General features: G+C 38.7%; 2 protein-coding genes and 1 long non-coding RNA gene across 5 annotated transcripts; 2 read left to right on the top strand and 1 right to left on the bottom strand.

Annotated features, from left to right (window-relative positions):
* Positions 1–9163: 9163 nt before the first annotated feature.
* Positions 9164–10057, top strand: LOC145062819 (uncharacterized). Its single transcript, XM_079010412.1, has one exon. The coding sequence runs from the start codon at positions 9164–9166 to the stop codon at positions 10055–10057; it is 894 nt and encodes a 297-aa protein (XP_078866538.1).
* Positions 10058–33851: 23794 nt separating this feature from the next.
* Positions 33852–37773, top strand: LOC145071336 (uncharacterized). 3 transcript variants are annotated; one of them, XR_013690406.1, is made up of 7 exons: positions 33852–33982; positions 34088–34277; positions 36373–36428; positions 36515–36578; positions 36650–36701; positions 36884–36983; positions 37073–37773. It is a non-coding gene; the product is annotated as an uncharacterized LOC145071336 (long non-coding RNA). The 3 variants fall into 3 exon arrangements; XR_013690402.1 differs by having other exon boundaries at positions 36373–36436; XR_013690401.1 differs by lacking the exon at positions 36373–36428.
* A 6986-nt stretch (positions 37774–44759) lies between these two features.
* On the bottom strand, positions 44760–49912 carry LOC145099737 (putative disease resistance RPP13-like protein 1). The gene is made up of 3 exons (XM_079037256.1): positions 46122–49912; positions 45122–45211; positions 44760–45026 (listed from the first exon to the last, which is right to left on the bottom strand). Exon 1 carries the CDS (start codon positions 49910–49912, stop codon positions 46130–46132), a length of 3783 nt encoding a protein of 1260 aa, XP_078893382.1. The 3' UTR covers positions 44760–45026; positions 45122–45211; positions 46122–46129.
* Positions 49913–72089: the final 22177 nt, after the last annotated feature.

The raw sequence follows: 72089 nt of genomic DNA, 5'->3' as shown, positions 1-72089 counted from the left end.
ACTGTCCGAAGAAGAAGGAGGCAGCTAGGCCCAACATTCCACCAAAGCCGAAGGCGAGAGCCTTCCAGATGACACTAGAGGCTGCGAAAGATGAAGCTGATGTCGCTTCAGGTACCTTTCTCGTAAACGAATTACCTGCTCATATATTGTTTGATTCAGGAGCCAACTACTCCTTTATTTCGCATGAGTTTGGTAGAAAACTAGCTTTGCCTATTGATAGACTAGATAATGCTTTATTAGTCGAAGTAGCTAGTGGCAAGTTTGTACCTGTTAGCCATCGTATGAAAAACGTCTTGATCGACCTTAATGGGAATAAGTTTCTCGAGGAATTATTGCCTATCGAACTAAATGGTTTCGACATCGTCTTGGGAATGGATTGGCTTAGCGCCAATGATGCCGAAATTTTGTGCAAGAAGAAGATAGTTAAAGTAAACCCGCCTGGGAAAGATTCGTTTATGGTATATGGGGACAAACGCAGAGTGAATTCTGGAATCATTTCTCTAATGAAAGCCAGAAAGTGTTTGACCAAGGGATGTACATCATATTTAGCATTTGTGATTGATGCTAAGAAAGAAAAGAAGGTGATGCAGAGTATTCCAGTGGTGTGTGATTATCCGGAAGTATTTCCCGAAGATCTTCCTGGATTACCACCTGATAGACAAGTGGAGTTCAGAATAGACTTGTTACCAGGAACCACGCCAATAGCAAAAGCACCTTATCGATTAGCACCGACGGAGATGAAGGAGCTAATGATGCAACTTCAGGAGTTATTGGACCAAGGTTTCATTAGACCTAGTTCATCGCCCTGGGGAGCTCCGGTGTTATTTGTAAAGAAGAAAGATGGAAGTATGAGAATGTGCATCGATTACAGAGAGCTGAACAAGGCAACAATAAAGAATAGATATCCGTTGCCGAGGATTGATGACCTGTTTGATCAATTGCAAGGTTCGAGCTATTTCTCGAAGATCGATCTTAGGTCAGGATATCATCAGCTGAAAGTAAGAGAGCAAGATATCGAGAAGACTGCATTCAGAACTAGATATGGACACTACGAGTTCTTGGTTATGTCGTTTGGACTAACCAATGCTCCAGCAGCGTTCATGGATTTGATGAATAGGGTTTGTAATCCTTTCCTTGATAAATCCGTGATAGTGTTCATAGACGACATTCTGATCTACTCGAAAAGCCAGGAGGAGCATGGCAGACACTTGCGAGAAGTGTTAGAAGTTTTGAAGAAGGAGAAGCTTTATGCAAAGTTCTCCAAATGTGATTTTTGGATTCGTGAGGTCCAATTCTTGGGTCACGTGGTCAACCAAGAAGGGATAATGGTTGATCCAGCGAAGATTGAAGCTGTGACGAAGTGGGAACAACCGAAAAGTCCCACGGAGATTCGAAGCTTTTTAGGATTAGCCGGATATTACCGAAGGTTTATCCAAGGCTTTTCTTCGATTGCTACTCCATTAACAGCTTTGACCCACAAAGGAGCTACTTATGCTTGGAGTGAGAAGCATAAAGAAGCATTCGAGAAGTTAAAGAAGAAGCTATGCGAGGCACCGATACTTTCTCTACCCGATGGAGTCGAAGACTTCGCTGTTTATAGCGATGCGTCTGGTGTTGGATTGGGTTGTGTTTTGACCCAAAGAGAAAAGGTGATAGCATATGCGTCTCGACAGCTGAAAGAGCATGAAAAGAATTACCCTACTCATGATTTGGAGTTGGCAGCGGTAGTTTTCGCTCTGAAAATATGGAGGCATTACCTTTATGGCACGAAGTGCAAACTTTTCACTGATCATACGAGTCTCCAATACCTCTTTAATCAGAAAGAATTGAATATGAGGCAACGACGCTGGCTAGAATTACTTAAAGACTACGACTGCGAGATACTTTACCACCCCGGTAGAGCTAATGTTGTTGCTGATGCTCTCAGTCGGAAAGTCAATCTTGAAAGGAAGAGGCCAAGAGCGTTGAGAATTGAAGTTGTCTCGACTATTGTGGAAAGAATAAAGAAAGCTCAAGAGGAAGCTTCTAAGAAAAATGACCGAAAGGAGGAACGTTTGGGTAAAACGTTGGTGTTTGGTACTAATGGTCATGGACTGAAGGTATTCCAAGATCGTATTTGGGTACCTAAGTCAGGAGGAATTAGGGATCTTCTGATGGAAGAAGCTCACAAGACCATGTACTCGATTCATCCGGGTAGCACTAAAATGTATAGGGACCTGAAACCCTACTACTGGTGGCCGACGATGAAGCTTGATGTTGCAAAGTATGTGGCCGAGTGTGTGACTTGTGCGAGAGTCAAGACACAACATCAGAAACCTTACGGGAGTTTAGAACCATTGCCTGTGCCTATGGGTAAGTGGGAAGACATTGCTATGGATTTTGTCACTAAACTGCCCAGAACAAAGAATGGTCACGACATGATTTGGGTGGTCGTTGATCGATTCACTAAAAGTGCGCATTTCATAGCGGCCAAGGAGAAGTGGTCTATGGAGAAGCTTGCAAATTCTTATGTGAAGGAAATTGTGAGGCTTCACGGTGTTCCGTTAACGATTGTATCGGATCGTGATAGCCGTTTCACCTCAAGGTTTTGGAAAAGTCTACAAGAGGAAATGGGTACCAAGTTATGTTTAAGCACAACTTACCATCCGCAGACTGATGGTCAGAGTGAAAGAACAATACAAACACTTGAAGATATGCTGAGAGCATGTACCTTGGAATTCCTAGGTAATTGGGATGAACATTTACCGTTGGTAGAATTTTCCTATAATAATAGTTTTCACTCGAGCATTAAGATGGCACCGTACCAAGCTTTGTATGGACAAAAGTGTCGTACGCCGTCTTGTTGGCTTGAGGCTGGGGAAAAACAGTTTATGGGACCGGAGTTGGTTCATCAAACTGCTGAAAAGTTGAAAATAATTAGGGAAAGAATGTTAGCAGCTCAAGATCGTCAAAAGAGCTATGCTGACAAGAAGCGAAGACCGATGACTTTTGAGGTTGGAGATTCGGTTTTGCTTAAAGTCTCGCCGTGGAAGGGACTTATAAGATTTGGTAAAAGGGGAAAGTTGAGTCCAAGGTTTATTGGACCGTTTAGAGTCCTTCAGAGGATTGGGAATCAAGCTTACAAGCTCGAATTACCCGAAGAGCTGAATGGAATTAACAACACTTTTCATGTGTGTTATTTGAGGAAGTTCACGGGAGAAGTTCCCGATATAATTCCAATTTCTGAATTGAGAATTGATGAGAACAAAAGGTTGATTGAAGAACCAGAGGCAATTGTTGACCGAAAGACTAAGAAGTTGCGACGCAAAATGGTTGGGTTAGTGCTTGTCCGATGGAAACACACGAATGGGCCGAATCTCACCTGGGAGACGGAGAGTGACATGTTGAGTCGCTACCCGCATTTGTTTGTTGATGTGTGATTCCGGGGACGGAATCATTCTAAGGTGGAGAGAATTGTAACGCCTGTGTTTCCGGGCTTGCCATTTTAAGCAATGTAATAGTCTAGGTTAACCTTTGTAACCCGTTTTGAAATAATAAAAGTGTATTATTTGAGTATTATGTGTTTTGTGCTTAATTGCTTAATTATGTGGTTTGATTAATTAAGAATAAAAATAAGCGTCAAAATTTAAGTGTAAAATAAACTTAATATATTTGGTTAATGTTGTAGTAGTTGAAACGAGGTTTCCGAATATATATAGAACGCCCAAATCTGACTTCGTATGAGGAAGTTATGATTTATCGAAGTCCCGGCTTAGCGATATACAGCCTGTTTTACTCGATTTGAGATCGAGCGGTTGTTAGCCGAAGCAATCTAAATGAGAATCGAAGATCTCATTGTTGGTATCGAAGCGATAAAAAGTTAGGCAAGAACGGACGTCAAACGAAGAAGTTATGAATTTATAACGAAGTTTTTCTGTCGCGGCCTATTAAAAATAATTAATAAAAATAAATTCAAAATTAGCCGACGGAGTCTAAACGAAAGTCGTAGAGCGTAGTCTCACCTTCGCGTGGATATAAAGAACGTCGAAAACGGAGTTCGTATGAAGAAGTTATGAATTTCCGAAGTTTATTAATCATTTTGTATTTATTTTTAATTCAAAATCGGAAGCATTATCCGAAGCCGAGTCACCGGTGTGATCCGGAGTACGCCCCGCGTACGAGGTTACGCTACCGCGTACTCAGTATAGTGTCGACACTTCGGATGACGCATGCAATGACGATTTCGGACGCGTACGCGCTGCTTACGCCTGTACACCCCGCGTACTCCGAGGCTCCAGCCTCTATATAAAGGATCCGAAGACAGCCTTCTTTGTTGTTCATTTTCTTCTCTTCTCTCTAGTCTTTTGCATCGTTTTTCGTGCCGAAGCTACCCCGAAGCCCCGGTATCATACTGTAGCCCCGAGGCAAGTCCCGAGATCCCGAAGATCCCGAGAAGCGCGGTTCCCGAGTCGAAGCTCTGCCCGCGAGAAGTTCGATTTTTGAAGAGATCTTCCAGATCTGCTGAGGATTTCTACTTTTATAATCCGTAGTGCTGTCCGATCATCTTCTGATCAAGTGAGTGTATACTACCTTTCATAAACACAATAATAATACGAGTTTGGTTCGAGTGTATTAAGAGTATTGTTGTTTATAAGTGTGAGTGTGTAGTTATTTCTTCTAATACAATAATACGAAGTATTTTATATAAAAATACGTGCTATGTGTATATATTTGGTTGTGTTATGTGTGAATGAGTATTCACTCTCTTCTATCTTATAGATCTGCTTATTTCTTTATGAGATATGTGTTATGTGTGTGTGTGCCTCATCTGTTATGTGATATACGTGTTGAGTAAAGCATGCTATACAGGTTTTCTTTAAACTATGTATACAAATGTATATTTTTATCTACTAATATGTTGGGTAGAACATGGGTAGACAGTTGGTGTGTAATAAACAGATGAGAGGCCTCGTTGTTGTTTGATTGAGTCATCTAGCGGAGTTTAGATGACGACCACTGGCTATTCTAGACAGTCTTGTGGAAACATTAGCAGGTTCGCCACCTGTAGGTGTTAATGAACTTGGGTGTTCATTCGCTGTACTCCATCCCCCTCATGGTTGCCTTATTTGACTTATATTGTTGAGGTACCCCCGAAGCATGTGTTGTCGCCCCGATGAAATATTCTTAGACTAGGTCCCTTATGTAGTTGTTTTAGGGACATTAAAGTGAGAATAACGGGAATGGGTAATTGGGTTATTGTTGGTTGGTGAAAATTAAATATGATATTTATTGTGGGTTGAAAACCCTATATGCTCACCAGGCTCCCAAGCCTGACCCACTCAGTTTTAAATTGTATTACAGGTAGTGGCGGAAGGGCATGAGATGGATGAACCATCAAGTTGTTTTGTTTACAAGTCTGCATATGTTTATATTTGTTATATGACTTGTAATGTATTCGTTTATGCTTATTGGTCTGTATCGGAACATGACACCCCGAGTTTTGATTATAATGAAAATACATTTCTTTTATGAAATGCTTCGGTAAACAATGTTTTATCATGTTTTGTTTTTGGGAACAAATTCCGCAACTCTTTCAAATCAAAAGGATTTACTCTGAAAATATTTAAAAGCATAAATGAAAATCGGTCTTTTCTGGCCGAGATTTTGGGGATGTCACACACATTCAGGAGCCTTAAAGGTAAGCCATCTTCTCTAAGAGCAATCTCCTTGAGAAACACCTGAAACCCATCTAACTTGACCGTCGGAGCATTCTTCCGGGAGCATCCTCCCGGGAAACGGCTGACGGCTGTTCTTTCGTGTGGCCTTGCAGATACCTCCTAACACCATACCGGAGAGAAAATAGAAGGTCAAGGTGAAAGTTACATCATTTGGCGCCATCCGCTTTGTGTGACGAAGAACAAAGCAAAAACCACTGTTTCAACAAAATCAATGGCGTCTGACGGCGGCGACAGGGTTGAGGGAATCCAGAACAGCCCTATATGCTCCATGACACCGTTGGATGAAATACCGCCACCCATAACGACCACCAATGAACCCACCAGCGAAGTAAGCTATATGATAACTACAACACCCCCGATAACCTAGCAGCTAGCTCAACCACCTCCTTTGCTGCCAACAACAAGCATAGAATCCATCATCCAACCGCCATCCCGACAACCGAGGCCACCTATGGGGACGGTACCACTAGCCACACCTTTGCCGACGCCATTAACATTTCAGCCAACGGCGACACAACTCTCAGTAAACCAAATGTCACCCTTTTTTACCCCGATAGTACAACACCGACTTACCCTTTTTCCAGTGACAATCCCAGCAAGCCAAGCATCACAAACCCAACCACCACTATACGTGTCACCATAAAGCCAGATACCGACAAGCACACCCCTGATGCTCCCACCACTCGCGTAAACCATGATAGCACCACCATTGTTTCCTCACCCCTCAACAGGCACATGGGGTGAGCCTATAGTGACCACCCACACAAGTCAACAGCAGCTTACACCAACACAATCCCTGGCTCAATCTCAACTCATACATCCAGGATACTCGCTGTAGTTGCCGTTCCAGCAGGAGGCCTTCTATGGTCCTAACCCAGGATACCAAGCGTTCAACGGTCACCCCGGGGCACAGCCGTACAACAAGCCCCACCAATATAATGTACAGGGCTCGCTAACCATCCCCAATCAGGATTGCCTGTCACGGAGTGTCACATCTCCGTTTGCCAAGGAACTACTGGATTACGAGATCCCAAACACAACGAAGCTCCCCAACTTGAAAACTTACAATGGTACCACCGATCCGGACAATCATATCGACACATATGAATGGACAATGACGTCATTAAAGCTAGACGAGAATTTTTGGTGCACATATTTCCCAACGACACTAGATGGAAATGCAGGCATGTGGTTCAAGACGCTACGCCCAGGTAGCATTTACAACTTTGGCCAACTCAAGTATCTTTTCCTCACCAACTTCATGCAACTGCGAAAGTACAAAGGCGATTCCCATTCCATCATTGGATGTAAGTAAAAGGAAGGAAAAAGCGTAAAAGAGTACTTCACACGGTTTACAAACGCCACGGTGGACGTGGCAGGTCATGACGAGGGTCTTATAGCACGAGCTTTCACATGGGGACTCCTCCCCAGCCCTCTGTCATAGAAACTCATGGGCAAAAAACCACAGAAAAAAGCTGAACTAAAGGAAAGGGTGGAAATATATTTAAGACAGGAGGAAGGCGAAGCAGCGAAATAAGCATACTTAAACGCCATGGCCGTCAAGCGTTCTAACCCAACCTACACAAAAACATCAGGGGGAGGCAGGCACTTCGGACAAGGGAAGAGACCATTGGGTCGCTTCAGGCCGTTCGTCAAGGATGATAGACGGGGTCGTCGTCTAGATGTATAGTGGTCACGGACAAGCAGCAAGAGAGAGCACCAAAAGGACGGTACTACAAATACCACAAAAGCAAAACACATGACACTACCAACTGCTCGGTCCTTAAAAAAGAAATGGAGGAGAAAAAGCTCAAGGGAGATCTTATGGAGGTAGCACGCCTGCACGCCAAGTTTGACGCAGAAAACGCCATAGGAGCTCTGAAAGAAGGTACTCAGCCCAAAGAAATATTCATGATACAAGGCAAGAGAAGCAGACATGAGGGAACTGCACACTAGGAGAACCTCACGCCCATGGCACAAAATCTCACATTCTCGGCACAAGATCCCAGACCTAAAGGCTGGACAGGTGATAACCCTCTCATAATATAGGCCTTTATTAAAGATGTGGTCATACACAGAGTGTATATCGACACAGGTAGCTCCGCAGACATCATCTACGAGCATTGTTTCCGCCTCCCTCCAGACAGGTAGAAGGACGGCCTGAGGCCTACCATGGGAAGGTTGGTCGGATTCACGGGACACAGTCTATGGCCGCTAGGCATGATCCACCTCCCTCTTACACTGACTATTCTTGACAAGAAATGAAGGAAAATAGTCCTAGTCGATTTCGTTTTGATCCGATATTCAGCAGAGCATAATATCATTCTGGGAAGGCCATCCTTGCTCAAATTAGGTGCGATTCTGTCCACAATGCACGGGATAGTAATGTTCACAATCCTAGCCACACCACCAAGACAGCTGTAATGCTTTACGATTATGCAACCAGCCGAGATAACAAGAGAAACTAAAAAAGCATGGGGTGAATCGGCATACGAGAAAGAGGTGTTCAACGAAGAACACCTTGATCAGGAAATCAGCATTGGTCGCAACCTTCTAGGGCACACCAGGCAGGCACTCGTCGATCTCCTCAGGCGATACAAGCACATATTTGCATGGACTCCCACAGACATGGTAGGTGTAGACTGGAAAATCATTGAACACAAACTCATGATTAAACTGGGTACAAAGGAAGTTAAACAGAAAAAGAGGGTCTAGGGGGGAGATCGTAATAGGGTGATCAATGTGGAGGTGGCTAAGCTGACAAAGGCAGGGATCCTAAGGGAAGCAGTTTTCCGAACATGGATAGCCCATCCTGTTATGGTACGAAAGCATGATGGGTCATGGCGCATGTGCATCGATTTCTCCGACCTTAACAAGGCATGCCTTAAAGATTGCTACCCCCTCCCGGAAATTAACCAGAAGGTAGAATCACTACAAGGTTTCAAATTAAAATGTTTCCTGGATGCGTATAAAGGGTATCACCAGATCCTGATGAGTAAGGACGGCGAGGAGAAAACAACTTTCTACACCGACCATGGCACATTTTCCTATACCAAAATGCCCTTTGGTTTAAAAAACGCGGGGGCAACATACTAACGTCTGGTCGACTCCATGTTCTCAAGCCAGATTAGGAGAAACATTGAAGTATATGTCGACGATATTGTCATTAAAAGTGAGGATGAGGTAAAGATGTTGCTAGATATCGAAGAGACTTTCAAAACGTTGGAGAAATCAAGGATGAAGCTAAACCCGAGCAAGTGCATGTTTGGAGTGGAAGAAGGTCAGTTCATAGGATACTATGTTACTAGACAAGGCATCCAGCCCAGCCCAGCAAAAGTGGGCGAGTTCATGGAAACACCTCCCCAAGTACTCTAAGGGACGCAAGAGGCCTGAATGGGAAAATCACGGCGCTCAATAGGTTCATTTCAAAGTCAGCTGAAAAGGCTATGTCGCGATTCAACACATTGAATGGCTGTATCGAGAAAAGTAATTTCCAGTGGACAACGGCGGCAGAGGTAGCACTCCAAGAAATCAATGAAGCTTTACACAAACTACCCACGTTAGCTAGCCCCATTTCGGGTGAGATATTGCAGGTATACCTCTCGACTTCAACCGAAGCCATATCCTCTGTATTAGTTGTGGAAAGAGAAGGGGAACGGAAGCTAGTGTACTTTGTGAGCAGAGCGTTACAAGGCCCTGAACTCAAGTATCCCACCCTAGAAAAGATGGTGCTAACGTTGATCTATGCTGCAAGACGGTTGAGACGGTATTTTCAGGCCCACCAAATAGAGGTCCTGATGAAATGCCCGATTAAACAAATCTTGCTCAATCTCGAAACCTTGGGAAGACTCACAAAATGGGCGATCGAATTGGGTGAACATGATATTAGCTACCGGCCAAGGACAAGCACCAAAGGGCAGGCGCTGTCACATTTCCTACTTGAAGTCCTAGGGGAAGGAGACGTAACCAAAGAAGGAATCATGGCGGTAAAAGAAATTCTAAAGGGAAATAGAAAATGGACGTTGTATACCGATGGAGCATCCAGCAGGGAGGGCTCGGGGGCTGGCCTAATCTTAACCAGCCCGGAAGGAGAGGAAGTTACGTATGCCCTCCATTTCGACTTCCGCACCTCAAATAATGAGGCGGAGTATGAGGCATTGCTTACCGTCCTACGCTTGTCCAAACAAATGGGGGCGGAGGCCATAGCTACGCTGACAGACTTAAGACTGGCTGCCAACCAGGTTAATGGAAGCTTCGAGACAAGAGACAAAAGAATGGAAAGATACGTGAAGACAGTGCGACAGCTTACCAAATCCTTTAAGGAGTTCACTGTCAAATAAATCCCAAGGAGCGAGAACAGGAGAGAAGACGCCCTAAGCAAATTGGTGTCGACATGTTTTGATCACTTATCAAAGAAGGTTTTGGTCGAAGTGCTCAAGGAAAGAAGCATATAGGAACGAAAAGTAAGCACACTCACGATAGCGGGACCCACATGGATGACCCCACTAATAGACTACTTACAGCAAGACGTCCTACCTGATAGTCATGACGAAGCCAGAAGAATACGCATAAAGGCCCCTTCATACGCTCTATTTAAGGGGGAGCTGTACCGAAAGGGATTCACAACCCCATGGCTAGGATGCGTGGACGAGATCAAAGGGAAAGAGGCGTTGCAGGAAGCACATGCAGGTCAAGCAGGAACACATGAGGGTGCATGAGCTTTAACGGGAAATTTGCTTCGGATGGGGATCTACTGTCCCACCGTGCACCAAGATGCAGTAGAGCTGACAAAAGCATGTGGGGAGTGCCAAGCGTTCTCCCCGCTCCAAGCGAATCCACCGGTGCCCTTATCCAATATATCCAGCCCCTGGCCATTTTATCAATGGGGAACAGACATTGTGGGACCATTCCTAGAAGCACCAGGAAGGTTAAAATATATGGTCGTGGCTGTGGACTATTTTATGAAATGGATTGAAGCAGAACCGTTGGCATGCATAACAGGAAGGCACATGATCGAGTTTGTCTAGAAGAATATCATGATTAGATTTGGCACACCTAAAACATTGATAAGTGACAATGGACTTCAGTTTGCTGAAAACCCGTTCAAGGAGTGGTGCTCTAGCAAGGGGATAAATCAGCGATTCACATCAGTGGCACACCCACAAGCAAATGGACAGATAGAAGTATCCAATAGAACCATTGTGAACGGGATTAAGAACCGGTTAGGAAAGGCCAAAGGAAACTGGGCGGAAGAGATACCAACGATGCTATGGCCGTATAGGACCACCCCACGAACAGGAACGCGAGAGACACCATTCAGTTTGACATATGGAGCGGAGGCAATGCTTCCAGCGGAGGTAATGATAGGCACGCTAAGGAAAAGCCATACCGATGAAGAAGCCAATTCCCGAGACCTGAGGCTGAACCTAGATATCCTTGAGGAAAGGCGAGAGAAGGCAAGCATACGCCAGGCGGCATACAAACGTGCGACTGAGAGATATTACAATCAAAGAGTCAAGGAAAAAGCATTTAAAGTGGGAGAGTATGTGCTAAGAAAGAACGAGGCAATCGAGCTCAGCCTCAGGGTAAGCTAGGACCCATATGGGAGGGTCCATACAAGGTTGTCGAAGCAAACCAAAATGGGGCGTACACACTAGAAACAATGGAAGGAAGGCAGATTCCAAAAATGTGGAACGCAAGGAATTTGAGGAAATTCTACTTCTAGAAGAAAGCTCCCACAAGAAAGCAACGAAGTTGGAGCAAGTACTGGTGGATAATTCAAGCGTCAAAACGCAGGAAGCCAAGATCAAAACCCGAGTGCGTGAGCACTGAAGAATGTTCTGATACTTGATGTGTTTAAAGCCTTGTACTCAGTGTACATATCTAAGCAGTTAAAATGATGAAATCTGTACTTAATGTACTGAACTCTTAATGATTAACGTGCGTAATGCTCAGTGCATTTAAGTCTTAAAGTTTGGCGTATTAAATTATAATGCTTAGTGCATTATATGATAATACTTAGTGTATTAAATACTTAGTATATTAAAACCCAGTGCATTCAGCCTTAATACTTAGCGTATTAAACCCTATGATCAATGCATATAAGGCTCGACACACCGGCTCATGCGGACGCTTAGTGCATCGAATTAATCGAGGCATCACCCTTATGCTCAGCATAAGGTCGAACGCTTAGTGTGTGGCCTTGTGGCATTAATAAATTTAGCAACTAACGATATATGGAGTAATAAACACATAGCGATTACATTTCATATATCATCAAATATCACAGCAAGGATAACATCGCCAACACAGAAAAGCCAAAAACAACCACACACGAGAGTTCAAAACATAAACATCAAAACAACAAACAAACAAAAGTCATTACGCCCCATAAGGGTAGAACACGAAACCTACATCATACCATCATCGTCACCGTCATCTCTATTCCCTTCGGCATTAATGCCACCACCTCCACGCACAACAACATCTTCTACATCTCTAGCGTTCTCAACAATGTCATCAACACGACCTGGCTTAGGAACAACATCATTCTTATTACACTCATCACCCAGACAAACGTTGGCATCCAAAAGATCGCCAGCACCACCACCACCACCACTTTCGTTAACAATACCCTCACCACTAGCAACAATGCTCTTACTATGATCAATTCCATCGTTGCCATCCACCACATCTCCAGGAGTACCATCGAAACCAGAGAAAGCACAAAGATCACGAACCCCCTGCATGTCCAATTCGCCTAAGCCCAACAATGAAGCATGATTCATACTAGAAAATGCTAAGAGAGCCTCGTTGACACTAGTAACGGGGCCAGCAGCAGGGATATCCATAAGACCTGGGTGACCAGCAGTGACCAGAGTAGCACGCACAGATTCCGCTATGGCAACAAAGGCAGCGTGACAGATGAGACTCACCGGCCCTGTAAACTCCGGATGCTCGATTAGCTTATCCACAACTCGCACAAGCCCCACGTGTAATAACCAGTTCAAATCACCTTGTGTAACGTTCACATTCGATTGCAAGTCAACAACTACCCTATCACGATCGGCTGCGTCACGTTCAAGGCTTTCGACCTGAATCATTAAACCCTCGTTAACCTGAGAAAGAGAATCAACTTTGGCTTCCAAACCGGACCGGATTTCCTCCATCGGAGCTTTTTCAGAAGCCAGAAGTTGATACTTTTGCTCTGCATGCTGCAGATCACTAGTAAGTTCTGAAAGACGCTGCCCTAACTCAGTTACATGGGCCCCACAACCGGCATGCACAGCTTCCATCTCGTTGAGCGTCTGAATACGTCGAGCTCCGGCAACAAGATAAAACGTGGCTTGCACAGCAACGCAGGTCATGTTATGGGACAGGGCAGGACTGCCCATAGCCTCCATACCAGCAGCAGTGGCAGGAGTAAAGGCATGTCGGGAAAACTCTAAATCATTAGCACGAACGGAGAGACGAGACTCATTGTGAAGATTCCAAGTGGGGACAAAAGGAGAGGGTCCTGAAGAACCTCCACCTAAGTTCTTGATGGGAGAAACAGGGGTGGGATCCGGGTCACGGAGATCCTTTGAAGGAGAAGAACTAGTAAAAACAGGGGGAACAACTGAAGCAGGAACTACGGGTTGTTTATGCGCCCCATCAATCCCTTCAGACTGTTGAACGTCATCATCAGGGGATAACAACAACGGGTGCCGGTGACGAAGAGATCGAGCTTAAAAGGGGCGAGAAGCTACGTCTGGTTTGAACTCGCTTGGAAACATTAGGTTCACTGCTCATAGTCTCACCCATGGCCATAACGGCCTTCCTCTTGGCTTGCAGTCACCGAACATCAGCAATGACGCCATCTTTGCTGTCTTCGTCACCCTCGGTGGAAGTAGTATGAACGCCACCTAAAGGCATGACGGAGGAAAGTGGACGAACTGCAAGGGGATCCACCCCGGCAGATGGCAAATCCTCGCTTGTCGACGGAGGAGTAGGCATAACAGCAGTAAAAGCAAGTTGGTCCAAACGATGAGGGGGGGGGGGGGGAGACGATCGACTAAATCCACTTCCCGATACTCCAATTTACCCCTATAGCGTTTTCGAAGTACCTTATCCATAGACAAAGGAGATTCATTACCTAGGGAATTTAAGGCATTGAGGAAAATCAAAAAGGGAAAATCTTCAGATAATAAAATCCTAACATTGATAAACAAAGCAAGAACGCAGACACTTACCATCCATAACGAGGAAGAAAACTGCCATTTTACCGTGACGTCTCCAAGACGGCCTCATTCCTACACCGGAGAGAAGGGCCTCAGAATAGTCCTCGGGGGACAATTGGATGTTCTTGAGAAAATCAGCCATGCCCTGGTTATGGGGAAAGAGTTTGGGGGTAGTATCAGCAAAAGTGTTGGCACGATACCTTCCGCTACCCACCAAGCCCTGATTAACCCAAACCACCTATCTTGCCAATTTTTGGGCGTTCGGCCGTCAGGCACTAGGGTATGTCCTCCCCGACGAACGGAAAACATGAACTTATCACCGGTGCAACAAAAGCGGAAAAAGTATTTAAACACAAAATAATCAGGAAGATAACTGTTAGCCCGACAGATCATCTCAAAAGCAACAACCTTGTTTACAGCATTGGGTGTCAGCATTTGAATGCTGCAACCGTCTTTCTGGAGCACCTCCTCTTGGAAATCAGTCAAGGGGAGACGAAGGACGGCATCTAGGGTTTTCTGGTAGATTCCGACTTTTCCGGGAGGGGGGAAAGGATATAAGAACCTGGTGAAGGAAACTCCACACCATCAAGAGAAGTAAGGCCATAAGTGGTTTCGAGATATGAGTACTCAGAAGCAGAGGGCAAAATTCCTGGGGGACTCGCCATGAAAAGAAAGGAAAGAAAATGGAGCTGAGGAAGAAGGATAGAAAGAAAGAGGAAACGTAGATAAGAAGGCATGATAAGTACTCTTTTAAGAAAACGGAAAGGGGGGGGGGATGTTCAAAATGTCTGACACGTTGACGTAACCGCTAGCCATCATGAGCGGTCACGTCGCTATTAAAACCGGAACGGCGAACGAACAGGGAAGCAACACGTGTAAATTAATCAAGCCCAGAACGTTGTATCTAGCAGTACAAAACTACGACTACTGGACTGGGGGACTTGATGACGTGCCTAAGTCGGCACAGAAGAGTCACGCCTGCCCAAGATACCTGGCGCCCCGGCCGAACCAAGAGGAGCGGGCTCAGCGCCCGCCAGCGCCCCTAAGAGCAGGGCGCCTCGGCGAAAAGCTCGCGCCCACCAGAGACGCTCCCACTGTCAAGACAAAGGATACGGTCAAGCGACAAGGCAGAGGGTCAGAGCATTACCGTCGGAGCCAATGACAGTACTCTGACATAAAGAGGCGCATAACCCTCCAATCAGTGCCTCTGACCTTGTCCCCTAAAAGCGATCATGTCCCGTACGGACAAGCAGGATCGCTAGGTATAAAAGGGCGCATTCAGGAACCCTAAAAATAAGCCATCTTCTTTAAGAGCAATCTCCTTGAAAATCACCCGAAACCCCATCTAACTTGACCGTCGTAGCGTTCTTACGGGAGCCTCCTCCTGGGAAATGGTTGATGGCTGTTCTTTCGTGTGGCCTTGCAGATACCTCCTAACACCATACCAGAGAGCAAATATAAGGTCAAGGTCAAGGTTGCATCATTATACATTGTGACTTTATTTTAATAAATAAAATAGTTGTCAGTATTTAATGTAGTGAAAAAATGGTATATATTGGTTATCAATATATGTTTAAATTAGGTAACATTATTATGGAAAGAACATCTAATTAGAATGTTTATGCTTATATAAAGATACAATTAAGTAAAATTTATAAATAACTGAAAAACATAGAATAATGACAAGTGGAAAATAGTTAATTCAAAAATACAAAAATTTGTGATCTAGTAAATTCAATGAGAAAATGACATGTGGGAAAATGATTCTTATTTATTATGATAGATTTTTTATTTTGTTTTATCTTATTTTTATTTATTGTGTCGGCTTTTATAACTTTATATGTATTTTTTTATATGTTCCACGCATTTAAAATTTTATATTTTGATGAATTATGTGTTTCCTTTATCAAATTCAAACTTTCCAAAATCAAATAATCTTCCTTTATCAAATTCAAACTTTCAAGCATTTATTTCTTATTTGTTCCTTTATCAAATTTAAATTTATATTTTCCTTATATCCATAAAAAAATTTATTTTGATAACTTACGTGTTTCTTTTATCAAATTTAGACTTGTAACAATTGGTAAAAATCAGTCGGTGTTCGGCGGTCAAACCATCACGAACCGCTAGGCATTAATGACCAATTGTGTAAATTTATATTTATAATATATGTTAAAGGTGTTGTATTCAAAGTATCTATCGTTGAAGATCGATTGAAAATCACGAAAATTTTAATTTATTTGTGGCGTTAAAAATAAAATTTTGCATCAGATATATCTGAGAATTATGGATAAGATATTTAAGTAGATTATGTTTTCCTGATTTCGTGAATATAAACAACGACCAAAACGGAGTTCGTATAGGAAAGTTACGATTCTTTAAAGTTATAAAAATCAATATTTATCTGATTTTCTTGAAACGAACCATGCATTGTTTCGTTTGGAATAACTATGAGTCTCGTAAACTGTTTTTGAGCACAATTTTGAATTCAGACAACGGTTTATTAATTTATTATATTTTAAAACTCAACTGAAATCAGATTTGTAAATTTTGTCGAATCCGATCCTATAAATTACGAAACTTTAAATGGATTTTCACGGAGTTCTACTTATTAGATTTAAGATCTGTCTGACTTTTTGGAAACCTTAAAAACCAAGTTATCATTTGTCATTTTCAGAAAAATTATTTGATATCCGGATCAAAGGCACACGAATCAAGAAAATTAGAAAATGTCACTATTATAGATATTCCATATATGACATTGTACTTTGAGTCATGCTTAGTTGAATATAAAGTTATAAACTTTTCAACAATATAACTATAGCAACTATATTTATGTTTTCTACTACATTCACTCAATAATACACAAATACATGTTTATACATATAGAAAATACATGATTATACATACACCAATACACAAAATGATTATACATACACCAATACACAGAATGATTGAAGCAATTCATTGCTATAATCAAAGAAGAAGAAGTTTTTTGTGTTCTTCCTTGTGCCTTACCTGTCGATTGAAACAATCCAAACACCCCTGAATGTGGTTGTATTCCCTCTGTGATTGTACCATCGATTCAGAAAGAAGAAAGCATAAGGGAGCTACCGATTGTAGCCCCCACCGGTGGATGAAGCACCATCCAAATCCACCATCTTCTTCCTTCTGCTTCCGTCGATCGGAGCCATTAAACCCCACCCATGGATGTCGACTGTTGTTGTTATTCTGTTGCTTCGATCCGCCTTGCCCTTTCTTTGAGTTTAATTATCGATGATAGGAGAAAGGAGGCCAAGGGGAGCTGCCGGAGCAGCCCCACGCGCCACCGCTACCGCCAGCAACAGCCTCCCTCGCCACCGCAGACGACAACAACTTCCTTACTTCCTTCGTTCCCTTTTCTTTCTGGAACGGGTGAAGACCGGCGATCCCCTTCTCCCTTTGTTTTCATTTGCTGCCGACAACGAGTCATCTGAAACAAGAAAGGCTCGCCGGAATTAGATACCTAGCTCTATAACCGTTAATCCAGGAGGGATCATATACTATAGGTCTATGTACACGACATAGATTTATAATAATGAACTTTGGTGTAGATCTATTTCTTATGGAAAGATTTATGCGAATCGTTATTTTCTGTCTGTGGTTGCTAACTACAACTTCGTCTGACGAGGCATCAGGCGTCAAGTGTTTCTTTCTTCGTTACTATACGACTGCTTTTAAACGTTAGTAATGATCTCGATTCCTCCATTTTTATTTATATTATGCCTGTGTGGCTTGTTTATTGTGCCTATGTGGCTTGTGGAGGAGCGAAGAATAGTGTCGGTTATAGGAAAATTGATATATTGAAGATTTTTATTCGAAGAAGTATAGGTCTAGATTGAGTCAATCCTCCCAATTTGGGCCGAGTGTGTAAGAGTGTTTAGGTTGTTAACTAGCTCTCCCTACGACCTAATTCTCCGTAAGCAGAGACCTTTCAAAGAATAGAATTGTAAAGAGAATGGTTAATATTTGTCGTTGAAATTATACGAGTGGTAAAAATATGCGTTTATAATTACCGGTTGTTGAAAAGTATTTTGAGATGAGTTTTGTCCCATTGGTTAAGTGTCGGTTTTCAAATTAAGTAAGATAATACTTAGTTAATAATACGACACTGATTTACAAAGTTTATAAAATTCGAAGCTTATGAGTTTTACATACAAACTATACGAATGTTTGTACAAAGTTTCAAGAGTAAACTTGGTTATTTTATGTTTTCAAAAAGTATGATATGACTTTATAAATTGGTATTCAAAATCTTTATGTAAAAACCATTTTGGTCATAAGAACCACAAGAAGTTGTTATAAGTTTGTTTTACTTTTATATTTTACAAATGGTGTATTTTTGGATTTGAGAAAATGGCATTTCTAAATGAGTTTAAATATACTTTTATGACTCAATTAATTTATACTTTCAATAGAAAAATACGTGTTTATAAAAGCTGGTCAACCAGATAAATTTTATAAAACATTTTTAGTATAAAAATACTTTGTGTCAAAACCTGTAGAACTCACCAACAATTTGGTTGACGTATCTTAATGCATGTATTCTCAGGTTATTTATCATACAATTGTGAACGCCAAATCGTTAGGCTTGTGTAGTATTTCAACAATAACCTTGTCAGTGTAATTTCTATTTCGGTAATAATAAAAGATTATATTTGTATTGTTCAATGTATGTTCAATAGCTGTGATTACTGGTTTACGTCGCGCACCTCGGCGTTTCCACCGTCAGCCGAGGGTGTGACAAGACTTTCCAAATTGAATTCAATCGTAACCTACCAATTTAATCATCATTAATTTCATCCATAATTTCACCAAATTTAACTTTGTATTTTCCATATATAAATTTTTTTAATGATCCCAATTTTTCCTCCAAAAATATTTCAAACATTTATTTTTAGACAATGTTATCCCATTATAATTATTACTTTCCTCATATAAAATAATAAAACACACAAACACACACACACACACACACACATATATATATATATATATATATATATATATATATATATATATATATATATATATATCCATTTTTATATGCAACATTAACACCAAAACAATGTGATTAATTTTTTTATAATATACCAACCTATTTTGTTTTATCTTTATATAATAACAATAACATTTATAAATTTACACAACAACTATAAATATTTCGAATTTTATTATAGTATTATACCTTACATAATATAATCCCCTAAAAAATAATATTCGTCAGTATTTTCATCAATAATTTCACCTATTCTAAATTTCTATTTTCCTTATATAAAGTTTTTTAATGATCCCGGTTTTTTCCCTCCAAAAATATTTCAAATATTTATTTTATAGATAACGTTGTGCCATTATAATTATTACTTTCATCATATAAAATAATAAAACTTACCAATATGCCTATCTATTTATATTTAACTTTTATAAACAATATTAACACTAAAAAAAAGTGATGGATTCAAATGACGATTCATCTTCTTCTTCAAAAAAAAAAAAAAAAAAAAAAAGCTAAAAGTCTTGTCCGTAATGTTTTACCCATTAATTTTTTTTGTCAAATTACACCAATGTAATTATCTATGATTTTTAAGGTACCTATATGTGACGATGAATGCCGTTTACCTAATAAAAAAATGTTGTCTGCAAAGAGGTCTTTCAACGATTATAGATATTTATCGATTTCAATGTATCTTATACAAATTTCAATAATACTAATAACTATAATTTTTTTAAATAATTATTATGCAATATCTGTAGATATTTGTATGTTTTTTATGCATTCTCCCGCGTTTAACGCGGGTTATAACCTAGTTACATACTATAAACAAAACCGAAGACTTACACAATGATTACACGAAATACAACTACTACATATAATTGATCTAAATTTACAGAAGAAATACAATCCTGCCTATGCTGCCTATGTGTGCGTGTTTCTCTCTGAAAATGAAAATGAAAAAAAAAACCCGACCACTCCCTCAGATGAAGTTTATTTCTACAGCCATAGAGAGGAGACTTTCACGTAATTAACAAGGCTGTGACCTACATATTTGTGAACTTTTGTTGACCAATGAAAATCAACCCAGACACGTCATCTTCATTTTAACTGATGTGGAATTGATGACTGGACTATAACCCAACACATAAGATTAAAAATATGTTTATTGATTTGGATAATATTGTCATAATAAATCTGTTCACAAATATGAAAGAGGGTTCTACGTCGTGTGTCCCTCTTTGGAATTCATAGATATTACGTACGTCCCATCTCTTATGATAAATATCACATTTTTTTTTGTGTGTGTGTGAATAAATGCGTTGTTTCTTTTTAAGTAACCTTCAATTTCTTTATTATTTTTTTCTTATTGTCAAGAAGAATATTTTAAATATTTGGCACTGTCTAAATTCCTCTCTAGCTAGTATTTATTATACAACTTGAGAATTTCTTACAAATTTAGATCAATTTTGTGGTTAGAATTAGTCCATTTTACATGAAAACATTTTCTGTTTTCATTAATATATGGTCAAACTTTGTAATATTCTATTCTTGTTTTCTTGAGGTCATAATTCGAGTATAATTGGAAATCACTATCATACTGTTTCAAGTCTTCTCTACATACTCTAAACTTCTACAAATATTTCCCCTAACTTTTTTATTCTAATTAGTGATTAATGGAGGAGATTGTTTATCAAATAATATTAAAATACTAGGTGTGTGACCCGTGTACTATACGGGTTTATTAAAAGGTCCAAAAGTAAAATATTTGAACAAAAAAAACCATTTATGTAAGTTTTGGTAACTACAAAGATTATGTTCATAATAAAATAAGTAACAACTGAGTATGTGACATTTGTAAATCACATGGACCATTTATGTAATTTAATCTTAATTAATTTATACTAATAAAATTAATTAATATGAATTCACAAATGGAAGGTATTATCTACATTAATATACTTATACATTAAATAATATATTAATAGAAAGATGAATTCACAAATAGAAAGTTATTATGTACATTAATTAATATATTAATAAAATTAATTAATGTGAGATGATATTTAATAGGTGGAATTTGACTAAAAATGAAAAAATCTATAAAAATGACAAGTGGATATTAAATAATTCAAAAAAATTAAAAAATGATAAGTGTCAAAATAAATGAGAAGATGATATTTGGCAAAATCATTCTTATTTATTAGGGTAGATTCAGTATCATGTACCATGGTGACATTTTTTTATAAAAGGATAATGACTTAAAAGCATAATATACATTTCAATTTGTACACATTTGGTCTTGTTATGACCGGCTACTCTAGGTAAGCAAAAAAAAAAAATACTTAATAGGGTAATATATTTCTCACTTTATACACATTTAGTCCTTAATATTTGTGCATATTTAGACCTTAATATATCTTTGTTGTAAAATAAGTCATTGTTTTTTTACACATTCAATACTTCTTAATGGTTTCTTTATGTTTTTTCACAGATCGGACAATCATTAACGAATTGTTTGGGATAGTTCACGCTTAGTCCTTAATATTTCTGCTCTTTATTTTCTCCAATAAGTACTGAATGTGTAAAAAAAACAATGACTTATTTTGCAACAAAAAATTATTAAGGACTAAATGTGAGGAAAAATAGTAAGGACTAAATATGTACAAAATGATAAATATATTACCTTATTAAGTCATTTTTTCAGCTTACATGGAGTAGTCGGTCATAAGGATTGATTGTGTACAGTTAAACAAGTTGAAGGGGCAAAATATAGACGAAAAAAAAATAATGACTAAACATGTACAAATCGAAAAATATATTACCATTTTAAGTGATTATCCCTTCTGTAAATGAGCTTTATTCTAAGTTCCTCAATTTCTATAGGTGAAACATGGATCAAGACTATCTACACCATACCAGAGAGAGTGAATCTGTTAAATATGTAGCCATAGGATGAAGGTTTTACAAGGTGGTTTGACCGTAAAGACAACCAAATATACGAGTAAATAGTAAATATCAAATACATTTTTTTTTCTTGTCTTTGATTTCATTGATTGTAATTATATGCATAGATCTTTATTAATTTGGAGAGAGTGATAATACTCTTAACACTTTTTCAGACCAACTTTTCGACTATTTGTCTGTCACCTCGCTAGCACCTTTTTTAGTAGCACCCCTAGCACTCTTTTTTTTTTTTCATTTTATTTTTCAAACTTAAATAAAATTTATTTTTTAATACACAAACATTTCATATTAAATAAAAAAATAACACAAACAATTAATATTAAATAAATTTTATTTTTTTAAAACACAAACAATTAATATTAAATAAATTATATATTTTTTAAAAAACAAACATTTCATATTAAATTAAAAAGTTATAAGAAATTAAAACTTAAAATACCTAGAAACACGAGTTAATAATTCAAACCATAACTTAATGGCATTAATCTAATCGGGACTACCGAAATATACATGTCAAAACTACAAATCTTGTGATGCTACAGCTTCAAGTATGACAGTAAGATAATGATAATTGCCCTTTGTGTATTGTCTATAACATACATTTGGACATAAATTCCATCTCCAATGCATGCAATCTAAAGTTCCTAACATCTCAATGCACATTTGCATGATGAACATATAATTTTTCAATGTCAATAGAAGTAGGATGACGCAAATATCGTGGACCATACAAAGAAATGAAAGATTTGCGAAATCCGCGAAGAATGTCTCGTAGGGTACGTGTTAGGAAGTAAAACGGATAACTAGAAAAAAAAATATAAGCACAAAAGACATAATATTTATGTGGTTCAGTCAAGGTGACCTACGTCCATGGGCAGGAGGGGAGTATTTTTTATTTCAAAGCTCTCAAACAGAGGTTACAAGTACAATTTCACAGAGATTCGTCTATCACTCTAGAATTCAAGATACAAGATACTTCAAATGATTCTACAAACATCCGTATTTATACTTGAAGGATCAGATCTAAAACCCTAATGCGCCAAACTCATATGCTCATAGGCCCATGAATGGTGACAACCAATCAAAATCCGCCATCTAGCATCTTTTGCAATATTCTTCCACTACTAGAAACATGAGTTTCAGCGACGGATTCAGCAATGGATAAATTCTCTAGCAATTTTTAGTCTTATACTGTCACACCCCCAAACCTGAACGGCGGAAACGTTCGGGGGCGGATGACTTCATGTGGTAGCGTAACAAATGAATACATAGTAAAGAAAGCAATACAACCATCATATATATAATTGAAAGTTTACATTTGTCAAAAGTTACATGTTCAAAACCAATTACAATATGATGTCAAAATACGAGATTAAACTGGCGCCGCAGCATCCCTTCATCAAAAGCATAATGATACCTGAAATTACTGATTCCCTGGGACATACAGGTAATTTTGAAAGAGTAGATCAACATTTAAGCTGGTGAGTTTCATAAGTATTTAAATGACAATGTTTGTATGAAATGAAATGTTTTGTCTTTGTTTGTTTGTGTTTAGAAAATCCTATATTTTCTACTAGTATAAAAGTAGCCTTCACTCAAGACCAATGTTTGTTTCTAAAATGTATGTAAGTGTAAAATAACCAATGTGTTTGAAAACCTCATAAATCAATGCATTTTTAATACCCCATGTGAGTTTTATAACCATACTATTGACTCGAAAGGCCTATACACAACGTTCTTCAAGCGTTGGAATGTTATGACGTTTGTCACCCCAAACGGTGGACTGCAGCTAACAGTCAGGGCGCGAGTTGTCAAGCCCGTATAGATCTATACACAAACACCATGCTCCCCCTTCAAGGGAATCTGGTATATAATACAGGACTTGAAATGTGTACTCGAACGTACGTGAAGTTAGTGTCTCACAAAACCGTGGTATAAAAACAGATCTACTTGTTAAAATGTTTCGTTTGTTCTTGTATACGAAAGTGACTTCTTGAAATTCATGTTTCTAGTACGAAGGAGTTAGAAATTTGTTCATAAAACTATACCTATTATAGTTTTCTAAAAGCGTGTCTCCTTTGTTTAAAATACCTAGAAAAGGAATCATTTGTTATGAAAGCGTAGATTTTTGTAGAGCCTAAGATAGACAAATATACATATAATCTAATAAAATGTTTAGTTTGTACATGCATTAGAACAATTTATATTCCAAAAGATAGAACACTATTGTAACATATTCTATATATGAAAGTTCCCTATAAAGTTTGTAAATCGCATGTGATTTGGATATATAAAAGCATATAAAATAGTTCTTTATGTAACACACGATAATACTCGTGTGTTTTACTTGTAATCCCCCCTTGAAAGCATATAAAAGAATTTATAGAACATTTAAAAGGTAAATTAAGGGGTATGAACTCACTTGAAAGTTTGAAGATAGCGAGATGGAAAACCGGGCAGAGTTTCGTCTCGAGAAACAGATTTTTCTCGAGATTCTTGGGAATCTTGGGAGTAAAATCGACCCTCGGGACTTGAGCAAAAAGACCAGAGCTTCGGGTTTGAACGGGCACGGAAAACGAGGCAAGATCGTGAGAGAAAGGAGAGAAATGAGCAAGTTTTTCGGAAGCCTTCGCATGCTATTTATAGGGGATCTGAGAAGCCTCGGTACGCGGGGCGTACGCTAGTACGCAGCGCGTACTCGTACGTCATGCATGACCGAGTCCTCGATTGTCTCGGCTTCGGATGGGACGAATCGGATGGGGCGGGTCGGATGGGACGGCGGGTCGGTAGCCTCGCATAGGGGCGACGTGGACGAACCGAGACCAAGGCCCTCGGGTATGCAGGGCGTACAAGGTTACGCGGCGCGTACCTCGGATGAGGACGCTGACTCCTCTTCGGATATTCCGGATTTTTGAATTAAATAAATATATAATTTATTTAATAAACTTCAAAAAATCATATCTTCTTCATACGAAATCCGTTTTCGATGGTCTTTATATCCACGCGTAGGTGAGACTACGCTCTACAACTTTCGTTTAGATTCCGTTGGCAAATTCCAAAATTATTTTTATTATTTATTTATTAAAATGACGTGATTAAGGAATTTCTTTAAAAATTCATAACTTCTTTATCTGATGTCGGTTTTTGCCAGACTTTTTACCGCTGAAATACCATTGTCGAGACCTTCGATTCTCGTTTAGGTCATTCCGGCCAAAAGTCGCTCGATCTCCGATTCGAGTTTTTAGTTGTCTGTTGCTAAGCCGAACTTGGAAAAATCATAACTTCAATATACGAAGTCGGATTTGGGCGTTCTTTTTACGTACGATCATGGTTTAAAGACATTTAAACATAGAAGGAGTTTAAATAGAAACTTTTTGGACATTTTATTATCAAAGTTAATTTTATTAACTCAAAAGTGGTTACAATACTTGACCTTTTAGGTTATTAAAGAGTTGAAATATCGGGTTGTCACATCATCCCCCCGTTAGAGGGAATTTCGTCCCGAAATTTAAAGTAGTAAAGATACTAGTGAACATGAAAGAGATGAGGGTACTTTTGTTTCATCTGATCTTCGCGTTCCCATGTGAATTCAGGTCCCCGCTTGGCGTTCCAACGAACCTTCACGATGGGTATGCGACTTTGTTTTGTTTTTTTGACCTCTCGGTCCATGATTTCTACTGGTTCTTCCACAAAGTTGAGGCTCTCATTGATCTCGATCTCGTCGAGTGGAATAACAAGAGTCTCATCGGACAGACACTTTTTCATGTTCGAGATGTGGAAGGTTGGATGTATGTTACTAAGTTCACGCGGTAGGTTAAGCTTGTAAGCCACAGGGCCGATTCTGGCAAGAATCTCAAAAGGCCCTATGTATCTTGGATTTAGTTTCCCATGCTTTCCAAAGCGTATTAAACCCTTCCACGGTGAGACCTTTAATAAGACGTGGTCTCCTACCTGGAATTCCAAAGGTTTCCTCCTTTGGTCAGTGTAGCTTTTCTGTCGGTCTCTAGAGGCTTTCAATCATTCACGAATCTGAACGATCTTCTCTGTCGTTTCTCGTATGATTTCCGGACCGGTGAGAGTGCTTTCAGGAACTCTTCCTCTAGCTAATTGGGTATCGCCAACTTCAGTCCAGCACAGAGGGGATCTGCACTTTCGACCATAGAGGGCTTCAAACGGAGCAGCCTTTATGCTTGTATGATAACTATTGTTGTATGAAAATTCGACAAGGGGTAAATGGATATCCCATGCCTTTTCAAAGTCAATCACATAGGCTCTCAGCATATCTTCTAAAGTTTGTATCGTTCTCTCACTTTGTCCGTCTGTTTGTGGGTGGTAGGCTGTACTCATGTCTAGCCTAATCCCTAGGGAACTTTGTAGTGACTGCCAGAATCTTGAAGTGAATCTACTATCTCTATCGGAGATAATGGATATCGGAACACCATGCAGTCGCACTACTTCCCTTAAGTAAGTTCTTGTAAGCTTTTCCATTTTGTCAGTCTCCTTGATGGGTAGGAAATGCGCGGATTTGGTCAATCTGTCGACAATGACCCATATGGTATCGAGTCCACTTGTCGTCTTGGGTAACTTGGTTATGAAGTCCATAGTAATCCGCTCCCATTTCCATTCTGGTATCTCTGGTTGTTTTAGTAATCCTGACGGTTTCTGATACTCAACCTTAACCTTAGCGCAAGTAAGACATTTACTTACGAAGGTAGCAATTTCTGCTTTCATGTTAGGCCACCAGTACAGTTTCTTAAGATCCAGATACATTTTATCTGAACCCGGGTGAACGGAATATCTTGAGTTGTGAGCTTCGGTCATGACTACGTTCCTGAAACCACCATGTTTCGGGGTCCAGATTCGGTCCATGAGATAGTAGGCTCCGCCACCCTTGACTTCTAGATTCTTTTCCATTCCTCGCAGGGATTCACCCGCCACATTTTCAGGTTGCAAAGCTTCCATTTGCGCCTCCTTAATTTGTGTGGATAAGTGGGAATGGATAGTCATAGTCAGAGATTTGACTCTCCGACCAGTGTATTCCTTTCTACTGAGGGCGTCAGCTACCACGTTGGCCTTGCCAGGATGATAACGAATTTCGCACTCGTAGTCATTTAGTAACTCAACCCATCGTTGTTGTCGCATGTTGAGTTCCTTCTGACCGAAAATGTGTTGAAGGCTCTTGTGATCGCTGAAAATAGTACTCTTTGTTCCGTATAAGTAGTGCCTCCAGATCTTCAGAGCAAATACCACTGCTCCTAACTCAAGATCGTGTGTCTTATAGTTCACTTCGTGTGTCTTAAGCTGTCGGGAGGCATAAGCAATAACCTTCCCTCTCTGCATAAGAACACAACCAAGTCCTTGATTTGACGCATCGCAATACACTACGAAGTCTTCTATCCCTTCGGGGAGGGATAGTATCGGTGCGGTGCACAAGGCCTGTTTTAGTGTCTGGAATGCCTTCTCTTGTTTCGCTTCCCACTCAAAGGCCACGCCTTTCTGGGTTAATGTAGTAAGAGGTTTCGCAATGCTAGAGAAGTTCTTTATGAATCTGCGATAGTAGCCAGCGAGACCTAGAAATTGACGAATTTTTGTAGGTGTCTTTGGTGCCGACCAGTTCTCAATGGCCTTAATTTTGGAGGGGTCCACGTGTATCCCTTTCTCGCTAACGACATGGCCTAAAAATTCGACTCTTCGAATCCAAAATTCGCATTTAGAGAACTTTGCATAGAGTTTCTCCGTTCGTAGTGTTTCTAGGACTTTTCGTAGGTGCTGACTATGCTCTTCCTCACTTCGGGAGTAGATAAGTATATCATCGATAAAGACGATGACGAACTGATCCAAGTAAGGACGGCATACCCTACTCATTAGGTCCATAAATACTGCTGGTGCATTGGTTAATCCGAACGGCATCACTACAAATTCGTAGTGTCCATAACAAGTTCGGAAAGCTGTCTTTGGAATATCCCCCTCTAGAACTCGTAATTGGTGATATCCGGATCGTAGATCTATTTTGGAGAAGTAGTTTGCTCCTTGAAGTTGATCGAATAGGTCATCAATATGGGGTAGAGGATAGCGGTTCTTGACAGTAAGTTTGTTCAGCTCTCTGTAGTCGATGCACATACAGAACGATCCGTCTTTCTTCTTTACAAACAAGACCGGTGCTCCCCAAGGTGAGAAACTCGGTCTTATGAATCCTTTTTGAAGGAGTTCATTAAGTTGACTGGAAAGTTCCTGCATCTCTGCTGGTGTGAGACGATAAGGCAACTTCTGTACTGGGGTAGCCCCTGGAACTAAGTCGATTCTGAACTCCACTTGGCGTTGCGGTGGTAATCCTGGTAGTTCTTCTGAAAAGATATCGGGAAAGTCGCGTACTACCGAGATGTTTTTGATGTCCTTCAGTTCTTGACTTGTATCAATGATGTGCGCTAGGAATGCCCGACAATCCTTCCGCAAGCACTTTCGAGCTTGGATGCACGAAATGATGCGAAGGTTTGTACTTGATTTGTCACCATAGATAACTAATGTTTCGTTGTTAGGGAGATTAAGACGGACTGCTTTCTCAAAGCACATGATGTCGGCGCGAAGAAGACTCAACCAATCCATGCCGACTATGACGTCGAAACTTTTAATTTGGACCGGCATGAGATTGATTGGAAAAGAATGGTCGTCTAAAGTTAACGTACAGCCCATGTATATGCAGTTAGTGGTTTCGGTTTTTCCATTAGCCATCTCTACAGTGAATGATTTTTCTAACTTGCTAGGTTTAGGTTTAAGTAAATGAATAAAGTTTTGACTCACGAAGCTTCTCTCCGCTCCACTATCGAATAATATGCATGCATATGAATTATCGAGAAGGAACGTACCAGCAAATATAGTTGGGTCAGCTACAGCTTTGTCGTGGCCTATTGCCAAAACTCGCCCCACACCGCCGGTGCCTGCTGCCTTAGGGCAGTTCCTCTTGTAGTGACCCACCTCGCCACAACCGTAGCAAGTCTGGCCTACACCCGCACTGGGAACTTGAGTGATCGGCTTTGCGGGGTCCTTGCAGAAACGGGCTGTGTGTCCCTTCCTGTTGCAGTTGGCGCACTGCATTTCCCGACAAGGTCCATGGTGGTAAGTGAATTTGGTGCACTTTGGGAGGTTACCTACATAAGGCTTTGTTGGGTAGGTATTTGTAGGAGCTGTAGTAGGTACAGTGGCAGCATTCACTGAAACCAGTTGTTTCTTTGCGGATTCTTGGGAAGACCCACCCTTCCCTTTATTCCACACTCTCTTCCTGCTATTTTTGTTGTTATTGTTGTTGTTGTTGTTGTTGTTGTTGTTTCCTTTCTGTGGTTCTGGTGCAGAAGTGGTTGAGTTCTGATGACCTCCGTAGTCAATCAGAGATTGTGCCAGTTCTTTAGCACTTTCAAAGGTGTCAGGTTTGGAAGCTAACATGCTTGATCGTATTTGGGGCGTCAGTCCCCAGATGTACCTTTCTATTTTCTTGCTCTCGGGAGCAATCATATATCTGGACAAAGGATTGCCAGCTCGCAGAATCTGTTGGTATAAGTAGCGATGTCGGTACCAACCATTCCGAGAGTCCATAGTTCGTGTTCGAGCTTTTGAATCTCTTCCCGTGGGCAGTATTCTCTCATCATCATGGCTTTTAGGCTCTCCCAGCTTATGGAGTTTGCCACTATTAGGGTAAGTACTTTAACGTGACCATTCCACCAAGTTAAAGCTTTATCAATAAGGGTGAAAGTTGCAAATTTGACTTTGCTGTGCTCGGGACAAGAGCAGATTTCAAAGACTGCCTCCGTCCTTTCAATCCACTGCCTCAGGGCCATCACACCACCAGTTCCATAAAACATCAGGGGCTTGGCATTAGTGAAGTCCTTATAGGTGCATTCTCGAGGTGGTCCATGACTCTCGCCATGGTTGGATGGGTGTGTGCCAGATCCCGACCCATTAGTACTCGAGTTATTGATCTGTGATATGGCAGCTGCCACCGCTGCGGTGACTGCTGCTTGGAACATAACAACATCAAATTGAGGTGGTGGAGGTGGTGGTGGTACAGGTGTTTCCCCACCGTTGTTTCGCCTTGGGTTCCTACGCGGAGGCATCCTTCAACTATAGGTTGAAAAGACAAGGATAAGAATTCCATAGAATAGAAAATGTATGTGTCTCATGAACTAAATCGCTATAGTTCAACAACAGATGATAGTATGAGTCTTAAAATAGAAGAATGAAAGTTATTTGTAAGACTGAAAGTATGAAACAAGTATTTGGTTTCTCAAAGACCTTTCAAGGTTTGAACGAAATACTTAATGTAGTAATAATAGTGTCACTTATATTAATATAAAAGTTGTTACAACGATCATGAAAATTTGACCCCTATAAGGGTCTCCGATTACAAAGTTCGAGAAATTTAAAGACTTTTAGCCGAGGTCCTAAGCTATAACAAAATTTGAGTCCTTGACAAGCACTACTTGCGACGTAGGTTGCGCTTGGAGCTTGACTCTGCATCTGATTGCTTCGACTCCATTAGACGCATATCAAAAGCGGCTTGTTGTTCCCTCAGTTCAGCGAGGGCTGCAATCATTTGCGCTTGAAATGCTTCGGTTTGGAGTTGAGCATTGTCTTGTATCTTGTCCAGCCTACGGATGTCAGAAGTGTGAACCTGAACTTCCACGTTGACATCCCGGAGTCGGCTAGCTTGAACTCCAGACTGATAGGACTGATTGGCTAACTTACCCACCATTACTGGGAGTGCCCGATCAGCCGAACCTCCGCCGCGGACATCATAGAAGTCCCGACACATGCCGTAGGGAGGGCGTATGCCTTGTTGTTGGCTCCAATGATGGAGGTGACTTCCCCAGACGGGAGTCGGCCCTTGAAAGTTTCTTACAAAGACGGGAGGTTGAATGGGTGGTGGATCAATAACTTCCGGCTCTGAGTCGGTACCGGAGTCATCACCCACTTCTATGGGTTCCTCGTCCTCTTCAGGATCATCTTCGATCCATCCTCCGTTGCCTTGGTTGGGAAAGTAGAGGTCGCCAGGGTGGTGAAATCCAGCCATTTGACTGTACGAGAAATAGGGTTATAAGAATTGAATAAAGTTGGAACATGCAAAACATGTAAGTTAAACTAGTTTAGATAGCAAATACTCCTATAGTATTTAAATTCTTGTGTTTGATTCTAGTAATGGTTTGGTAAGTTTTGACTTGTTGCTTACTACGATCATTCCTCGATATACGTTGGTCCAATCTCGGGCAAATATAGTTGATCACGCTATATTTGTCCAAAATCTGATTACATATATCGAGTCTCAATCGTAGTGTCAACTTGTCTAAATACTTGTATAGTTGGATATCACTAAAATAATTTGTGGTATGCATGTAATTGTACTTAAATGAACTATCAATTTAAGTTAAACGCAACGCTGCTTAAGCGTAAAAAGAAAAATTGTTTTGTCAGAGAGTATTAGTCCCTTAAGCATTTATAGTTTGTATATCTTATGTGGTTCGATATACTTTGTTCACTATAAACATTGCTCTAATACCAATCTGTCACACCCCCAAACCTGAACGGTGGAAACGTTCGGGGGCGGATGACTTCATGTGGTAGCGTAACAAATGAATACATAGTAAAGAAAGCAATACAACCATCATATATATAATTGAAAGTTTACATTTGTCAAAAGTTACATGTTCAAAACCAATTACAATATGATGTCAAAATATGAGATTTAACTGGCGCCACAACATCCCTTCATCAAAAGCATAATGATACCTGAAATTACTGATTCCCTGGGACATACAAGTAATTTTGAAAGAGTAGATCAGCATTTAAGCTGGTGAGTTTCATAAGTATTTAAATGACAATGTTTGTATGAAATGAAATGTTTTGTCTTTGTTTGTTTGTGTTTAGAAAATCCTATATTTTCTACTAGTATAAAAGTAGCCTTCACTCAAGACCAATGTTTGTTTCTAAAATGTATGTAAGTGTAAAATAACCAATGTGTTTGAAAACCTCGTAAATCAATGCATTTTTAATACCCCATGTGAGTTTTATAACCATACTATTGACTCGGAAGGCCTATACACAACGTTCTTCAGGTGTTGGAATGTTATGACGTTTGTCACCCCAAACGGTGGACTGCAGCTAACAGTCAGGGCGCGGGTTGTCAAGCCCGTATAGATCTATACACAAACACCATGCTCCCCCTTCAAGGGAATCTGGTATATAATACAGGACTTGAAATGTGTACTCGAACGTACGTGAAGTTAGTGTCTCACAAAACCGTGGTATAAAAACAGATCTACTTGTTAAAATGTTTCGTTTGTTCTTGTATACAAAAGTGACTTCTTGAAATTCATGTTTCTAGTACGAAGGAGTTAGAAATTTGTTCATAAAACTATACCTATTATAGTTTTCTAAAAGCGTGTCTCCTTTGTTTAGAAATACCTAGAAAAGGAATCATTTGTTATGAAAGCGTAGATTTTTGTAGAGCCTAAGATAGACAAATATACATATAATCTAATAAAATGTTTAGTTTGGACATGCATTAGAACAATTTATATTCCAAAAGATAGAACGCTATTGTAACATATTCTATATATGAAAGTTCCCTATAAAGTTTGTAAATCGCATGTGATTTGGATATATAAAAGCATATAAAATAGTTCTTTATGTAACACACGATAATACTCGTGTGTTTTACTTGTAATCCCCCCTTGAAAGCATATAAAAGAATTTATAGAACATTTAAAAGGTAAATTAAGGGGTATGAACTCACTTGAAAGTTTGAAGATAGCGAGATGGAAAACCGGGCAGAGTTTCGTCTCGGGAAACAGATTTTTCTTGGGATTCTCGGGAATCTTGGGAGTAAAATCGACCCTCGGGACTTGAGCAAAAAGACCAGAGCTTCGGGTTTGAACGGGAACGGAAAACGAGGCAAGATCGTGAGAGAAAGGAGAGAAATGAGCAAGTTTTTCGGAAGCCTTCGCATGCTATTTATAGGGGATCTGAGAAGCCTCGGTACGCGGGGCGTATGCTAGTACGCAGCGCGTACTCGTATGTCATGCATGACCGAGTCCTCGACTGTCTCGGCTTCGGATGGGACGGATCGGATGGGGCGGGTCGGATGGGACGGCGGGTCGGTAGCCTCGCATAGGGTCGACGTGGACGAACCGAGACCAAGGCCCTCGGGTACGCAGGGCGTACAAGGTTACGCGGCGCGTACCTCGGATGAGGACGCTGACTCCTCTTCGGATATTCCGGATTTTTGAATTAAATAAATATATAATTTATTTAATAAACTTCAAAAAATCATATCTTCTTCATACGAACTCCGTTTTCGATGGTCTTTATATCCACGCGTAGGTGAGACTACGCTCTACAACTTTCGTTTAGATTCCGTTGGCAAATTCCGAAATTATTTTTATTATTTATTTATTAAAATGACGTGATTAAGGAATTTCTTTAAAAATTCATAACTTCTTTATCTGACGTCGGTTTTTGCCAGACTTTTTACCGCTGAAATACCGTTGTCGAGACCTTCGATTCTCGTTTAGGTCATTCCGGCCAAAAGTCGCTCGATCTCCGATTCGAGTTTTTAGTTGTCTGTTGCTAAGCCGAACTTGGAAAAATCATAACTTCAATATACGAAGTCGGATTTGGGCGTTCTTTTTATGTACGATCATGGTTTAAAGACATTTAAACATAGAAGGAGTTTAAATAGAAACTTTTTCGACATTTTATTATCAAAGTTAATTTTATTAACTCAAAAGTGGTTATAATACTTGACCTTTTAGGTCATTACAAAGAGTTGAAATATCAGGTTGTCACATATACCGAGGGTTTTGCGATGGATCTACGATGTTTTGACAATTATTTTATTTATTCAACATATAGAATATTAAAGAGGATTTATCAAGGGATCAACTACGGATCTCACAATGTTTTATCAACGCACCCCTCCCCCCTGTTGATCGGTTGAAGATGAAGGCATTTAGCGAGGCCTTCAACGATGGATAGAAAAATTGCTGATTTCTCACATCATGGTACGCTTTTTTCTAGGGAATGCCGGTAGAAGCTATATTTGAGTACGTAAGTTTTGTTTTTTCTATCGTCGACCTGTTGCTGAAATTGGCACTACTTAATTTCAGTTTCACGAAATTGGTGCAAGTTTCCTTCCCTCCCAAATTTGCTTTATCATTCTGGAGGAAGTTCCATCCTCTCTATTAACCTAATTTCATCCTCTCCGTTTAAACAAATTTGCTTCCGATTTCGGTAACCGACACACCGACCATAAAATCAAGCAAATCTAAAATTAGTACTTGTCAACTTCAGATTCAGGTAAATCTCTTGATTTTCTTTTCTTTAGTCGTATGTTAGGTTAGGTTTAGTTTAGCTGCACTTCCCCCATTTTTTACTTTTTTCAACCATCATCCATCTCATATCTCAGCATTACTTGCATGAATCACCTTAAATCATATTCATATAAAAGGCCTTCTTCTTTATCAACAAGTTAATTTATAAAACCTAGAGTTATTTCCTTACTTTGGTACCCTAGGTATGACATCAATTGCTAATTATCTCTTTGACGCCATCTATGTATGCTTCTTCACAAGGTACCTGCATCATGTAATTAATACATTCAAACATTTAACTATACAATCATTTGATCATTTAAGTGAAACATACATGTAAATAGTATTATTGACTACGATACACAAACCTATAAATAATATGCACGCTCCAAAACTTCTATGCTAGCAAGAGGAACCAAACTTGCACCATTTGTAACCAAAGGTCCTGCATCACAACCAAATACATGCTTAATGATCTAATCTATCAACTATAATTCGTAAATATTGAAAAATCTACATAATTTATTCAGTAAAAGGCTCAATAGGATTTGTTATGATCTCATTTATTACCATGTGGAAGTATCTCCTTAGACGGAGAGTTAGGAATAGGTGATTTTGTATTTCAACCATATTTTCACAATACTCTGTTGTTAAGGTTATCCAACTTGGAAGATAATGTTAAAGATATTTTGTTTACTTTTTTGTTTTTGTCTAATTTCTATCCCTTTTTTAGTTAGAGTGTTTGGGATACCAATTTGACATTCAAAGTATGAATAAAAAATGATTATTGATCAATCTAATGATTATTAGGTCTAGTTTTAATCATAAAGGTTGTTTTCTACGTTAACCTTCATAATGATTCAAAATAACTTGTTGTATAATGTCTAATTTCTGGTTACTTTTTTGTTTTTGTCTAATTTCGGACAAAATTTTATATTTTGTAGTTGACCAAAAAATGATTCCTTGGATTTGAAAGAGTTGGGCATGATGTTTTTAAACAAATTTTTCTCTGTCCCATGAAAATTGCAAAATGATGTAAATACCTTCATCAAAAACAAAACCTGACCCATGTGATTGACAGGTAAATCAGTAAAATCGAACTTTGAAAGTTGTTAAAAAGGAAATGTTTGTGATTTTTCAAGGGGTACATGGGGTACAACGTTTTAATTTTGGCCTATGGTTAGAGGGGCATGGTGATAATTTTAACTTGTGGATTCACGTATTATTCATTGGAATTGGAGTTGAAGATTCTATTCTTTTGAGTTTTGCCAATTTTAGGTTGCTAAGTTCTTTCATCATCATGGAAATTAACACAAAAGCTTTTTTTGGAAAAAAAAAGTATTATTCCACTCAAAAACATGTGTTCCTAAGCCTCAGTCTTAGGAGACACTTCTTGATTAATCAAATCTTTTGCATACTTCTTGATTAAACAAATCTTTTGAAGCATTTGATATGTCAATCACAACTTTGCATGCTGGAATAATTATACTTAGTGCATAGTCCCTTGCAGCTAATGGTTGTTGATTCGAAAAAACAACTTCCTACAAGATTGTCAAAAAGACGTAAATACCCCCATCATTGGAAAATGGAAATGGCCAAGGAAAACTCATCATACCATGTTTGCTTTAAGTAGAATCTATTGTTTTCATACTTGTAGATGATAATCACATAATGACATGTCATTAGGTGATAAATTTAAAACACTTATTTTTCCTGCATGTTGTTTACGATGTGACAGATCAAGAGAGTTTCAATAAGCTTCTTGTTGGAAACAAATATGATCTCACTTCTTAGAAAGTCATGTCTTATGAAATTATGTAGGCATTTGCTGATGAGATTGGGATTCCATTCCTTGAAACGAGTGCTAAAAGTTCCACCAATGTGGAAGAAGCTTTTATGGCTATGACTGCTAAAATGGAAGAAGCTTTTATGGCTATGACTGCTGAAATTAAAAACATGTTTTTTTATTTCATTTCTTTATAATCATAAAAATTAAAAAAAAAATAATAATCATAATTAGAGTTAAGTATGTTGCTATTTCTTGCAATTTGCACTTATAAAATTTGGTGAATTATATCTAGGATGGCAAGTCAACCGTCAATGAACAATGCTAGACCTCTTACTTTTCAGATTCGTGGTCAACCGGTCAACCATTATTTCTTTTTTAATTTCCATGAATAATTTTGATAAGTAGTCTCTTAATTTATCCTAAACCTGTTTCAGCTGATGAGCGTGTGCATACTCTGGGGAACAATGGAAAAGGCCTTTGATCAGCTGTCAGGGACATGTAAGTTTAATTTCTAATCCAATAGATTGTAGTTAATTTTTTATGCCCAATCTTATAATTATTCCATGCAGTAAAAGAGGAGTCAACAAGAAAGTTCTTAAAGTTCCTTTAATAGAAAATAAGGTAACTTTCTTCCTTTCTTTCCCCTTTATCATTTATATTTTTTTAAACCATTTACCTCACATTTATATATAGTGAATTCTCTATGTGTTGACCAAGGTTTGACTGCTCTTCAATGTTGTAATTTTATCTTTAAATTATGGCAAAACAAAATTAATGATTATTTTATTTTTTTATGTGTTTAGATATTGTCCAAGTTTCAATATATTGATCATACAGGAGGGATCAGGGGAATAATGGAAGGAAGAAGTCTCAAAGTCTTATGTCTACTGCCAACTGGGACAAGTGAGTTCTTTAAAGATTCAATCGACCTTTTTGATACATAATTTAGTTAAATTGTAGTTTGATTTATTTAATTTCTTTCTCTTAAGCAGTGTTTTGTATGAAGGGGTTGATGTAATGATCTATTCCGTTACCTTGTTCATTCCCTTCCTTTGTCCATTCCATTCCGTCTAACCAAATGTTGGGTGTATTTGTAACTCAAAATTTTAGTTGATGTCAACTGCATTTGTGTTGATAAAGGCAGTTGCATGCAATCAGAGAAGGGCCAATGGCAAGACCAATTTGATGTTTATTATCATTTGCTTTTTAGTTGAAACCGGAATTTAATTACATTCTAGTCCCACATTTGGTTTCAAATGAATAGACACTAATCTCCTTTTCATCAACAGAAAATCATTGCTTCTAACAAAAACCCTGTGTCTAGCAAAAATAAGAAGACATCAAGCAACCAAGTCTCCTTCCATTGTAGGAAAAACTAAGTGGAAATTGGTTCTCCTAATTCCATGGGATTGAACGGGAATTGGAATCCAATTCCATTCTAATCCCTCTTTTGGATGCTAGATATCAAGCAACGAAGGTGTATGCGGAAATGCAAAATATGAGACGAAATTTAGAATTATGGTACATTATACTTTGAAATCAAATATCAATCAATGTTAAACTTTGATATTTGATGTTTATGGATGTTTTGGTAAACTTTGATGGTTAGATTCTTTTGGTATTTTATTGTTAAAGTTTTGTTTTAGATTGCATAATTATTGGATGTTTTTGGTATTTAAATGTTAATATTTGTTTTGGGATTATATAATTATTTGATTTTTTGGTATTATTTTGTTTTAGATTCAAAACAAACAAAAATATCATATTACGTATTTGCAAGGGATTAGCTACGGAAAGAAGAAAAAAAATCACATCTTAAATTTGCTACAGATCAGAGACGGAAAGAACAAAAATCATATCTAAAGTTTGAGAGGGATTAGCGACGGATTAAAAAAAACAAATATAGAGGTTTGCAGGGGATTAGCGATGGAATATGGTTATTACATTTTGTCGCTAACGTCTAAAATAACAGTATTAAGTGCCACTTTGCAAAGGGTATTCTGTCGCTAAGGTCGTCGCAAGAGAAAACTAACCCGTCGCTAAATCCCCCGCTAAGTCATTAGCCACCCTTTAATTGGCTATTAAGTAAATTTGTGGTTGATCCGTCGCAATGATCTTTAGCGACGGATTTGCGACGGATTCGTCCGTCTCTAAAACTCATGTTTCTAGTAGTAATCCTTATATATGGTACTTATTACCTAGAAATAAGAAAATGATAACCACAAAAAAATAAAAAAAACTAAATAACACAATTAGTCATTCTATACAAAGTTTGGCCGTATTTTTACATTAATAGAAAATGGACTAACACTAACCTCACAATTGATACAAATTTGTAAGAAAATGTGAAGTCGTATACCAAATAGTACAAAGGAATGTAAGACAGTGCCAAATTTGTACAAAATTTCTCAAAGTCAACGTAGCACCCGTTTATTTATTGAGTTAAATAAATTAATTAATGAACGATTAGTAGCCCTAAAATAAATAATTATATATCAAAGGATGGTCTCGAAGGGCTAATTATCATAATTTTAGAAGTCTGGGGTTAAAAGTGTGAGTTCGGGACTCATTTTATAAATATTCATGAAGACAGGGGCTCCGTGGTAATTATTTGGATTTAATTTAAAAGGAAATGCGATAGAAAGGCTAAATATATAAAGATTTTAGAAGTTGGGGGCTGTTTAGTAAAATCCAGAGTTATTTTGCAAAGTATTTCAAGGGGCAGGGTTGAAATGGTAAATTGTAGCCTAATCTTGAAAAGGAAACGGGAAGGAGGGACCAAAAGTGTTATTTGGATGCAAGGTTTGATGGGATACGAGTATTAAACCCGTCACCTTATTCCTCCATGCGAACCCTAACCCTAGAGTAGAACATCAGCCGCCATCTTCACCCTTCCCTCTCTGGCGCCGCACTCCCCTTATGCCTCCCATCGCATCCGGTCGTCGCCACCACGGAAACTGCATCTGTCACCTATATTTCGCCATAATAGCAACACCATCGAGCCGCCGCTGCCATCGCAAACTTCCACTGATGCCCACTATATCGCGCCTCCGCCGCCCCAGCAACTATTCTTTTCTGTTGCCGACCTCCGAACGTCGCACGTCGGCAGATGGGGGGTTCGTTCGTTCCATGTATCGTGCGATGTTGTTGCTGTTCATGTTTTGTGTGTGCGTGTTAGCCTAGCCGGAGATCGAGAGAAAAACCCACCATGGCGGCTGACCATGGTGGTTGTAGCCCTGAAACCGTGTTTTGTCACCATAAGTCATCGTGAGGTGGTAGATGTGGGATTGGATCTGTAGATGAGGGTGTTTCTGAAGTCGTTTGCTCATTATTTGGCCAGAGTTTATGAGAAACGCCACCACAGCCACCACCGCGAGGTGGTGGCTGCCGCCATGTGCCGCCGGTGTGTGTGTGTGTGTTTATTTTAGTATAATGTGTGTGTGTTATTTTGTGAGTTCATTGTAATTGTAAAAAAATGGAATAATGAACGGAAAAATCAAACCATCACCTTTAGGTGGTGGCTGCCGCCTCCTGCCGCCACCGGCCGCCGTGTCGGGTGGCGGTGTGCTTTGCCTCTTGTGATAGATTCGTTTGGGGTGCTAGAAACCCTAATGGGCTCAAAGGAGCTCTAATGGGCCCAATGAAGCTTAATGGACTCTAATGGATCCAATAAAACCTATATGGGCGTAATAAGATTTTAGTGGGCTTATTAGGCCCAATAAAGCCCTAATTGTCATAAAAGGCCAACAAATTGATAAATGGGCTAATATTTGGATTTGAACACCCTAATGCCAATGAAAACCTAACTTTAAGAATTAATCATGTCACACACACGAGAATTGTTTAATAACTTGAGATATTAAATAATAATCATTGGCAAAGATTAATCTAAGCAATATTGGACTTAATGGGTTAAGTCCTTAATGGATTAAGTCCTTAATGGGTTAAGTAGGAAACTTAACCCTAATCATCATTTTATTTGAAACCCTAATTTTTCTTGGGTTTATTGTTGGGCCTTTCTATTGGGCTTTGATGATTGGGTTATTAAATGGACTATCCAAGATCAAGCAAATGGTCTAGAGTAATGTAACGGGCTTAGGGTAAGGCCCATGTAAGGGGCTTGGGCCCAATTTGGAAAATTGGGCCATAGATGGGATATATTTGGGCCTTAATGATTATATGTGTTGGGCCTTAGAATGAGACCATGTATAGGCCTAGGCCCAATTTGGAAAATTGGGCCATGTGTTGGGCTTTGATTCCTAATTGACTTTGGGCCTATGGATTGGGCCTTGGGCTTGAATAAGACAAGCTAGGGGTAATGTAGTAATTACCCAAAGAATGTACTTATGGTTATATATTGGGACCCAATTATTAATTGGGTGTTATTTTGGTGTTGACAGTTCGGGAATCTGTCAGCCAGCAGCTGGGGTCGAGCCTGCGGGACTTCAGCAAGTATGGGATTGTGTTGTCGGGACTTCAGCAGTGTGAGGTGAGTTACCTTCCAGTAGCGGTGGGTCTACGACCACAATGCCGGCCCACCAGTAGGAGTTGTATGTTAGATAATTGTCTTTGTGATATCATCTAGGTTTGCTACCACCTGATATGTTATATGTTGGCATGATATGTTATATGTGATAGTGGTAGTAGGAGGGGAATAGTCGCCAAGTTCGGTTGTTAGGACCGAAGGGTAGTTCGGACACCCCAAATATGTCTGATAGTATGTTTGTGTTATGATATTTGTGATAGTAGCTGAGTGTGGGCGAGGCCCGTATCTCAGAGATAGTGGAGTGTGGGAAAGGCCCGTACCTCCATGAGTGTGGGCGAGGCCCGTATCTCCTAGCTGTTTAGTATATGATTGTATATAATTGTATGCTATGGTTTAGTGGCTGAGTGTGGGCGAGGCTCGTATCTCAGAGATAGTGGAGTGTGGGCAAGGCCTGTATCTCCCAGCTAGCGGAGTGTGGGTGAGGCCCGTACCTCCATGAGCGTGGGCGAGGCCCGTATCTCCTAGCTGTTCATTATAGATTGTATGGTATGTGGTATGATGGGGGAACTCACTAAGCTTCGTGCTTACGGTTTTCAGTTTTGGTTTCAGGTACTTCGTGTTTAAAGGAAAGGAGTCGGCTTGATCGCAGCGCATCACACTATGGTTTTCCGCACATGAGATCTTTGGGATTACACTCTAATATTGTTTTATGATAAAACGTTTGATTATTCTTACTCGGTTTTTACATGAGATGGTATTACAGATGTATTATCACCCTGTTGGTTTTATAATGACGTATTTAAAAATAAAATTTTTGGCCTGTATTTTGGGATGTTACAAGTTGGTATCAGAGCCTTGGTTTGAGGGATTCAGACATACTCTCGGGTGTGTCTGAACTCAAACTAAGGGCTTGGTATGAAAGTTTTCAAAAGTAAAACCATTTTATAAAAGGGGTTTGAAAAGAATTTGGAAAGAGAAAAGAACTTTGAGAAGAACAATGTGTGTGATGCGTGCAATCAGCCGAGCTCAAGTAAGTTTTCCCCAAGATACCCATACATGTTGTGATATGGTATGATATGATTACGAGAACTGCATGCTAGATTAGGGCTAAGGATCTAGGAGGATGCCTTATATGCCTATTGTATGTGCTTGTAGACTTGCATGCTATTACAGATCAGTCAGTGATAGGATAGCCTGTTTAGGTTATGCCTGATTGTATGAGCCTTTGAATTGCATGTACAGATTCCTGATTAGAGGATAGAATGATTTGATTGGAATATGATGGTTAGAGTTTCCATTGTCTGAATGCTGCTTGCTTTGTGCCTTGTGGGACTTTTAGTAATGTGAGCTAACTATTAAGTGAATATGCTAAGTCACATGTGGCACAGACTGAATAATCTCAGAGTGATAGATTTGACCCTATTGCGCAGCTCTTGTTTGAGTCCAACCGTTCTAGGGATGGGTCTATTACTCGAAGGATTATCTGATCTCTGTTGCATGTGGCTATATTCATGAGGTAGCTAGTTGACATTACTGGGAATCTTTCAGCAGCTGAGGACTGGGTGGGTACGGGAACCTAGGGAAGCCTAGGATATATTCCAGTGAGTTAGTAGTGAGGTTCAGTGAGACTTGGGTGTACCAGTTGAGGAAGTGACTTGGAGGATCCGGGAGGATTGCTGAGGAAAGCATGGATAGGTGTGGAAGGTAGTATTGGGCCCGTACTACTGAAAGCATAGGATCCATACTCGAATTAGTGAGAGTCTTGGAGAATCTAAGAAGCTTCAGGGAAGAGTTTGTGACCCAGTTTGGGGACAGAGGATATTCCAGTTGTTGCAGCTTAGCAATTGGCAAGCGAGCTAGTGAGTGTGACAGGGTGTCAGACCCTGAAGGATATGATTTCTAAAGAGTCGCAGATGCAGGATCGACTTGGGAGCACCCTGGAAGGAAACGTGTGTGCCAGGTGCGGATAGTAGGGGTCTCGGGAAGAGACCCATGATTTTTGATCATCGAGTGAATGGCCGACAGGGCCTGAGTCAGTGCAGTGCATACGAGAAAGTACACGAGGGAGTTTGTCACTCCAAGGGTTTAGGCTGCTACAGGTGTGGCAGGGTTGGTCATGTCTGCAGAAGGTGACCAGTATTTCCCCAGATGTTGTGGGTATGTCATCTTCTATGATATTAGGTGGATGTTTGGAATACGTACCGCTTTGGAATTGTGAGCGAGTTTGGATAAGTCAGACCTCGAGTCGGTTTTTCTGCTAGTGTTTGGGTTACCAAGGATCAAATATTCCATCCTGCATGCCGAAAGGTCCTTGATGAACCCAAGGAGGGACGCATCTTGCGGAGTGGGTTCCGCGCATACCGTTATCATTTTGGATCCTTGTCGGGATCTATGCAGGAGTATTATTTAGAGGATACTCGATCAGGGTTGGAGCGATTGTTCTCTAATGAAGTCAGCATTCAGAGGTTCTATCATTGTTCAGGTATGGTCGGAAATTGTTTATGGATGAACTTTGGAGTTCAAGGCACTACCGTTGCTAGGACGGAACTGATGACAGGAAGAGAATAGTGCCAGTCGCGGATGTTAGATGCATAAGTGGTTGGTCACTGGATGTTCAAGAGAATTGTGTTTTCGCATGGGCTGTGTTCGATTAGAGTTCAGTGGTACTGCAAGATTGGCAGTGGGAACGAGGATTCGTCAGCTAGAGTGAAGATTAAGGTCTTCAATTGATAGCATGTTAAATGGATTGAGGTGTTAGACTGGATCAGATCTCAAGAGTACTCATCGAGAATGCTGAGGATGGGAGATCTCGAGCTGTGGTAAGACCTCTGAAACTGATTCCACATCCGTAAAACCAAAGAGCGATAGAGAAACCAGAGATGGTGGAAGAAGAAAAGATGAAGATGATGATGATGATGGAGTAGTAGTAGTAGTAGTAGTAGTAGTATTCCTCACATTGTCTGTGCCGCTGCAAATGAAACCACTCCTGAATTTTCACCAAATAACCACATATCAACTAGTGAGGTAGGAAAATTCTGCAGGCCCGACTATGATATGGGCTTATTTAACATTCCTACCCTTAGTTGGCTTAAATTAGGATGCCACACCCCACAAGGAAAGAAGCACTCCTGAATTTCCCCATCAAGGCCTCTTTATCCCCTTCCCGACCCATAATTTTGGACTCATCAACTAGTGATTTTTTCTAAGGTTTAGTCCAAACCTTAATTTATTTTATTTTATTTGGCTTCGTAGTCATTTTGTGATAATTTCGTTGTTGTGTTTTTGGTCCCTCGAAGAATTGAAATGATTGTTATGCCTTTGGTGCATTTTTTTTTCCATTTTCTTTATTTTTTTTTAGATTTAATACTTATTTAATAATTTTTATATTTATAAATAAAAGAGGCTCTCTCTCTCTCTCTCTCTCTCTAACATTCATGATTTTCAGCCCACTATATTTGGCCCATTCTTGTATGATGTTGGTGCATATAATTATGTTTAATGAATAGAGAATACCTTGAAGATGATATTAATAACGGTGATAGCAGTTTCAATTGCGCGTAGAATGGAGTTTTTGGAGCAAAAATGGAAATGAGTGTGGTACCATGTCTGTGGGTCATTCATTATCTTTGTTTACAAAAAGTTAAATTTATGGATATATTCTTGCTATGTTTAACAAAAATATGAAGCCAAGGCAGCTATATGATATAGGGATGAAGATGAAAAAGATACGGGGTTAGGAGGTAGGGTGGGCCATTCTAATTTCAAAATAAATAAAATAGAAAAAATATATATAGAAAAATAAATTCTTCACAAATGTTCACCCGTGTTAACTATCTCATTAATGGCATGACAAACGTAACCGTACATTTTTTTTTCAAATGACCTTTTTTAACAAGGGAAAATGGACTTTAAAACCTCAAGGCTTACTATAAAAATAAAAAACGTTAAGAGTTTATAGGACCTCTGACATTATCTCAAAAGTGTATCCACTTTTTATACAGAGATACATGTTTTTTCGGTCAATTAATAAAAAAAATGTTCATAACAAAACAAAACGTAAGCATGAGTGCTAAGAGTTTTTAATAATTTAGACAGAGTAAGTATAAACTTTGTCTTAATTCTAGTTTTATTTTTATCAAGCTAAATCATATCACCAATTCGTAAACAAGTCTTATTATAAATTTATAATTTTTAGGACAAATTATAAAAAAGTCTCATACTTTGTTCAGTTTTGTGGATCATTCAGTTTTTTTTTTTTTTTTTTTTTTTTTTTTTTTTTTTTTGGCAACAAAATCATTCAAATTTACAACCATTTTTGAAAACCCCAACACCCTTGGTAGTCAAGTTTTTGTATCTGAGACCCAGAACCAATGCTACTAGCTCGTAGTGGGACCCCACCAGCCTAACCACACTTAAACCCGCACCCCAGTCTTTGATGGAAGCGCCTATGCATCCAAGCACTGTCAACGAACCAATACATGGTTACATCCATCACTTATCCCAGATTTAGAAAATGAATTTCGTATTTACTATTTAGTATTTACAATTGAATCACCTTCTGCAACCGTGTAATAATCTCCTCATGCATATTCAGCATATAATTGCCTCTCTAGCATGGTGTAGATAGCCCTGCTCCATGTTTCACCTGTAGAATAATCGAGTGATCAAGAATAAAAGTCATTAGTAGAAACATGCCAAGATTGCATAAAACTGGATATTGTTTTAATGATTTCATTAACAATCTCTTCAAGTAATCACCAACGGGAGCAAAGAAGTTGGGGCATATATTTCTAGAAAAGTTTAGAATATATAGTACTTACATCATCCATATATATGGTACTTATTACCTAGAAATAAGAAAATGATAATCACAAAAAAATTAAAAAATAAATAACACAATTAGTCATTCTATACATAGTTTGACCGTATTTTTACATTAACAGAAAAAGTTTTAATGTAAAATGGACTAATACTAACCTGACAATTGATACAAATTTATAAGAAAATGTGAATTCGTATACCAAATACAAACAAAGGAATTAAGACAGTGCCAAATTTGTACAAAATTTATCAAAGTCAAGATCTTAATGACAATAGGGTTTGACCTAAAGTTAATGTCAAAGTTTGTGGATGAAGTGCAAATTGTGCAGTCTTGTTATGTTTGCTAGTTTTTCTTTCAACAATGGACAAGGTTATTGGAAGCTGATATCAATGAAAACAAAAATATGACAATAAAAAAGGAAACACAAAGATTTTGTAACACAATGCAGGTAAAAAATAACACATTTTAACCTATATAACAGTAAGATGCAAGTATTCATTCAGTCATGGAAACATAGCAACTTAATGGTAAAAGTTGTTATGAAAAGAAAATGAAAAGCTATTCATTGCTACTGCACTTGCAACTTTTTTTCTTCTTCTTTTAGTATAAGTTTTGATTTTTGGTTAAATATTTAAAATAATCTTCTCAACCAACGAAACAAACAAGTCTCAAAATTGATATTCCTAATACCTATGTAACAGAGCAATGATGGGCAAGGAGATGACATACATACCTTTTCTACTACCACACTATTATTGTCAAATTTGATGGGCCGGATGTTGTCTTAAGATCTGCAATCTTCGGGCATGAAGTAGTTTCAAGATATTTAAGGCAGGGGAGGTGTTGAAAGACCTCTGAAAATGATTCCACATCCTTAAAACCATTGAGCCATAGAGAAACGAGAGATGGTGGAAGAAGAAAAGATGATGATGATGATGATGATGATGATGATGATGATGGAGTAGTAGTAGTATTCCCCACATCGTCCGCCACTGCAAATGAAACCACTCCTGAATTTTCGCCAAATAACACTAGGTCAACTAGTGAGGTTGGAAAATTCTGCCAGCCCCACTTTGACATGGGCTTATTTAAGCATCCTATGATTAGTTTTCTTAAATTAGGAGGCCACACCCCACAAGGGAAGGAGTAGTCCATACTTGGACATTCAGTTATCAGCATTTCTTCCAAAGATGTGAGACTTTGAAAATGCTCAGAAGGGATTGACTTTAGATTCTTGCAGTTACGGATTTCAAGAGATGTTAGGCGAGACACACAGAGAAAACGGAAATCTTTGACTGGAATGGGAATGGGCTGTAATTGTACGTTATCACAATCACTGACTATGGATTCAGTGATACCGGATAGCTGCTCCTGCAATGCTGAGAAGGTCAACGATATCAGTGAATTACATTCATAGATCTCCAAGCTCTCAACAGTATTTGGACAATTGTAACTCTCCAGCGAGTCACAATTATTGAAATTCACTTGTTTAAGAGATTTCATGTTCTTCCCAAAATTGTCCTCTTTCTCAGCTGATGAAACCAAGTTTTTACAGTAACATACTACCAACTTCTGTAAACTCACAAGACTCTTGCATGCCTCTGATTCTCGTTCCCACAAGTATCTCAGTTCATCACAATTGTTGATATCTAGATGTTCAAGTGACCCGAAATGCATTAAATATTCTCCATGTAGTAGAGTAAGTCCTTTAACATTAAAAATATTCAAGTTAACAAGTGATGAGGACAAACCAACCATGCTTCTTAACACTACATCGGAACATTCTTGAATATATAAAACCCGCAGTGAAGGTATCAATCCGATTGACACTTGAGATAGTTCTGGACAACTTATTAAAGAGATCTCATGAAGACGAGGAAAAGAACTAGGAGTTCCATGTTCATTGCCATTATTAATCGACCATCTCTTCCAACCTTCCATATCATAAAATTCCAGAACTTCAAGAGATGGAAATGCAATGCCAAGAAAAGAAGCAGTGGGTGCAAGAAACTCAAAACCCACACTCTTCACCTCACTCATGCTTTCAACAACCAATTTCTTAAGAGACCCTAAACATCCAAGTGTTGGTAACTGTGTACTTCTACAACCACGTAATATAAGCTTTGTTAACTGATCAAACGAGGGATCCCCGACCCAACTAGGAAATCTCATTCCCTTGTTATTCAGAATGTAGAGGTTTTTTAACTTATGAGGAGGTTTTAGTTCTTTAAGCACTTCATATTCAATTGTCTCATCCTGAGAATCATCAAACACATTATCACTCCATTTCATCTCCAAAACTTCAAGACCCTTCTTTTGATGTAAGTTGGCATCCTTTGCTTCTATTGGATCCATCACTTTCTCAAGCCCAATAATGGAAAGCCGACCTTGAAGATCCGATAGTTCTTTAAGATCTGATATTTTGAACCCGTTGGCTTCTTCAATCATGACCTTGGATAGAGTTTGTAGACTCGTCAAGCCACCAATTCCTAAGGGCAACTTGATCACATTTGGAGTATTATCTATTCCAAAATGTCGAAGGTTTATTAACTTTGCAAAACTTTTTGGCAAGCTGGATAACTCAGAACAATCCTGAACCAACAAACTCTGTAGATTATAAAGGTCACTCACTTGTTCCGGTAAACTTGTGATTTCAGTATAAGAAAAATTAAGATACCGTAGATGCTTGAGACTACCAATGGATTCTGGTATCTTTCTGATTGAAAAAATACCTTCTCGCCATAGGTAATCACTCGGGGTCAAGCCCACGACACTTAGCACCCTCAGGAACTGTAATTCAGGAAGTAATTCGTCCAATAAGCTACCAATTTCCCAAGGTACTGAGATTAGTAAGAAAGTTCGCAAACGTTTAGCTCTTTGTAATTCCTTGAGCTTTCTAAATGATCCAGATCCTGAACCTATAAGTGAGAAATGAAGAAACTTATCAAAAGTTTCATTCATGGCAGATACATCAACCTCACCATCCAATCTAAAGGAAAACTCTCCTGCAACACTTGTGGCCAAGTCATTCATCAGGTCATGCATTGTGTATCCTAATTCGTCGTCCGTTGAATGTTGAAAAAAGGACCTTGACTTTAGCTCTTCAAAATACTCATGACCTAAACACTCCATTGACTTGTTTCCTTTTGATTGGGGCAAAAATCCTTCTGCCATCCACAATAGGACTAACTTATTCTTGTCAAACACATAGTCTTTGGGAATTAAGGAGCAGTATGCAAACAACTGCTTCAGATGTGGAGGGAGGTGATAGTAGCTTAATCTTAGAGCCGGAAGAATATCACTTCCATCATCTATATCCCATATCTCACTCTTCAACAACTCCTCCCACTCATCACCATTCCTGTTTCCCTTCAAGATCCTCCCAAGTGCTTTCAAAGCCAAAGGCAATCTACCACATTTTTGAACCATACCTTCACCAAGCAACTTAAATGTTGGATGTTTATCAAAGCTTTTTTCACCTAACGTTTGTTGAGCAAATAATGATAAAGCATCTTCATTTGACAAAACGTCCAGAGGGTAAGTTTCTTGTGAGTCCATCACCGATGCAACCCTGGTACTCCTGGTTGTGACGATAATTCTACTTCCAGGTGCCCCTGCAAGAAGAGGGCTTTGGAGGAGTTCCCACTTATTGTTGTCTTCGTTCCAGACATCGTCTAGAACAAGTAGGAACCTCTTCTTTGAAAGCTTTTCTTTGAGGGCCACATGAAGCAGATTAAGATTAGCAAAATCTTCGTTTTTCCCAGTTACTGCTTGAAAAATAGCCTTGCTAATGTTAAATACATCCAACTCTTCAGAAACACAAACCCAAACTATGAGATCAAAGTGATCCTTCACTTTCTCATCGTTGTATAAAACTTTGGCAAGAGTGGTTTTTCCTATCCCACCCATTCCAACTATCGACACTACGCTCACATTTTCATCACATTCTTCATTCCCCAACAACTTACCCATCAATGTCACTTTATCCCCTTCCCGACCCATGATTTTGGACTCATCAACCAGTGAATTTTCCTCAAGCCGTCTCTCTAGAGTTGACCTTTCATCAGTCACATTCAAACCCAGGTCATTTTTCTGGTCAACAAGATCACGCAATTTGGTGGTGATCTCATCTAGCTTTGAACTCATCTTCCGATCATACATAATGTTACGAGGAGAGAATTTAGTACAGCAATTTGGGAAGAACTTCATTACCTTACCAATGCTGGTGGTGGCATGCGCTTCCTGATTCAACTTGCGTCGCATAACCTCGGTGGCCAAATCATCGAGTACATCATCTATGTCGTAAGCCAAATCCTGGAGATCGTTCACCCACAGTTGAACAGCTCTCTCTTTAATCTCCTTCTGGGTTGCATCAGCAAGCACGGCTTGGATCAGGGGAAGGTTTTTCTTCCATTTGTTTAGATGAGAATCGATCCCTTTTGATCTAGCCAGCTTTATCAAGTCACCGGAGATCAGCTTCTCACACAGCACTGTGATGACGGCGCTAACAACTATTTCAGCCATTGAGTTTTGGAAAAAAGGAAAGATCGTCTCTTTAATGAGAGTTTTGATTTCAAGCAATGAAAATTTAAGTTACAGATGAAAGGCAAAAGGGTAGAGTGAGTATGTGAAAACTTACGTATTTATAATTTTGCTTTTTCAGATGAAAAGGGAGAAAAATATTTGAAAAAAATGTATATCGGTGCTGGCGTGGACGTATAGTTCAAAACATTCTCGATCTCATTGACCAAAACACTGCCACATCATCCTGTATATTTACAAATGCGATAGCAATATTAATAACCAATCAATTATTTTAACTGTATTTAAAATTCTTCTTTTTTCTAGTTTAATATCCAGAAAAATACCTACAATAGCATGTTTCGAGATTTATATTCTTTTTTTTTTTTTTTTTTTTTTTTTTTTTTTTTTTATATAAATTTACCATTAATTTTATTTTTCTATTATCGATTTTGTGTTGAATTTTTAAATGCTTTTTTCAAATTTGTTTTTGTGATATATCTGTTTTGTTTTATTTTTATTTTGAAAAATAAATTTCTAGTTTTTTAATCTTTTTATAAATTAGTTTATAATGTATTTTTTAAAGTATACATTTTCACAGTTTTTTACACAAATTTTTTTATATGTTTTCTAAAATTCATTTCTATGTTCTACAAGTCTTATTGTAAATATGTTTTAAGACAAAATTTGTTTAGTGTTTAGAATCAAAAGTTGTTTAAGGAAAGTCCGTAAAAACTATAATACATTGTATACCTCACATTTTGTGATGCTAAAGAAAAGCATAACCCCCCAAATACAAAAGTTTTCCAAATGTTTTGCTTTGCAACCCAAGAAACCACATTACAAGAAAAGAAAAGAATCACTCCATTAAAATATCCTCATATAATCTTCCGAAGTTTAGCATCCATTTTCCCATACCATTTTGTCTTTTTTATTTTTTTATTTATTTATTTTTTTTTATTTTTTTTTACTTACTTTTACAATGAATAGAGCTAGCCTTCATATGAAAACAATGATTGTCATTCTAGTGTTTTAAAGTCTTTTTTTTGAAGTTCAAAAATGTCATACCTACCATGGGTGGGAACTTTTATTGACTAAAGTCTTGCATTTGTGTTCTTCCTATAAAAAAAAATATATGAAAAAAAACCATGTAAAAGAAGAATTTGTGTAAAATTGTGAAGCCTAACTTTTATTGGAAAAACAAACTTATGTAAAAAAAAGTTTCCAGAATAAAAGAAAAATGAAACAAAAAGAAATCTTACAACAATGAATTTGTAAAAGAAAATTAAAAAATTCAGGACTAGTTTTGGAGTAAAAGAAAGACAATTTTATAAAAGAAAAAAATATGTGTTATAGCCGGACAGTGTGGGTGCAACCGCACACTCTGGTTTGTTGATTGGACTAGAACAGTATCAAAGATCACCACATCATAGGTGCCGTTTAGGTGAAGGGTTTTCCCAGACGGGATAGCCTCTTCGCACTCTCTCTCCTTCTCTGATTGGAAAATGGTTAGAAAATGTGATTTTTTTTTCTTTTTCACTTCTAATAACATTTAATTAAATTATATATATATATATATATATATATATATATATATATATATATATATATATATATATATATATATATATATATATATATATAGACTTAGGTTCAAATGTTTTCATTATCTATTGTGTGCATGTATGATTAATTATGGACCAATCATTTTAGTTATTTTAAGAAAGTAATTAATGCATATTAAATGTTGAAGATGTAATTAATATCCATTATATCTTCAACATGTAATATGCATTAATTACTTTCTTAAAATAACTAAAATATTGGTCCAGAATGAATCATACATGCACACAATAGATAGTGAAAAACAAAATAACCTAACCCTATATATATATATATATATATATATATATATATATATATATATATATATATATATATATATATATATATTAAAAAATTATAAAAAATATGTTGGGTAGCAGATTAGTTTTTGTATTGCGTCATTGGGCTCGGTTAATAGTCCAATGTTTTGATCTCCGGTTTGGGCCTGTCCAACCGTGAGCTGTAGGGTTTAGTATATAATAATGTGCTTGCATGCATATTAGGTTATTACGATAGATCACAGAATACTTTCTTTCATCGTTCTTGTAAACCCTTTAATCCTCTACAGTAGAAGTTCTTTATCGAGCTCTTCTGAGGGTTGTTTATAAATCATTCGACACGTTTGATTCATTCGAGTGTTCTTGCTGTTTGTTTATTTATTTCTTTACCTGTTTTATAGATCTAATCGATCTTCAAGTTTAGATTTAAACTTATCAATTGGTATCAGAGCAGGAGGCTGTGTAATCGATACACTTCTTTTCTGTGAAAAAGGTTTCGATTAGGGTTATTCCGCAATTATTGATATTTATTGAGCCGTCATCTCATTATTGACGTATCTCAATATTTATTGTTTTGCCCTAATCTGATTTATTACAAGTCTGATCTTTGAACAGGTTATTCGATCATTATGGACGAGTCGCAATCGAATCCCATCAATATTTCGAACAACATTGGATCAACCACGAAGATTCCCATCCTGTACACCCATGATTATGAAGTCTGGGCGCATCACTTTGAAGATTATGTTATAGGATCTGAGGATAATTGATACCTTATCTGGGAAGCAATTGTTTCTGGACCGTTTTCTCATTCTGCAACTTCAAGGATTATTAAAACTCAAAAGGAGTACAATGATCTTCTGAAAGATGTTAAAGATATTGCGCAAGATGAAAAAGATAAATTTCAGTGCAATATCAAGGCGTTAAGATTGATCAGATTCGCCCTTCAGTCCGATACATTCAGGCTGGTGAGTTCATGCACGACAGCAAAAGAGATTTGGGACAGGCTACGTGAATTGTACTCTACAGACGAAGATCTTGAACACTCCATTCAAACCTTACTCTTGTCTGAGTTTGGTGAATTCAAGCAAGGAGCTGAAGAAACTGTGACCCAAACGTTCGATCGCTTCAATCATCTTCTTAGCAAGATGATCAAACATGACATCGAAAGGAAGCTTATTGAGCAGAAGGTTACGTTTTTGAATGGTCTCAGATCAGATTGGAGAGCAGTTGTGTCCACAGTTAAAGCCCACAAGCAATTAAATCATATTCTTTGGTGAAACTGGTGGGCATCTTGAAATCTCAGGAAAAGATCGTGTTGCAGGAGAAGAATGTAGTTTCAAGCCTAGGTTCGTTAGCCCTCTTGTCCAAAAGTAAAGCTGTGATGGAGGACGAAGACCTCAACTTGGAGGATTATAACCTCACGTCTGAGGATTATGCTATGATGGTGTCTAACCCCAAGAGGTTCATCAAGAAGAGATTTCCCTCCAATAAAAACCGAAACTGGCAGGGGAGTTATAGTTCTGAAAAAGTTAAAGATGAACCGAAGGTTGAAGAGTCTAAGAAGGAACCGAAGGCAGAAGGTGATTCTGGAGTAAGCTGCTACTATTGTGGAGGAAAGAACCACTATGCAAAGGATTGTGTCCTCAAAAAGATGGCTGAAAAGGATGAGGAAGCATTGCTGCAGAAAAAGCTTGATGAGATCAGGAAGAAGAAATCTACCGCTAACCCTTCTATGAATGCTCTAATTGTGCAGGGTTCGGTTGCTGATGACGAGTTCGGTGGCGTGGAGGTCTGGTCAACCGACTCTGAAGATGATGAAGTGAGGAAGCCTTCTCATGGAAAGGCTTATGTGGCTAAAGAAGAAAGCAGTGGAGGAAGATGCTTGATGGTGTCTGACGTATCTCAGATGAGGGGATACAACACTGATGGTGGGGATAATAAACCGAAGGAGCAATAGAACTTGTGCTTTACAGCCAAACCGCTCAGGGTGCAGTTCAACGAGCTCGATGAACTGATCAAGAAGGTACAATCCGTCTTTGTCTCATTTAAAGTCCCACAAAGCTCATATGAAAAAGAACTAAAAAGTGTTAATTCAAGAATCTCTCATCTAGATAGTAGTTTAACTCAAACTCGAGTCACCAATTCTAACCTAACTGACCAATTAAGCAGGGTGTCTTCGAAGAGTGAGGAACGGCGGATGTGGATCGAACTGAACGAGTCGGAATTAATCAAAATAAAAGATGAAAACATTTATTTACAAAGAGATAATTTAAAGCTTTTGAAACAGCGAAATGTGTTTTGTCTGATTGCTAAACGTCTTTACTCAAATATTACTCAGCTTCATTTGGATTGTGAAATAGGACAAAAGATTCATCGCATGATTTTACCCTTCCTTGAGTTTAAGGAGGATGAAATTGATGCCGAAGCGTATAATTGTGAGAGTGTGATATCATCTGAGGACGTTAATCCGACCTATATGTATGGACTGGACAAAATAGAATATTTCATTAAATCCAAGGACCATAAGGACATGCTCAAAAACCTTTTGGATGAAAATGATAGACTGAAACTGAGAACCGAAACCATACAAAAATTTGACTCTTTAAACGCCAACTTGAGCTCAGAAAACAAAATTGATGTTGAAAATGCATATGAGCTTAACGAGGATGACAATATGAGTGAAATTTCTGTAGAGGACACGGTTGACTGCTCAAAATTTGTAAAAAGCGAACCTGAAAACCACAAGAATCTAATTTCAGAAAATTCAGTGGAGTTCGCTCGTTTGTCCTAACAAAAGTCCCCGATTCTTGCAGAGAAGGCCGTAGTATATCAAAAGGTTAGAACTACTCCAAATCAGGTATACAAGGTCACAGGCGTAACCGAACATCAGACTGCTAAACTCACAGCTATTGTAAATGAAGACAATGCTGATGGATGCAATGAGTTCTTCTAGTCTGCTCCAATCGATAAGCTGATGAAACAGTAGGTTTGTCTGAAAGGACCTCATGGAAAAGCAAATGCAGATACGTGCCAGAACCCTTGAACAAGCCTGATAACTTTGATGTGCCAAGTACTAGTGGTACGAAAGACATTCCTCAAGAAAAAGGAAGCCCAGCAAAAGAAGTCACATCTTCAAGCCAACATCCATCATCAACCGAAAGCCAAAGTGAACCAGCCAAAGAAAAACCGAAACCAAAAGCCAACATCCATCATCAACCGAAGCAGATGAGAAATCAGAAACGTCAAAGGAATCAGAGATACAGGAAGAATCTCTCTGAAAGAAAATAGTTCTGGCAATCCCAGAATGCTTATTTCTCACATCAAGACAAGAACCTAAAGTCTGAGAAAAATCCTGTTGAATCGCAAGAGAGCTACAACAACCGAAAGCAGAGGTTCGGTTCGGAGAAAAACATCAACCGAAAGCAAAGGTTCGGTTCAGAAAATAATTCCAACCGAAAGCAAAGGTTCGGTTCTGAGAATGACTCCAACCGAAAGCAGAAGTTCGGTTCAGAGAACGAAACCAACCGAAAGCAAAGGTTCGGTTCTGAAATCAAAAGAGATCAAAACTCTAGGGTCGGTCCCACTAATGATCAAAAGCAAAAGGGTCACCTAGAGTCTCTAGCCAAGAAGTCATCTCAATCTAATCCCTCTCATTCTCACTCATCTAATTCTTCTAATTCTTCTAACTCTTCTCCATCTCGTCCTAAATTCCATTATGCTCCTTCTCAAAAATCTCAATCATCAGCAGAACAAAAAGGAAAACAGAAGGTTTCAGTGGTTGAACCAGAGTCAAAACCGAAAGCACCTAATTCCAATAAAATCAAAGTTTTTACCATCAAAAAGAAAGATGAAACAACATTAATAAAACGAACATACCTTGTTGACATCTCTCTTACTATTCCTGTACCTGTGAAAGGCTCACGTGGACCCAAGAAACTTTGGGTTCCTAAATCTGCTTAATTTTTGCAGGTTATTAGTGACGAGCAGTTTGACGAAGAATGGTACATTGATAGTGGCTGCTCGCGTCACATGACAAGGAGGAAAGAAGAGCTGAGGGAATACAGGTCTCTTTCAAATGGTGGAAACGTCAAGTTTGGAAACAACTCCTTCGGCACCATAAAAGGCTATGGAATGATTACTAATGGTGATTTCACGATAAGGAAGGTTGCATATGTGGAAGGACTACAACACAACCTCATCAGTGTATCTCAGCTTGTTGGAGGTACCGGTCTCAAAGTCTCATTCGACGATGAGGGTTCTGAAATAATTGAGAAGAAGACGAAAAGAGTTATTCTCAAATCTGAACGTAAAGGTGAAATGTTTCCTCTAAACCTCAAACCCATCAAAGGAAACCCAGCTATCTGCTTGTTATCAAAAGCACAATCTGATGAAAGCTGGTTATGGCACCGAAGGCTCTCTCATCTTAACTTTAAGGACATCAACAAACTTGTCACTGGAGGTCATGTTCGAGGTCTTCCACTGCTCAAGTTCGATAGAGATCATTTGTGTGCTGCGTGCGAAATGGGGAAGCAGAGTCGTCAAAGTCATCCATCTATAATAAACACTAAAGTTATTGAACCACTAGAATTACTTCATATTGATTTATGTGGTCCATCATCTATCGAAAGCATCGGTGGTAGCAAGTATATTCTTGTTATTGTTGATGACTTTTCGCGTTTTACATGGGTATTCTTTCTGAAGCTTAAATCTGAAGCGACTCATAAGCTGAAAGTGTTCATCAAGCAGATTGAAGTACAGCTGAAGAAGGTTGTTCGCAACATCAGGAGCGAAAATGGTCTGGAATTCAAAAATAGAGAATTCGAAGAATTCCTGGCAGAAAAGGGAATAAGTCACAACTTCTCAGCTCCCTACACACCTCAACAAAACGGAATTGTCGAAAGATGAAACCGATCTTTGTGTGAAGCTGTCCGAACCATGCTAAGTTTCGCTTCCTTACCTCTTTATTTTTGGGCTGATGCTATTTCTGCTGCTTGTTTTACACAGAACAGGTCATATCTCAACAAGAGATTCACGCTCACTCCTTATGAGATTCTCAACAACAGGAAGCCCAATGTGAAATTTTTCCATGTGTTCGGTTCACGGTGTTTCATCTTTAATTCTAAAGAACACCGCAACAAGTTCGATGTCAAAGCCGACGAGGGAATCTTTCTGGGCTATTCTCTCACTTCTAAAGCGTACAGAGTGTTAAACAAGCGTTCGAGGAAAATCGAAGAGACTTACTACGTGACTTTCGATGATAGCTATGTCAAAAAGCTAAAGGACAACAAAGACACAGCTGGGGAAATCTTTCCTCAAACTGGCCAAGTCACAGTCTCGATCACTAATCTATTCGAGAAGTTCATGGAGCTTTTTGATAAACCTGAGAAAGCCACTCTCTCAGAAGTAGGTGCAGTAGACAATAAGGTAGATCATATGAAGCAAATTGTCGAAGATGCTGCCAGGAGAATGAATGAAGGAGAATCAAGTTCTGACGAACCTCCACCACACAATGCTTCAGTCGAGGGGGAGGATCAACCATCGTCATCTCATCCGACCTCACATGTTGAGGGGGAGCCAAGGTCGCTAACTGCTCCCGAAAGCACTTTGCCAACCGAAAGTGCCTCACCATCCGAAGCTGCATCAACGCCTGAAAGCTCAGCACCACAAGAAACCTCTGAAGCTCAAGATTCACAAAGCATTCCTGAAAGCTCATCTATCGAGGGGGAGCAAGCTGATATGTCTTACAACTATGAAAGCCAGTCCGAACCAGAAGAAATGATAAATGCTGAATTGGATCCAACATTTGATCCAAATTACCCACCTCTCACCAAATGGACCAGAGATCATCCTGTCTCTCAAGTTGTTGGTGATGTCTCTAAAAAGGTTCTGACCCGATCACAACTCAAGGCAAAACAGACCTCCTTATTTTCCAAAGTTGAATTCTGCATGTTTAACTTATTCGTATCAAAAGTTGAACCGAAGACAGTTAACACTGCTCTCGATCACTCCGATTGGGTTCAAGCTATGCAAGACGAACTGAACGAATTTGAAAGGAACAAAGTCTGGCGCCTCATTCCAACTCCTTCAGATGCCTCGGTTGTTGGTCTTAAATGGGTCTTTAGGAACAAAATGGACAAGGAAGGAAACGTAATTTGAAACAAAGCTCGTCTGGTTGTGAAAGGATATTGTCAGGAGGAAGGGATTGACTATGAAGAGACTTTCGCTCCTGTAGCTAGGCTGGAATCTGTAAGAATATTTCTAGCCTATGCTGCCCACAAAAACTTTGAAGTTTTCCAAATGGACGTCAAGTGTGCATTTCTCAATGGAAAACTCGAAGAAACAGTGTATGTGGAGCAACCTCCTGGATTCGTGAACGAAAAGTATCCAAATCATTGCTACATTCTGGATAAAGCTGTGTATGGATTGAAACAAGCACCGAGAGCCTGGTATGAAACGCTGACTAAATTCTTAAAGATGTCCAAATTCAAACAAGGTTCGGTTGACCCAACCTTCTTTCGCAAGAAGGAAGGTAACCACCTTATGATCGTTCAAATTTATGTCGATGATATCATCTTTGGCTCAACGAATCCTAGCCTAACAGCTGAATTCAGAAAGCTGATGGAGACGAAATTTGAAATGAGCTCAATGGGTCCTATTAATTTTTTCATTGGTTTAAACATTAGACAGGGACCCGAAGGCATCTTTATTAATCAGGAAGCTTACACGAAGACTCTCCTAGCAAAATTTGGCATGATGGGAGACTCCAAAGTCAAAGTTCCAATGGCGTTCGGCACCAAGCTCACTCCATCCTTGGACAAACCGGCTGTTGATATCACGCTTTATCGTCAAATGATAGGCTCTCTAATGTATCTTACTGCTAGCAGGCCTGACATAATGTTTTCTGTGTGTTACTGTGCTAGATTTCAGGCAAACCCACGCGAACCTCACATGCTTGCAGTGAAGAACATTCTACGATATCTCAAGCGAACTGCCTCTTTAGGTCTATGCTTGCAGTGAAGAACATTCCAAAACCGAAACCAACCGAACGCTCGGGTTCGGTTTTTCAAAATTTTTCTCAACCGAAACCAACCGAACGTTCGGGTTCGGTTCCAAAAATTTCCAAAGTTTTTTTTTATCTTTTTATTTTCTTTCTTAGTCTTATTTTTTTTTATTATTTTTTTATATATATCAAAAATTCCAAAAATATTTACTTTCTTCTAATATCAAAAACTCCAAAAATATTTTGCGCTTTATTTATTTTTTGTCTTTATTTTTATTTGTGTGTTCGTTCGTTTATGGGGATATAATTGTTGGATTAGTTAAGTGTCCCTAGAAGCATGCTGCTGTATGTGTCCCAAGCCTCATAAGATTCTGAATAATAGCCTTAATGACTTGGTATAAACAAATCTTGTCTTCCCAATTAGGCTACCACATTTATTCTAATCGTGAGCTACCTAACTCTCTTCTCACATAAGATAAGAGTTTTCTGCTTGATCCTTATTTTTCACAGCAGAGGTACTTTAATTTCTTACACCATCTCCATTACATTCTCCATTACATTCGTTTCATCAACGTAACCCTTAAGACTCTCAGAAATTACCACTGAGGTTTATGGTTACTCAAACACTGTGTTTATGATCTTAGTTTCGTGCCACTACGAGCTGAGTGAAACCCAAAATTCAATACCAAATCTGAATTGACGGTGAACAATTAATTTGCTCAAGTTTTCACCAAAGAATTGACAGATGTATCTTGATGAAATCTCAAAATTTTATTTTGTGTGATTCCTATGAAATTGTTAAACACCATAACATTTCTTCCCTTGGGATCCAATTTTTAATTTTTTGTTGAGATTTTATATTTTCCAAGCCACTTTAAACTTAATTCCTACCTACTTGTTCAACAGACTACACCGGTCTCACAAGTACTTTGTTCACTTTCTATCTTATTTCAAGATTAGGACTGTTGAATCAAAGCTAAAGCCACCCAAAAATGCCTAATTAAAAGAAGCCTTTCAACACTTATTAATAAGTGTTTGATCGTTATTCAACGGGAAACCACACTAACACTTTAAGGTCTCTCTTGACTTTGAAGGAAGAGATTCGTGCCCGGGATCATTTGTTTTGTGTCTTTATTGGCATCACATTTATTCCTAAAAAGATTTGCTTTATTTCTTTTCTTTTTACACTCTTAGCACGAAAATCTTTGATTTTCCAAAATTCTGGTACTAATAATTACAGGCTGTTTTACTGAATTGGTGGTTACTTAAAAGATGTGGTCAAAAATCATCCACGTGGGAGTATTATTCAAAAGATGCCGTTACAGGGATAAGATGAAAGGTTGCTGACTCAGGCGGGAGGCTAATTAATTTGATTTCAAACGGCGGTAAAAAGGGGAACGCATGCGAATTTGAAACGTCCAATCTCCAAATGACGTCGCAGTGTATGAATTTGAAGCGGTTCATCTCTAAAAAGCACAGAAAAGCGCGTGTGGATTTGAAACGATTTCTCAGAAACGGCGCTTGATGGGAGGCGTGTTCCAAGGAATCTGACACTCTCTCTCATGCGTGATCATCGCTTACCTTAACTGTCACGCCTCAGTCATTCCGGAAAACCCTTGGTATTTCGATAGAAGATTTGTGCAGATTTTTCTCTCTCCTAAAACCCACTATAAAAACAGACGTCTTCTCCCATTTACCTCTTTACTGCATCAGAATTCCCAAGAGAGAAAAAAATTCCCTGAAACCCTTACTGTTCATCATCTTCTTCCCAACTTCAACAATGGCAGATTCATCATCCGTCCATGCTACCTCTCACATCCTTCCCATTCTCCCTCAACAGTGTTTGGTGATCGATTTAACCCCTCAGGCATACGACTCCTACATGTTTCCGATCATCGAGTGCCTGAAGTATTCGCCCATAGCTCCTGCACTTTCTAGGGTGGAATCTGTGCCCATGGAACTCTTATTGCAGATCTATGCGACTGCACATTATGATAAAGCAGTCGATAGGATCTTCTTCGAGGTTTCTAATCACAAAGCCTCGATTTCCAAGCAACGATTTGGCTCATTGCTAGGGTTTGCTGTTGACCCTTCCAGGGTTAATCCGGAGACGATTCCGATTGGGCATCTCTATAGTATGTTCTACAATATGGGGTACACGGAGGCGCTCTCCTCCGTCGCGAAGTTTAAAAAGTCATGTTTGCCGCCACAGTGGAACGGCATGTTCACTGTCCTTTTCAAGGGTTTATCAGAAAGGAGCTCAGGATCAGATGGCTCCAGTCGACTCTTCTTGTCGATCATGTACGGCGTCTACAACGGAATCAACGTCGACTATGGGTTGGTTCTCTGGCAACAACTCATCCAAAGCCTCTCTTCTTCTTCACGACATTCTAAGGTGTCGTATGCAAGGTTTTGGACTCTTATCACTAAGTGGGCGATGGATAAGTTCGATGTCCCCACTGTTGCCGGTGCATCGATGTCTTCGATCGGTACATTCCATACCACGAAGATTATCGTCTCAGATGCATCGAAATTCCCTTTTATTGGTTCCATTCCGGAGACCATGTATGCTGATGTCCCAGCAGACAACAAAATCATCCGGACTATCAAGGAGTTCAAGCAGTCTGGATCGAGGGATCTCACGCCGGAGATGCTCAAGTCCATTCATGATGCCGATAAGCCTGTTTCGAGAGGCAAAAAGGCAGATAAAGGCAAGCAGGTGGCCAAAGGGGCTAAAGGTCCTTCTCCCAGGAAGAGAAAATCCACGAAAGCTGCACAGTCCCCGCAGCCGAAGAGGCGAAAGACTCAGCCGAAGCGAAAGCTAATTATCGCTTCTTCTTCGAGTGAATCAGAAGGTGAGAGTTCGGATTCGGACAGCTCTCAAAGAGGCGAAACCCCTCCAAGAGGCAATACCCCACCCAGATCACCTACCCCAGATATGGAAATCCATATCTCACTAATTCCCTCTCCCACTCAAACAATTCCTACTTCCATTCCCACCATAAACCCCTCTACCACAATTCCTAAAACCTCTTTCCCTATACCACCACCCATTTTCACCGATACAACAACAACAACAACTGCAAAGGTTACAACCAATGTATCTGATACGGGGGTTCATACCGATGCAACCGAACCACCACCTGTAACCGAACCTATGAACACAACCGAAACCCAACCACCACCTGAACCTACCCAAACTCAACAACCACCCGCAACTACCCCCACTCACACTCAACCTGAACCTACTCATACCACAACACCCCCAGCTTCACCACCCCCAACATCTCCAGGTCATGCCTCTGATGGAGATAACCCTTTCCTTGGAGGGGAAAATATGACCTTCGATTCGGTCTACTACAGTCCGTTTCAGGTCCAAAGCGATGACGATGAGGAAGCTCCAGTAACAAAGAAGCATCTTAAGGAGCTGCATGAGAAGGTTGACCTACTTATTGCTCTTCAGAAGATTGTTGATGCCTTCTCCAGGGCTCAGCATGATTCCGTCGCTTCTGCCACTGCAGCCATTGACGCCTCCAAGAAAGCTTGTGAGGCTGTGACCGAAAAAGTCGATAAACTATTTTCGGACGCCTCTGCCCTGTTACAGTCTTTACAGGAGAGTGCTGCTACAACCAAGACAATGTTGGAACCAATTGTTCAACAGTTGGCCACGTTCGTCTCCACAAAGTTGAAGTCATTCGCCACCCTTCGTCAAACTTTAACTGACGACAACTCTTCCCTTCGGACCTCTATCGACGAGCGCCTCTCTAAACTCCAAGAGGATCTTGCTTATGATAACTCGTTGATGGATGCTCTAGAAAGGAAGACCACTGCCCTCAAGGTCAAGAGTGCTCAACTTTCAAGTTCTCAACAACAACTTGACGCTCTTTGATCCGAATGGGAGGTAATTAGGACGTGTGTTTCGGATGTACACTCAGCAATATCCAACATCCTGGAAGCGCACGATCCCATTCTGAACCACTCTGTGAGGCGAACCCTTGCAGAAAAACTCGCCCCTGCCCTGGATCTGCTCAGTAAAATTGAAGGGCTACCTAGTTTCGTGTCCACTCCGAAACAAGTGGGAGAAAAGGAGTCCGGATCGCAACCTCCTCATTCCTTAAAAGCTGCTCACACAACTGAACCTCCTCCTACAGGCCAAGCCTCTGGTTCGGGTGTGAAGAACAAAGGCAAGAATCTTGCAGATGATGAAGAGGAAGAAGATCAGGAAACTATTGCCGACTTGCTGACACGCAAAAGTCGTCGCAATACTGAGGATGATAACATTCGTGTGGCGCGAGAAGCTGAAGAAGCTGAACGCAAGCAAAAAGAAGCCCACGACCTACTCGAGAGCAGGAAAACTCTTTTCCCTGCTTGGACACTCGAGAGGATGATCAAGGAGGCAATCGATACTCCGAGTATCTTATGGCTCGAACCGGTGATCTCCTTCGACTGCTACAACTCTGTCGACTCTCAGTTCGACATGCCCTTAACCCGAAAGGCGTTCATTTTCCACGCCTTCGCCAACGTTGCTGAAGTTACTCATCCTTATCCTGAGGTTGATCGGGAATTGATCAAGTTCTATCTGAAGGCTGCTCAACCCCAGTACCAAACCTGGAGCGCTCAGAAGATAATCAACGTTCGGGTTCTGAAGCCATACACTGTTGGGAGATTTATCAACGTTCGGTTCAAAGTGCTCAGAGGGTCTGCTAAAACCGAACACGCCATATCCTTAGCAGATCTACCGAACCTCAACCCCCATGACTGGATTGTTCTGCACAACATCCTCTTGACGAATGAAGCTGAATATGGTCCTATCATTGACCATCTCAAAAGGATGTTGGTGTGCTATATCATGGAGGTCGCCTTGATGGATCAAGAGATTGCCAATGTCTTCAAGAAGAAACCGAAGATCTCTCCTGTTAGCTCGGCCAGTGATCTCAACCAGATGAAGATGGGAAAGATTGACCCAAGGTGAAACTCGGTCATGTTCACTAGGGCTGAAGGACATAAATGTCTCTTTGCCTTAGCGGATAAACATCTTTATACCACTGCTTGTCTTGAGCATGTGCTGGGGATCATCCACAGGTGTAAAGAGAATATAGCGGATGATATCAAGTACTTCGATGATATGATACAGTGGTACATCCGATTCAGACAGACAATACTTGCCCTCATCTCGCGTCTGTTTGATACTGTAAAGAAGAAGGCTCCAGCTGCTGGCCCAAGTAAGAAGACGAAGTGATCTCGCTCCAATTGACGCAAAGGGGGAGATTGTTGGGTAGCAGATTAGTTTTTGTATTGCGTCATTGGGCTCGGTTAATAGTCCAATGTTTTGATCTCCGGTTTGGGCCTGTCCAACCGTGAGCTGTAGGGTTTAGTATATAATAATGTGCTTGCATGCATATTAGGTTAACGTTTGATAGATCGATTGATAGCATTACGATAGATCACAGAATACTTTCTTTCATCGTTCTTGTAAACCCTTTAATCCTCTACAGTAGAAGTTCTTTATCGAGCTCTTCTGAGGGTTGTTTATAAATCATTCGACACGTTTGATTCATTCGAGTGTTCTTGCTGTTTGTTTATTTATTTCTTTACCTGTTTTATAGATCTAATCGATCTTCAAGTTTAGATTTAAACTTATCAAAATATATTAAAATTTTATGGTTTCTAGCTCTCTACATAAAGAGTAATATTTATATAAAATATATTTTAAAAAAAATAAGGAAATGAAATGTGACTATTTTTGAGTTTTTGAAGAGTAAGAAGAGAGGAAAATGAGATGACGTGGAGGTAGCATGTGTAAGATCAAGAGTGAAAGGTGAGTACACCTTTCAACCATAGACAGAGAGAGTAACGGGGTTGCCGAGTGTCTGGCCCCCACTAACACATCTCCTTTAATGTGAAATAAACTTAGTTCAGCCTACTTAAACTTAATTACAAGTCAATTTCCTTAAAAACTAACGAGTCGTATAAAAGGAAAAGAAATTAAAAAGTTTAAAACCCACGGTATCAATTTCTTTTAAGGATGTCAACAGGACCAAATAGAGCTGAGATTGCATCCTCGCCCCCACCCCAAAATTCTGTCGTTCCCCCGCCCCCGCCCCCTTTTGGGTTGTCTTTTTTTTGGTCTAAAGAAGATTTTTTTTTTTGTCTAAAAAATCTATTTGTTGGATAAACAAATAACTACTTATAGCATAATTTTACATTTAAAAACAAAAGTATTATAAATAATATATTAATGGGGACTCCATTGTGGTTCAAGACGGGGTCGCCCACCCCCGCCACCGCTCTCGAAATTAAAACAAGGTTTAACCTTGTCCATGCTCCCGCTTCTGATTTTTTTTAACAAATACCTCCTATAAGGGTTGGGGTCCGATTGGATCGAGGTCCCATAAGACTTGTTAACATCTCTAATTTCTTTTAATCATGGTACCATTGATAAAAGGGCCATTTAACTTTTAAAAATCGAAAACTCTGAGTTTTTATCTTTTTGGTTTATGTAAGATTGCTAAGTTTTTCTTTTATCAATAACATATAACATGATAATTTTAATTTTTTGTAATTTATAAATTAATAATAATTTTGTTGGGGCTAATTTGGGTTTGCATAATTAAATGATAAATCAGGAGCAATTAAATAGGCATTAGTTTTTTCCAAACAAAAAGATAATTTTTATTAGACCATCCGGAGCACCATCATCGAAGGGCTCTTTTGTCCGTGTTGTCCACTGTGGCACGAAATATGACCTCGAAAACCACCACGTCCCTCTGTGCATCCAATAAGCTTTCTTCTACATTTTTTTTGACAATGTCTTCACCAAGCAACTTGAGTGTTGGATGTTTGTCAAAGTTTTTTTCACCTACCGTTTGTTGAGCAAATAATGACAGTCTTCATTTGACAAAACGTCAAAATCCATAACTAATGTAACCCTGATACTCCTGGTTGTTACAATAACTATGCTTCCATGTGCCCCAACAAGAAGAGGGCTTTGTAGGAGTTCCCACTTATGCTGAGTGCTTTTGCGTATTCCACCCATACCAACTATTGACACTATGCTCACATTTTCATTACATTTTTCATCCCCCAACAACCTCCTTAGCAATGCCACTTTATCCCCTTCTCGACCCATGATTTTGGACTCGTCAAACATTGAGGTTTGCTCAACCCGTCTTATACTTGACCTTTCAACATTCACTGTTAAACCCAAATCATTTTTCTGGTCAACAAGATCATGTAATTTGATGGTGATCTCTGTAGAACTTCGATCTGATGCCTTAAGATGATTAAGAGAGACAAGAATAAAATAAACATTGTTTTGATAGATACCGAACAACAACATATTTATTGTCATACATATACATACATACGTACATACATATATATATATATATATATATATATATATATATATATATATATATATATATGTATGTTTCAACTGTTAAAACTATTCAGACACCAACGGTTACTAAATTGGCATAACTAACTATTAACTAAGGCAGAACATGGTACGATACCAATTGATTTTTACTCAAACCGTGTATCGTACCAACTATAGTTGTTATAATTTTTTTGCTACCAGTACCGTACCAACTATACTTGGTACCAACTTGTTTGGCTACCAACAAGTTTGGTTGGTACAAATTGGTAATGGTATATTACCAACTTTGTTCAAAATTTTAATTGTAATAGTTAAAAGACTAGTAACAATATGGGACACTTTTCTCGTCTAGTAATATAAATTAGTAAATTAGCTATTATAGTTATTAAAAACTTTTAATAAATAACTTTTCAGTTTTTTAATCTAATATGATAATAACTATTTACTAAGTCTAATGTCTAATATCATACTTTAAAATCGTAAACAATAAACACTTGACATTTAAAAATACGATTTTGTTTGTGTGTGTATATATATATATATATATATATATATATATATATATATATATATATATATATATATATATATATATATATATAAAGGGCTAGGTTAAATTGTTTTTTACATTTATTGTGTGCTAGAATGCACCAATAGGAATTTAGTAAAATTATATTATTATTTAATTAAATAATGATAAATATTAAATGGTTTCCATAATTGTATGTATATTAAATGATATCCATAATTATAATTTTCTCTTTATGGAAATTAATTAAATTCGTCATTAATGTTAAGGATAACATTATTTCAGAATGAATTCGTATTTAGGTTTTTATGTCAGCAATAACATTATTTGAGGACTCACTCACTTAAAATACAATAAAGTTGTATGGAATATGAAGAATGAGGGTGTATTCTAGTAGAATATACTCTCGTTCTCCTAGAATACAATCTTATTATTTTATATATGAATTCATTCTGAAAAAATATTATTATTGACATTAATGACGAATTAAATTAGTTTCCATAAAAAGGAATTATAAATACGGATATCATTTAATATACATTTAATGTTTACTCAATTCTTACTGGTGTATTCTAGCACACAATAGATGTGAGAAACATTTGAACCTACCTCTGTCTCTCTCTCTCTCTCTCTCTATATATATATATATATATATATATATATATATATATATATATATATATATGAATTGGTTGGTACGATAATACTGTGGTATTTAAAATTTAATACCAGTACCGTACCAAGATTACTGAATTGGTACGGTACTACCAACCAAACATGTTGGCTACCAAATATATTGGTAACCAACTTTTTTGGTTCGGTTGGTAACATGTTGGTTGGTTCTCCGTGGTACATATTTGACAGCCCTACTATTAACTGTTATAAAAACTTCATTCCTAACGGTTCTAATGACTAGCTTAATTCTAACACTTCCCCTTAAGCTAGATATTAGTAACACCCATATTCTTCTTTAAATGATTGAATGCTCCAACTTGCAAACACTTTGTAAATATATCGACAACTTGATCTTTTGAGCAACAATATTCAACTTCAATTTCTTGATCCTTTACTGACTCTCGAACAAAGTGAAACTTGATCCTGATATGCTTATTTTTTTCCATGAAAGACGGTATTTTTGGATAGAGTAATGGAAGATTTATTGTCACATAAAATGCTAGTTGTTTCCCATTGAGGTTGACTTAATTCATTCATAACTGACCTTAGCCATAAGGCTTGACATGGCTTGACATCCGGCAACTGAAAAAGACATATACTCGGCTTCTGCCGAGGAGAGTGCCACAACGCTTTATTTCTCTGACTACCATGAAATTGCACCGGAACCAAGATTGAAAACATATCCAGCGGTGCTCTTCCTATATTCTTGATCTCCACCAAAGTCACTATCACTATAACCTTTGAGTTCAAACTTGTCTACTTTTTCATAAGTAATTCCATGATCAATTGTCCCATTAACATATCTCAGAATTCTTTTCGCAACCTCCCAATGACTAATCTTGGGAGATTCCATGAATCTGCTGATTAGGTTTACAGCAAAAGTAATGTCTGGTCTTGATGTTGTCAGATACATGAGGTTGCCAACCAGACTACGATACATGGTAGGGTTGACATTTTTTTCTAGAGGGTTCTTCAACAAATCTAATCCAAACTCCATAGGTTTGGAGATAGGAGTAGAGTTAATCATATTTGTCACACCCCAAACCAGACGGTGGAAACGTCCGGGGGCTTAGGTGATTTCATTGTGGTAGTATCATCACAATGTATATAATTGAAATATAACAACATCATCATCACACATTAATATTACAACAGTCATTTTTTACATCAAGTATTTCAATTCAATATTACATGCCAAAATATCCAAGCATGATGAAAACAAAACATAACAAAATATCTATGTATTCTTGCTGACCAACCTGCTCAACGATTTCCTGAGAATACAAGTTAACTTAAAAATGTCAACATATATAATGGTGGTGACTTCATAAGCATGTTTTAAAAAAATGTGTTGTGTTACTTTGGAAGCACTAGAAAATCCGATATTTTTTGAAAAGCGGTTTGAAATGTTTTTGTATCCGATCTTGTATTAATGCACGTGTGCTAATGTTTTTGAGAATTTAAAGAGAATGACTGCAGACAACCCAATGTTGTCTATTTATAAAAATGTTGGAATCTCAACACCCAAGGTTGAGTACCAGTGCGTGTAGGTTACCGTGTTTTCCACAAAAGGTTGTTTCCCATAAATTTTATAATGGTGTTAATTCCTCTAAGTGAGTCATTATAACCATACTTGATAATGTTAATTTCGCCTGTCATGATGTATGTCAGACGCCGACTTGTTTAAGGTAAGGTTTGTCACCTTAGACTAGCCTAGTTTAACTGTAACAAACAACTCAGGTGTGGGGTGTCACCCCCGTATAGATCTATACACAAACTCTTGCTCTCTCTCTGGGAGACTCTGGTTATAACTATAGGCTACATTTGTACACTCATTTGGTGCCAAACGAAACGTCTCACTAGATCCTTTATCGAATTTACACAAATAAACATATAAGGTATATTCCAGGGCCAATAAGCATGTAAGTGGACAACCAAGGCTCACTAAGCATGTAAATTATATTCCAGGCCCAATAAGCATATAAGGTATATTCTAGGCCCAATAAAGATGTAAATGGACAACTAAGGTCCACTAAGCATGTAAATTATATTTCAGGCCCAATAAGCATATATGGTATATTCTAGGCCCAATAAACATGTAAATGAACAACTAAGACCCACTAAGCATGTAAATTATATTCCAGGCCCAATAAAAGTATATATGACGTAATTGATCCGTGGTTTGTTATGTTGGTTGTTTAAGCTTTGTTGTTACCAAACTGACATAAAAAGACGACCTTTTTGTAAAAGGTCATTTTTGGTCCTAAAAACCGAAACTTTACAATTATTGCACTTTTTTGGTAAAAATGACATTTTAGGTCCTTTAAGGGCCAAGTTTGCATTTAAGGCTAGTTTTAAGTAAAAATAACACTTTTAACTCACTTTTGTTAAAAATATCATGTTTGGCTTAATTTTTATGAAAATGTGCATTCTCGGCCCATTTATATATGAATTTATCTTTTTGGTCCAAGATCTAATAAATTTACATTTTTGGAATAACTTTGTTTAAAAATGACACTTAAGCCACAAAAGTCCAAAAATTTGCAATTTTTGCCCAAAAACCGTGATAGCCCAAAAATGAGGCCCATTTGTGAAAATTAACATTTTTAACCCTTTTAAGATCACAAATCCCATAAGGGTTCATATTTATCAAAAATAATCCTTTTTGGTCCCTTAAAACCATGAGTTACATATAATAATCTCACTTTTGATTATTTTGTCATTTTTGGCCCCTTTTGTGTAATTTTCTTAGTTTTAAGCAACTTTAAGGTATTTTAAAACCTTTCTTTACATATGAAGTTTGCAATAAATGTTATGTTCTACAATATCATCATATTTTAACATACTTTCAAGTTCATGGAGTTTATAACACATAATCACACATATATCATGAAAAACACAAAAAATCATGCATACACACATAGATCTACACAAAACAACTTGTATTCTCCCCCAAAACATAGTAAAAAAACTCACTTTGCTTTGGAGATTTCGGTTTTTGATGAAGGATGGATGAGATCTCGGCCCAAGAAGCTTCTTGAGTGGAGTTTTTCGAACTTAAGATGGATCTAAGGGCATAGATCACGATATGATATGTTAAGGAGTGAAGATTATCATAAAATGAAGTAAATCATCAAGATTTAAGAGCAACTTACCAAATGAGTGATGATCGTTGAATAAAACCTTGGTGAACACACCCTAGTTCACGAATTTTTGAGGGATGAAAATGAGAGAACCTTAAATGGATTTGAGAGGAGGATTGTAGTGTTTGATGTTTGGAATGGAGAGTGGTGAGTGAAGGGGGCTTTGGTCGTGAATAAGAAGAAAAGGGAGAAAAGAGAGGAGTGAGATGGGACATGAATGGATAAATGAGTTTAACATGAATATTTGATGGATATTAAGCATGGATACTCACCATGCAATGGTGAGGTGTCTTCCCCCAATTTTCCCATATTATTATTATTATTATTATTATTTTGTAGTATAGTCGAGAATGAGGGGGAAGGAAAAGAGAAGGGAAGCGTTTGGGCCATGCTTGCTTATATTCAAAATTATGAGGCCCAAGTTGAAGATCTTCGGCCCATTGGGCCCTTATGAGGGTTTACGACCCAATAGTGACGGGGAAAAAGGAGTTTACGACGCATTAGGGTTCAAGAAAACCATTTGCGGTCCATTAAGGCCCATGATGACAAAGTGAGAGATTTTAGGCCCACTAAGGTGATGGGTTTGAGCCATAAGAACTTTCCTATGTGCACATGCATACCCTAATGTTTGGATCTAGGTTTCTCTAATTTAACATGCAATGTATCCAAGACTTATAATGATAGATCTAGTGTAAACATTCAAATCATAACATAAAAAATCAGATCTAAAGGAATACCTTGAATTGCTTGCTTGAATCTTCTTGTCTTTTGAGCTTAGAGTCACAATTATCACTCCTCTAATGGCTTACAAACACCAACTAGCAAGAGGATGATAATAGAGAGAGAGGAGGGTCAGAAAATCGGCTCTAGGGTTTCTTGAGATGCAAGAGTGTCGATTTCCTCCACCCAAAGGGTCTATATATACTATTGGCTACTAGGGTTACACCTTAAACCCGAATTAAATAACTTAGGCCCTAATAAATCCAATAATCCCTATAGACTAGGCCTTGGACGATTTCTAGGTTTATCCAAACCCTAAAATCGTCCACCCTCTTATCCATAGAGATTCATAGCCTAAAATACAACTATCACACATTTGACAGTTTATGCCCCTTTATTCAATTAACCTCTTTAAGTCACCAAATTAATTCCTAATTAATTTATGACTCATATTAATCAAATAACAATATTATTATTCCTTATATTATTCTCATAATATATTAATAATATTTCTTCTCTCATTATAAATCATCCTGTCAAGTTGCTATGGTGAAGGCAACCCAAAAGGACCATGCTCAACCGGGTCAAATACTTGACAAATATAGTTACAGCCTTAGACACTATTCTAACAATCTCCTACTTGGATAAGTCCGGTAACTATATACACAAGCACAATCCGATTAGCAATCGTAGCTCTCAAAGATTGTCACACCCCCGAACCAGACGGCGGAAACGTCCGAGGGCTGTTGTGACTTAATTGAATACCATAACATTGAATATATATGAAACATAACATCATTCGTCACCATGCATTAATATAGTACAACCGATAAAGTTTACATTGAG

The sequence above is a fragment of the Lactuca serriola genome, chromosome 1 (genome assembly GCF_051521515.1).
Source record: "Lactuca serriola cultivar US96UC23 chromosome 1, Lser_US96UC23_V15, whole genome shotgun sequence".
Classification (NCBI taxonomy): Eukaryota; Viridiplantae; Streptophyta; class Magnoliopsida; order Asterales; family Asteraceae; genus Lactuca; species Lactuca serriola.
The sequence above is the reverse complement of the archived record's forward strand: the minus strand, read 5'-3'. Positions and strand labels throughout refer to the sequence as shown.

Bases quoted from the DNA above. Each gene is read 5' to 3' on its own strand.
- LOC145062819 (XM_079010412.1), top strand. From the start codon at position 9,164: ATGTCGCGATTCAACACATTGAATGGCTGTATCGAGAAAAGTAATTTC.
- LOC145099737 (XM_079037256.1), bottom strand. From the start codon at position 49,912: ATGGCTGAAATAGTTGTTAGCGCCGTCATCACAGTGCTGTGTGAGAAG.